General features: G+C 37.0%; 2 protein-coding genes across 3 annotated transcripts; one reads left to right on the top strand and one right to left on the bottom strand.

Moving 5' to 3' along the window:
• The first annotated feature begins 18198 nt into the window (after positions 1-18198).
• Positions 18199-44540, top strand: LOC121431371 (orexin receptor type 1-like). The gene is made up of 7 exons (XM_041628911.1): positions 18199-18639; positions 38166-38665; positions 39320-39556; positions 40532-40705; positions 41773-41915; positions 42630-42763; positions 43817-44540. Exons 2-7 carry the CDS (start codon positions 38273-38275, stop codon positions 44035-44037), a joined length of 1302 nt encoding a protein of 433 aa, XP_041484845.1. The 5' UTR covers positions 18199-18639; positions 38166-38272; the 3' UTR covers positions 44038-44540.
• Positions 44541-48365: 3825 nt separating this feature from the next.
• LOC121430749 (nuclear transcription factor Y subunit gamma-like) lies at positions 48366-63848 on the bottom strand. Of its 2 annotated transcripts, XM_041628131.1 has the most exons (10): positions 63732-63848; positions 60692-60800; positions 59908-59982; positions 58627-58740; positions 57836-57931; positions 57022-57207; positions 54105-54182; positions 53102-53227; positions 50667-50771; positions 48366-49978 (listed from the first exon to the last, which is right to left on the bottom strand). In XM_041628131.1, the coding sequence occupies exons 2-10, from the start codon at positions 60794-60796 to the stop codon at positions 49862-49864; spliced, it is 1002 nt and encodes a 333-aa protein (XP_041484065.1). In that variant the 5' UTR covers positions 60797-60800; positions 63732-63848; the 3' UTR covers positions 48366-49861. The 2 variants fall into 2 exon arrangements, with proteins under 2 accessions (XP_041484065.1, XP_041484066.1); XM_041628132.1 differs by lacking the exon at positions 54105-54182 and having other exon boundaries at positions 63732-63845.
• Between the last annotated feature and the right edge of the window lie 470 nt (positions 63849-64318).

Below are 64318 nucleotides of genomic sequence, written 5' to 3'. Positions count from 1 at the left end.
ACCAGTCGTTCTTAAAGTCGCTCTTAACTTACGAACAGCTTTATGAAACGGGCCCCAGAGCTATAACGTTATTTTCAATGATATAACATCGGTCGGTTTGGAGTCGGTTTCGTTGGTGTGACTGTACACGTCACGAAGACCGCTCAGAAAGAAGAGAGTCGATCAATATCAATAGATTATCCACTAGTCTTTATTTCAGCTTAATTTCTCTCGTTTCCGTCGGATATGCAATCATGAGCAACAGGTTTAATCAAAATTTAATTCTGCGAGTTCCTCGGATGAAATCTACCTTAAATTGAAGCTTTGTACGATGTGGTATGAGAGATCACTTCCAGGAGACCTAGATGAGGAGAAGCCTGTTGTCTTCAGGTGTGATAGGAAAGGGGTCTTGCTCCCTCCTCCGAAAATACATATATAGATACAATGACATTCTGGGGAGCGTTTCATCAATATTTTCATCCGACACGTTGTCAGATCTGACATCTTTCCTTGATTCTGATTGGCTGATAGGCACTGTTCCTATGGTAACTGTCGAATAAAATGTCCGACAAGTCCTTTCATGAAACGCCCCCCCCCCCGGTCTCATAAAACGCACATCACGTTATCATCTAATTTTTCTATACGATCTTCAAAAGAACTTGGGATATCATTATGGTAAATTGCCAATTCGTCCACTGTCAACTTGTCCACTCATCACATGGTCTAGTTTCATTTAGTCTAATTCCATTCAGTCCATCAACATTTCGTCTAACAACCATTTGGTCCAATAACCATTTGGTCCAATCAACACTTCGTCTAATTACCAGTTTGTCTATTACCATTTCGTCTGATAATAGCCAATAATACCCATTTTCTTTTCATTCATTTTGCACAATTAACAAATGGCTATTGGATCAACTGCTTAAAAGACGGAATGGTATTATACAAAATGAAAGTAGATCATTGTGGTGAGTGGACGAACTGATGGTTGACCAAATGATAGTAGACGAGTTGGAAATTGGACGAATTGGCATTAGACGAATTGGAAATAAACCATCATTATCATCCTTCATACATGCAGCGCAGAAGCAGGGATAGGGATAGACTCCTGTCACGTCCAAATGCAATCACCTGGGTTGAGTGTGGCAAGTGAATATTAATGCCTTGTCAAAATGTCCTTAGTGCTGCGGTATGGATTTCAACCGTGTAGTTAAAAAAGTTCGGAGGTTTGATATTAAATAATAATATAATAATATTGTACTTATATAGCGCATAATATTGGTAATCTCTATGCGCTTAACAAATGAATTATTTATTACTTAAGAGATCAATCAAATTATTAATATGGTTTTCATTAAAAACAAAATATTATTCTACATTAAACTAAGTATTGTGCTACACTGTAATAAACATTGAATTTACATATATCATTACATGGTATTAATTTGGTACTATCTACTAGATCACAACGTCTCTACAATGTAAATGCAATCTAGTATTGTTTGATAAGTAAGCATAAAAGTTGATTAGAACAGTGTGTGTATGTATTTGGAAGGGGGGGGTATAGGAAAGATGTAGAGTAGTACATTTCTTGTACCCCTAGCGTGCCCTTCAAGCACTATAAGGTACCCACCCGTGATTCAAGTTCATTCGAGGAAAGTGTTTCGTGTTCGGGATCTGTATTTTCCTCTTGTAAGTCTGATTGCAATAGACAGAACCGTTCGACACCCTAATTCACAGGAAATTGAAGAAAAGGGATTACAATCAAAGTCCAGCCTTTACATATTAAAATACTAAAAGGGGGATAACCAGGTAACAAGATTACCTTTATTGACAACTCTTTTCCTTAATTATGACCAAGAAATGCCTTGATTTTGATCATTCTGTACCATTTTCTTCATAAGGGAAGAGCATTTTATGAAAGGACTGTGGGACGTTTATCCGACAGTTACCATAGTAACAATGCTTTTCAACTAATCAAATTCAAGGAAAGTTGTCACATTTGACATCTTGTCGGACGGAAAATGTAAATGAATGCTCCCCATCGGCGGGGGGGGGGGGGCTGGGGACCTCCCTTTCTCTCCTGTTGCACAAAATTTACCATCAATAGTTAAGGGGAAAATTCAAAAGGAAAGTTTTTATGAGAAATTTCCACTGATGACGAAGTTAGAGTAAATGAATCGATATCCAAATAACCGAACTTTTTACCGATGTAAAAGGGATAAGAAAAAAAAAGAATGTGGGGAACTTGGGAGTCTTGGACTTAGTTCACTGCATCTACTCTATTAAATTCTAAAGAGTTTTTTTTCGAACGAGGGCAGCGAGCGAGAGGAGCAAAACGAACGAAATAAAAAAAAATCACCTCTTTCATAATATTGTATTACATGTCAATATTAGGCCAAATTTGAGTTTCTTTATCTTGTATTGACATTTTACCTGTATTGCCTGGTCGGTTACCCCTGTGTAGCAGAAAAGGGCCTTCAAAAACAAATAAATTTTGTATACTTTTCATCTCTCAATATTGCAGACCCGTTGGCTGCGGCAAGAAACACAAGTGTTTGTGAATAAATCTACTCTTTTTTTTTCTTGCAATCGTGATTTGAGCGAGTATATCGTATGCCCCTGTTAGCGAAAAAAATCCGGATGAATGTGACAGAAAAATAAATTACAATCAATATTGTACGGAAAAAACAAGCTTTTGAAAACATACTATCACACGAAAACCCGATGTATTATATAGCACGGGAATCCAATCAGACCGGAATAAATTTCACCGAAAACACATTGCAAAATAATTGAACACAATTAAATGGACAAAGGGATCGTACCTTTGATTCATTTTCAATTCAAACCTTTAAGATTGAAATATAAATCCAGAATCCGCCTGGTCACTATTCACAGTCAATCTGGATTTATTTTCAAATCCATCGAATTTGCAGTGGAGATCCGACTTTGACGGGTCTGCATCTAATGTCATTCTTCATCAAAATTCAAACATTGTCGAGTGTTTGTTCCGTAAACAATCTGATGTGAACGCAGTGCATGATAGCCGCTTCTTCGCCATCCTGGTCCAACATTATGAAGACAGTCCACATATCAAAAACGTGCTCATCTTCAAGTTACCGTTGTCACGAGATCGAAAGGAAACGAAAAATATTTCTCACGCGTTAAACTGGGAGCCTCTTTTCTTCAAAGAGGGAATAAATAGAAATAATTATGATAGGGGAAGGAAATAATGTTGATGTTAATGAAAGTATTATTATTTTAAAAATCAACGCAGCGAAAAATTAAATCAATAGGCTCATGCAGTGGCGTAAAGATGGGGGCTCTTGCCCCCAATAAAAAATCAGTAACAAAAATAAGAGAAAAGGAAAGATAAAAGGAGAAATAATAATTTTATGTTAAACTCTATCACAAAATTTGATTATTGTAATAAAAATGTCGAAATATTTGCTCACTCACTTTCTATGTCTATGTACCCGCCATGCATCGCGAACATAAAATGTTCGTGAATTTGCTTTCAGGCTAAAGTATATGTGCAATTAATTCCACCATGATATTGCAAGGCGGGGTTGGCTTAATGTAGCTCTCGCTTCGCTCGCTCACAATTAAAAAAGTTAGATACTACCCGATACGCCTAATGTATCCCTCAACATTTTTGGGCTCATTACACCACTGACATTATGTACACGGTAGACAGCATTAACATTATTGTTATGTTGTTTTATATAAAGGTGAGCTAAAATAGGACAGTTTAATTTCATTTATTTATTTCAACACGATGAAATTACTTCACTGAGCTTTTCGGTTGTATATTCCTCGATGTTCTTTAGTAAGTCCGTGAAGATCTGTGTGAAATTTTTCGACCAAATATTATTTCATTTATATTTAAAATGGCGTTGTCGTTACAGTTTTATAATTACATGATTATTATGACACCTATTATATCATAGCAATATTTTAATGGTGGAAATAATTGTTCAGATACTTAGGCCTGAAAGCAAGTTTACGAACAGTACGAGTTCGCGGTGCATGACGGGTACTTAGACCCGATAGAAATTATGATCCCATATGTAGCTTGTGATATGATACGATATGGCGGTATTCTCCATGCAAGAAACATATTTACCGACTGACCGCCGCGTGTCATTTTGGCGGATGTCAAATTTACCCTTCGAAGTTTAAAATCCTCTCTTCTTCATCTCCTCTTAGCTGCGCTATTGGCTCCCCGTCACATGCAAATCTCTCTCCCCATCCCCTCAGTATATCTTTATTCTATGGTTTCTTACCCCCCTCTATTGCTTTATATACGATATACGAATATGTGTTTCCCGTTATCCAGATCTAGTAGATTACAAAGTAAGTATGATTCATACAATTTGTTTTATTATGTGAGCTGATAAGATGCTGATTAGATTTTAAAAGAAATATTACAAATTTTAACAGCTACATAATTTATAATATTTGTTGGTTAAAAGTTCTTAAAAATCAAGGCTGATTTTAATCAAACCTTTAAATGTTTATCTTGACTTATACTGCATTCATGTATATATCATACACACACACACACACAGAGTCATACAGACAGATATACGGAGGATTAGGAAAAAATGACGTAATAAATATAAAAGAGATCAATTAATGAGAGTGAAAGTGAGTAAGAGATAGAGAGAGAGAGGGGGGGGGGGGGAAAGAGAAGAATAATTATCAAAGACTAAACCTCGATTAAAGACTAGTTAAATAACCTGACCAAATACGATTATATTAGATATTTATTTGCCAATTCTTCTTTACATCTTACTGATTGACAACTTCGGCCAGATAAAACAGATGAAATTTCAATACCAGAAACGTTAAAACAAGAAATCAACCGATTACTTTGATATTACGTAACTACTTAATAGCAAAAACAGCAATTATCGTCGGTTAGTGTTAATTACATTTATTATAAGGGAATGTGTCTACTGTGCGGTTTGCATTTTTGTGTTTTATTAATCATGTTGGTTTGTCAGAAGCACATACCGTGTCATGATTTTCTTTTATAATTATTACTGACTGAGTTTTGTAATTAATGGCTTTGGTTTGACCAATTAACGCCTTCTCTTAGAGCATGGTCGAGCGCTCTATAACCATGAATGCACTAATTTACCATCTGTGAAAATTCCCTAAGGGAGTATCCCCCATCCATTTTTTTTTTGCTTTTAACATCAAGTATATTTCTTATGAATAGCATCTGTTAGCATCGGACATTTGTCACTTCTGATGATAAAGAGGGAAAAGTATTTACTAATGAACTTAATCATTTTTATGAGAATTTCAATATACAGTATATACATATATATATATATATATATATATGTATATATATATATATATATATATATATATATATATATATATATATATATATTTATGTGTGTGTGTGTGTGTGTAAAAAACATAGAGATATACCTAAACCCGCATGCTGTCTCTCTTTCTATAACTCTCTCTCTTTCATCGTGTCACTCTCTCTTTTCATCTCTCTCTCTCTTACATATATTTCAACCCTTCCCTTGTCTCTCTGATCACGTAAAAAACTTTCAACTGATAATAAAACCCTGCGTCATTTAGATTATGCAAATAAGATGGTTTTGCTCAATAAAACTTTGGTTTTACGCGAATACGACACCCTGATAAACATGAATAAATGTAGATCGGTTTTACTGTATAGACTGGTTTACACAAATTCTGAATTATGTGGAATGATAAATGTTTACATCGAAATATATACAATACGCAATCACAAATTCAGGTCATGCAGTTGTACTTTTACGTTTTAAACACGCCCTAGAAAGACCCTTTTATATTCATCACTTTGCCTTCGCCTGCCCCTGTGTGTGAGTGTACTATTTTGTTTTAGTAGTAAACCAAGCCGGTTTTTATTTCCCGCCAAAACATGGTTTGGGAGCGCGTAATCGCGCGGTGGTATTGCAAGGATTGTTTGTATGACGGCTCTGTTAATCCCCCATCCTCTCGATACATGCCCTATCCCAACACCACATCCATCCATCTTCATTCTCCTTTCATTATTGGTTTCCGCCCCGTCATCATCCGGGGATCGTGGACCCTCGATCACGGATTGATTGAGGCATGCGATCGCGCTCCGATACAGATGGCGGGACGGTCTACCTTGTATGGATGACAAAGATTTTACCCGAATTACCGGTTCTTTTGTCGGGGAAACCTCTTGCCCTCTTGACGAATACACAGGTGAAAATAGTGTTGTCAACGAAAGATGGTATCGGTCAGGAAAAGGAATAGTTGATATCATTTTAATGATCAGAAGAATCTCTTTCGAATTTATATGATAAAAGTTTAAAGCTTTCAAGCCGATGCCCTTTTTTAAAACTGAAGATTAATAATCATCTCCGTACAATAATTGTAAAAATTTAACGATTTACTATGCATGCATGTAAATAAATTGATTAAAGGGGAATGAAACCTTTGGAACAAGGAGGCTTCTGTGGAAACAGAAATATCAAAGGATAAGAACAAAGAAACTTTGAGAAAAATCGGACAAATAATGAGAAAGTTAATGAGCATTTGAATATTGCAATCAATATAATGCTATGGAGATCCTCATATTGGCAATGCGACAAGGATGTGTGATGTCACATGTGAACAACTTTCCCCGTTGATGGACTATATAATACCCCCAAAATGTCTCTTTTTGCTTTTTCTTATGGTGATACAAACTCTTTATCCATGGTGTATTCTTTAAACATCTGTATTAAATGCCCTCCTATAAAAAGAATACATGATCTACTGATAGATGTGGTAAAAGAGGCAGTTGCCAAGGCGAGGATCTCCATAGCATTAGTGATCGCAAAATTCAAATGCTCATAATTTTCTCATTATTTTGTCCGATTTTTCTCAAACTTTCGTTGATCTGTATCTTTGATTTTTCTGTTTTCACACAAGCCATCTTGTTCAAATGTTTCATTCTCCTTTAATCACAGAGACAAGAGGGCAAGCCTGGCTCACACATCACCCTTCTACATCTTCATCCTTTTAATTTCTTATCTTCTTCTTCTTGTTCTTCTCCTTCTTTTTCTTCTTCTTCTCCTTCTTCTTCTTCTCCTTCTTCTTCCTCTTCTTCTTCTTCTTCTTCTTCTTCTCCTTCTTCTTCTCCTTCTTCTTCGTCTTCTTCTCCTTCTTCTTCTTCTTCTCCTTTTTCTTCTTCTTCTCCTTCTTCTTCTTCTTCCTCTTCTTCTTCTTCTTCCCCTTCTTCTTCTTCTTCTCCTTCTTCTTCTTCTTCTTCTTCTCCTTCTTCTTCTCCTTCTTCTTCTTCTTCTCCTTCTTCCTCTTCTTCTTCTTAATCTTCTTCTTCTTCTCCTCCTTCTTCTTCTTCTTCTTCTTCTTCTTCTTCTCCTTCTTCTTCTCCTCCTTCTTCTTCTTCTTCTCCTTCTTCTTCTTCTTCTCCTTCTTCTTCTTCTTCTTCTTCTCCTTCTTCTCCTTCCTCTTCTCCTTCTTCTTCTTCTCCTTCTTCTTCTTCTTCTCCTTCTTCTTCTCCTTCTTCTTCTCCTTCTTCTCCCCCTCCTCCTTCTTCCTCACCTTCATCTTCACCTTCTTCGTCATCTTCATCTCCTTCTTCTTTTTGTTTCTCCATATATTTTCATCTTCTCCCAAGCATGTCAACTTCAATCCGAAGCAAAGAACATCCTTTTCGTAGGGCGTTATTGTGAATTTTACAAGGGTGAATGCAGGTTAAACTTAAAACAGTTTTTTTCATCTTGCTGATAAATAAAATGATCTTCATTGAACTAAATCCATCAGCCTGGTGAAAAAAAATATTTCAATGATGTTGATCCGTATACAGTCACACTCATTTGAATTCATCACAATCTTTTCTCTGGTGGAGAGCGTTACAATCAGTGTTTCTTTCCATCTCTGACAACATCCACTCGGAGAGTCTTCATCTTGCTGATGAAATAATGGAATATCTTTCTATGAGATGACAACAAGTAGCTGCTGGATACATCTAGCGATAAACATCTTCAATATACATCCTTGTGAACGAGTGAGTTTGGCAAATACGTCGAATTTATTTCTCCCTGTGAACGTATATGTATACATGGTATATATTTACGCCATAACAAACCCGCGTTTACCCCCCCCCCCCTCGAATCTTGGAAGAAATACATGAAAACTACATTAACATTATGCTAGGAATCAAGAATACAATTAAACGACTCGGTGTAAAAATGGCAGAGGTAAAAACGGCAGAGGTAAAAATGGCAGAGGTAAAAATGGCAGAGGTAAAAATGGCAGAGGTAAAAATGGCAGAGGTAAAAATGGCAGAGGTAAAAATGGCAGAGGTAAAAATGGCAGAGGTAAAAATGGCAGAGGTAAAATGACAGAAAATGGCAGAGGTAAAAATGACAGAAAATGGCAGAGGCAAAAATGGCAGAGGTAAAAATGGCAGAGGTAACAATGGCAGTATGCCATTTTTACCACTGCCATTTTTACCTGGCACCAATTAAATATATTGATTATGTTTGGGGTTTTGTACAAAAAAGCATGCAAGAAATTTTTCCGTCTTTTAAGAATAGTAGTGGACAAACCTGGATAACAGTAGGTATGTTGCATTTTGTTATTGAGAGATTTTGGATACCTTGTTGGTATCTTAAATATCAAGTCCATCCCAGAAAAATGTTGATTTGAATAAACATAGAAAAATCAAACTTCTAGCATAACATTGAATATTTCATCAAAATTGGATGTTACATAAGAAAATATATATATGTATATGTCATTTTAAAGTTTCGCTTATTAAAAAAAATGTTATACACAGTTCAGTGACATGCAATTCAGATAGTCGATGATGTCCTTCACTCACTATTTCTTTTTTTTATTGTTTGAATTTTTACATATTTGACAATAAGAACAGGGAGCGACTTGACTGAACCATATACATGATATAGTATTAAACACTTCTAATTCCACATGTTCAGGGAGGAAGATCGTTGTTTCACTTGAAAATGAGAAGAAAATGTGAATATTTCATATAATAAAATAAATAGTGAGTGGATGACGTCATCATTCTCCTCAAATGCATACCGACCAGGATGTGCATTTAACTGTTTTGTTAAATTAAGCAACATTTTGAAATGTCATAACTTTCTTATTTTTCATCCGATTTTGATGAAATTTTCAGTGTTATGCTTGTTGGATTTTTCTCTTTTTTTCAAATCCACTTTTTGTTTGGGTGGACATTTTTCAATTGGTTTCTTTTCTGCGACGTTTCCTTAAACCAACTGAGGGTAAAGACTGGATTAATGTAATCGTCACCCTTATTTCCGTCCTCATTAATCATACTCACACCTTTATCCATCCGAAACTGTTCACATTGAATATGTTGAATGAATATCTACACGACGGCAATCGAGGGGGAAAGATATCACCAAACCCTGAGGGTTATAACCGACTTATCACTTTGTTGACTGGGCCGGTCCTGCAAATTATGCTGCATTTTGGGGATCGCATTTCCGCCCCGGAACTCAAGATTTCCAGATTTAGCGCCAAATTCTCCCATTTTCATTCTTAAAACTCCCATGCCCTGACGGAAAATGACGTATAGTAACTACCATAAAGGTATATCCAACACTCTATAGGACGTAGTTACTGCTATACACTGATTGCCGTTTTCTTGGAAAAAAAATTGGGCAGTTTCGAATATCGTAAAGTAATACCGGGTTTTAGACATGCAATACTGAACAAATTTCTATGTATAAAATACCAATTTCCAAAGCTGAACTATTTGTCGAATGTTTAGTTACAAGTGTAAGAAGAAATATGAATATGAATGATCTCGTGCATGATTATCCTTTTCCCTGTGGGGAAATAATCACGAATGTGTTCATCTTCGACTCGGTAAATGTATAATCGTCGACGTGCATCAATATGACTATGACACAGCATCGAACTAACTAAAAACGCACTTTCACCATTCCATCGTATATCAAAAGAGATTAAATTATTAATTATTATTTATTTTTGTATATTATCATTATAACTACATGAACTATGAGATAGATCATATCTTATACTACCATCATACCGATGAAACTGACTCCAAACCGACCGGTAGTATGTCATTGGTGATAACGTTAATAGCTTTGATCGGTCTGGAGTCGGTTTCCGTAGTGTGACTGCAGATCTGCAGCACAATGCTCGGTCACATCAATGAAGCAAACTCCAAACCGACCGAGGTTTTGTCATTGGTGATAACGCAATAGCTTTGATCGGTCTGGAGTCGGTTTCTGTAGTGTGACTGCAGCACATGTCCGGTCACACCAATGAAACAGACTCCAAACCGACCAATGGTATGTAATTGGTAATAACGTAATAGATTTGATCGGTATGGAGTCGGTTTCCGTAGTGTGACTGCAGCACAATACCCGGTCACACCAATGAAACTGACTCCAAACCGACCGATTGTATGTCATTGAAAATAACGTAATAGCTTTGATCGGTCTGGCGTCGTTTGCACCTGTCTGGCTGTGGTATCAAGAATACAATAACTGGTATATATCTCAAAGATGCTATCGATATTCCCGCGTTACACCCCAATCATGTATACGGTATATTTCCAATGAATGAGAAAGCTTTTACTTATTCATCGATCACCTTTTGATTGATAAAAGAAATGGACGCCTATAAACAGAACATGCATGAGAGGCAAATATCATTTTAAAAAATGAAACATAATGTGTATTGTTTTTTATATCCAAATATGTGTCATAAGTTGAATCGTTGTCATCATGAGTATGGATTAGCATGATAGTCTCAACACTGTAAAAATTGCGGTGTTAAAACTGACACCAATGGGTGTTAATAGAGGACCACACCCTGAGGTGTTAAAATTACACCCTAGAGATTAAACATAACACCAAAGAGTTTAAATGTAACAACAAAAGGTGTTGTAATAACACCTATAGGAGTAAAACTAACACCACCAATTTAACACCGGTGTAAAATAACTGGTGTGGTCCTCTATGTACACCGGTTAACACCACAGTTTTTGCTGTGAACTATTTCGACAAACTCCCCCAAATCGTATCTTTTTTCTTATTTTTTTCATCTATACTCTTTTTCTTCTTCTTCTTTGACCTACCCCGGCGATCCTCCCCATAACTCGGAACCGTGCTATTGCATTCGTGTGTTCTTCAAGTACATCATCAAACAAACACTATACGCCAATGTCTATACCTGGGGCTACATACGGTGCCAGACAACCCCTACGCAACTCTTGCAAGGAGTGGAAAGAAACTCGTCGCAGAAAAAAGTTCCATGATTTCTAAAGACCTGATTTAGTATGGAAGTGGGTCCCCATTGATCTCAGTATAATAAGGTGAAGATCAGAACAAGCAAGGTTGCTAGAATTAGCAACCCCTTCTAAAGATAAAGGCGTATGGTGTTAAAGTGTATTTGAGTTTGAATTCTTAACAGGTATATGTTTCTGACATTAAGGGACATTTAAAACCAGTAAGTTCTCACGCATTTCCTGTTCAGAAGAGAACATATACTGCATGAATCAGACTCATTAGGACCTGTATAACTGCAAATAGACATGATCACAGGGTACAATTTCTTAAAAGTATATACATAGTGAGAAATTTCTAATTATTGTAAAGGCATATAACTTTTATTCACTGATCTTAAGCATATTTTATTCACTCATAAAAGTGATTGATTTCTTCAGAATTTCTAACAATCGAACAAAATTGATAAAGAAACAATATCACTATAAAGAAAAAATGCCATTATCCCACCAATCTGCCATGCAATGAAAAAAATCTCGTACAAAATTAGTGCCAGCATAAACATTTTCAGACCAAACAGGCGGTTTCAACTCCAAAGAAACGACATATAGATTCAGCAAAAAAGGGTAAGTTTTAAAGTGGGCAGCAAAAACTAGTGGGCACGTCGCATAAAATGGAACAAAATACTTTTGGTATAAGACAGCATCGTATAACTCAATTGATTTGAATTGATACATGCCGTGCGTGTGGAAAAAAGGTACACCAGATGAAACATGTCAAACCAAGCTTCTTACTATTTCTGTCCATAAATGACTGAGTTCTCGTCAGGTTTGACGGGAGGAATAGTCAAATATGACTCATACAAAAGGGTCAACATCCATCCAACCCTTTCATTCGGTGATATAATGTCATTATTAACATTTAACCTAATACGTCTAACCTTTATCAAATGTCATTTACTAATTGATTTTATAATAGCCGTGACCTCTTTTACCAATGACTCGGATTTCAGTCATTTCCATGAAAATGCGAAAAGCTAAAAACAACACAAAATGAAAATCTCTTTAATCCTTTCTCAGGAGAAATAATCAGACTTTGCATTTTTTTTCTTCACTTCATGAATAATATAGAAACTTGAAATATGCATGTAAATCTCTTAACTGTATACAAAGCTTGGGAGATTAAATATAAAGGACTCCTCCCTCTTGGGAAATCTCGAATATTCTTCTTTGCTTCCTATATGTTTACATGGACCTTCTGTTGGAGCCATGACCGAGTATGATATCACTCGAGACCTGTCCCGATTCCTTTAAGACTATTGGAGTAGTGATGCCGGCCCATTAATTGAATTAAGTAAGCAATGAACTTCATCGGTGATCCGATCCGGTATTGGGATGCGAAGCTTGTAGCTGGGGTTATTACCCCTCGAAATAGCATGGCGAAGCGCTTTGAATACGGGGTACAGTGCCCCATTCATCCCGTCGCTTAATGATATCTACCAGCGATTTCCAAAATACTAAAACGAGCAATCCCGTGTATTTCTTGTATTTTATATAGTTTCGATGGCTGTACCTACGGAAATATTTAGGCACGAAAGAAAATTATATTCCACACAGTAAAAAAACATTGCTATGTTGTTTAAGCCTGTCAATCTCACAACAATATTTTTAAACTTGTAAACAATTGTTGAAACGTTTTGAATAACTTGTTTAGAATTTAACATAATAGTTGTTAGAGTGATAGGCTTAAACAATATGCTAAAGATTTGGATCAGTGTTTTTACAGTGCACCAATATTATTATGAATAAACTAGAGAATGATATCGGCGAATTCGGCCTTTTGTTTCGGTACGTAAACGTATTGATATAGATAATAAAAATGGATAAGTTAAGCGATTACAGATAGGATTTTGATTTTTGGTCATTTATATCACGGGACCAAATTTTATCGTCTTGGTATATGTTACGCAAATGTGTATCATTTCACATCTAAAATGACAAATTTGATAGCAATTTCTATAGACCTTGTCTAAAATAACACGTCCCCCTTCTTGAGTTCGACGAAGTATACGCCGTAATCCACCTTCCATTCGTTTGCCCGAACATCGACCAGCCAAAAGGCGTATTGCTTTCAACAATATCGCCTAATTTATACAAATCTTCGAATTGCGTGTCTTTAACTTGAATTAGCCCGCGGCGTTCGACTGTATTGCCATAGACATACCGGCTAGTTATCTGACGACAAAGTCACGGAATTCCTGAGTGCGAGAGAATCTTTGGTGTAAACACAGAAGACGAATCCTACACAATAGTATGATTAAAACATCTTGACTAGTATATCACAAATGACATAAAGCAAAAGCGCATTTACCCCCCTCCACCGAGCTATGAAGGATTGCGAGCGGGTTTCTGTTTGCAAGGTATGCCGAACCGTCGGGCCATCTTCTTTCCTCGAACCGTCCTTTGTCGTGTTATCTAAGTTAGATGGTAAACAATCCTATTTCCTCCCTACCTCAACCACTGGTATAACTGATGATCATGTCCGCCAAGGATTTTAATGAAGTTATGGAGGAGGTCACGACGAAGAGATGATAGTACTATTGAATAGTAAAAAATATACACTGCTCATGACAGAATCGATTATTTTGCGGACGGAAAAATTGTAAGTTTTCTTCAAATCACTTTGTCTTAAATAACAACAAATCCCCAGTGTCTTATGGAAAATACTTGCATGAATGAGAAAACAAATTGAACTGCCAGTTAAGAATAAAAAGGACGGCTTATGAGTATTATAGATCGATGTATATGCATTGGGCTGTATATGATAGTGATATTCTAATTGCATTCATACTAACAGAAAATTAGTTTCTCGTTAAATTTATCATGTTTAATGACGGTTTATTGTTAATGCTTTCATTATGTAGCCATTAATCATATTCATTAATTTCTAATCAATATTGACCAAGTGGGTGTTTTATAAAGCTGTTCATAAAGTAATGCACGACTTCACGCATGATTGGAACAAGCGCTATCAGTCAAAAGATTATCATTTAGAACAAGAAAGGGTCAACTTTCGTGCATTCATTCATTCGTATCTTACGAACAGGTTTATGAGAAACCCATGCACCTGGTCAACTATATAGAAGACATGGAATGAATTTGAATCCTTGGAAAAACAAACATTAATAAATTCTAACATAAAGTAACGAGTCTTATGTTAACACAAAATAAGAATGGCACAACCACCATCCTTGTGGAACACCACTTTTATCACTTCCTTTCGCGCAGGTCTTTTGGACAAACTGAAACTTAGGACTATGATATAATACGATTACAAAGTCAAACTTTGAATAGTGTACTCTGTATGACATCACTTTATAGAAGTGTGGTTTCTTTCAAAAAAGCAGTTTCTCGAAACAGGATTTCAAGAATAATTATGTGCCTTTTCTGACGTTGTAGATCACACATCCCCTCCCACTAACTTGTATCAAATCAAAGAAGATCAACGACATTGAATGACTGATTCATCTTGCGTTCTATTGAACAATGACAACCTTCTCATGTGAGAACAGAGGAGTTTGTCGATTTAAAATGTCCACGTTGTTTAAGGCAGAACTTAAGATCTGCATCTTCCGATTAATACTACACGCGTTACAGTAATCATGATAATAGTCCAGGTAATAGTCTTACCCCAGATAAGTGCTAACCTATTCCAATGTTATGGGATGCTATTGGGTCAATATTAGATCTCGAATAATTTGACTCGTTAGACTGTAATTAGTGCAGAAGGTTGACCGTCTAGATACAAAGTCCCGCGCATGACATCGCATGATGACAGAATAGACTGGTAGTGAACCCAACTTAAGACAATAACCACCCTGCGGCTAAGATCAATAACTTAGGAAGCCGGAACGCAAGCCAATTTTCGATGAGTGGACGTGTACGCGCGTGACTTCTCCTTAATGCCCCGCAAACGAGTTAGGCGCGTTCACAGCAAAGGTTTCAAACAAATCCATCTCTACTCGGGTAACAGCACTGCACTTTTCCCCTCGTAATCCGTGGATTTCAGACTCAGTCATTCAACTTTGTGGAGTGTTTGTTTGAGTGGAAATGTGTGAGAGAATTTGTAAGGAAATTTAGCTGAGGACGGTTGAAGTGTAGCAAGAAATTGCAAAGCAAACTTTGTGACCCCAGTCGTTATCACACGCTTCAAATGCTTGATACCCTTAAGAACATCAGGTCTTCTGGAAACCTTTGATTAACTCAATGCATTGCAATAAGTTTAACTTCAGCAATTAACGAGATGTTTTTACTGAGTTTTAACTGATTTACTTTAATATACATTGCATTTCCGCGTCACTTTTTTACAATTACTTTACTAATATACCCCCCCCCAAAAAAAAGCATTTCCTTTAATAAAATAACCGTGTTTGTCGTAATGTGAGTGAGCAAAGCGAACGAGAAGAAATGATAATTTACATAAATTGGCGGCAGGTCTTACTTTGTGAGAGTATATTATTTTTACGTTCAATGCTTCGCATAATCTTTTCAGGTGTTTCTCAACCTCAGGTTGAGTCTTACCCAAATATTTTGAATTTGATAATTTCTCCCGGCACCTTTTAAAATGCCGCGTTCGACCCAACTAGGACGGCGCGTGACCAATATTGGGAAACCCTATATTACCCCTCCCACACACACCCTCACACAGACACACAGTACATAATGGATGAAATTCTTCAAAGCCTTAGCCTACAAAACATGACAAAATAACGGACCAATGCAGATGGAATAACGCTAACAACCGACTTTGAGGCATGGTCACACCGCCCGAGCGTAGTTAGAGCGGTAGGGAAAAAGGGCCGAATTTCGCTCACAAAATTGGGGAAAATCGAAAACATAAATCGAAAAAAAAAACAACAATCGAAATCGAAAATGGTGAACGGTAGCGAGTGGTGATGATTTTTTTCTCTCCGCTCCACGACCGCTCCAACAACGGTCAGGCGGTGTGATCATGCCTTTACATGTTATGTAAATTGGCTTGCGGGCATGATGGCTTAGTGGTAGAGCGTCCGCCTCATGAACTGGAGGTCGTGGGTTCGATCCCTGGCCGAGTCATACCAACGACTCATAAAAATGGGACCTTCTGCCTTCTTGCTTGGCGCTCAGCATTTAGACTGGAGAAGGGTGATAATAACATATTATGTTATGCAGGGCCCGCTGGAAGAGCAGTCTTATGATTGAAGTGGCTACCCTGGGTAAATAAGACGTTATCATTATAATTATCAATACATACTATGCTTTTAGAAATTCTGCGTCCGATAGGTGCCACGCCCAACCCCATCCCGAGATCATTGGTGTACCACACTGTTAAGATGAACATATAGGTCGTTACCACGCGAGGGATGTCTACGGGTGTTATGACATGGCTTAGCGCTCAGTCATCACACGCTAATTCATCCCAGTAAAATGGATTAAATCATTTCGTTTAAAGGGAGGGAGGGGTATAGAGATTGGGAAGTTGATGCCAGGTGCCGAGGAGGAGAATCACCCAGGAGGAGACAGTCCTCTGCAGAGGAGAATTTTATACCAGAGAAAACTAACAAGGTAAGTGGTTGGATATAATAGATATACAGAAATACAGAAAAAATGCGAAGCGGAAGAAGTTGCAGGGTGACTTGACTGTCAAAAAAGCATGGACCATGATAAAATTTGGTGATGAACACAAAGAAGAATGTGCAGAAGAAGAAGCTGAAGAAATAGAAGAACAATAAGAAGGCTGAAGAAGACAAAGAAGCTGGAGAAAAAAGAGAAAAGGGGGAGTAGGAGAAGAAGAAGAATATGATACAGAAAGAAAAGACGAGAACAAAACAATATAGGAAGAGGAGGATTATGATAATTAAAAGAAGATCAAGAAAAAATATCGAGAGAAAAATAGAGATGAAGGGAGTGGAAAATGTTAAAATAAGCAGAGATATTGTCTACATAATGAATTTACAGAGAGAAAGAGGAAGATAGATAGAGAAAGAGAGAGAGAGGGGGGGGGGGGGGGGAGGGGGAGGGGGAATGGGGATATGTAATATATGTAAAGTTCCACAGATATGAAAATAATGAATATATTTTTTTTACATTGTCTATTCCATCAATTTGTGTCTATAAACAAACGACTAATGTACGGTAATTTTGGGTAATTTGTTTGTTCTAATTTATGCTATCGAGTGTAAGCTATGCAATTATTCGATATCATTTTCTTTTGGAAATGAAATTGAAAAGAATTTTATCTATACACATGTTTTACCTTTTTGATATAGCAATGAGAAGCCCTCTCAGCATCGTTGTAATACTAGGTATCTTTAAATATATTAGCATAACATGTCTCATTTTATTTTCGAATAAGTTTCTCATATATCATTTTACATGTCATTGCTATGAATATTTTGTCAATAAAGTCACTAAGTGGTTGATATTACATCATTAAGTCCTACTGTTGTATCTGTTACATAGGGATATATCGCTGTGATCTGCATTTTGATATACCTATTGAGCATAATGTACGCCTACTATCTATCGATCATGTCAATTCAAAATTATTTAGGGTATATATTCAGAATGATAATAATAACTATAAGTATGATAAAAAAAAAGATGAATGAAGCTAACCCTTACAGATTACGGTCATTGGATGTAATATTGCATACAGAAAGTTCTCCATTTAGCCTATTGAACGCTTGTGATTGGCTGTTATCCGATAGTGTATCAGTCATACGCACATTCGACGAGCCGTGTAATATAAACCCTAAGCTATCGTATCAAGTTATAACCCAATCACCGTGGCGTATTTATGTCATGTGAGCATGCGCACTCGTCCGATCACTAAGTATGTGTCGTCTGCAACGCGATGTCCCGGGTTAAAAGTCCACTCGTCGGCGGTGAGTTCGTGGGCACGGAGTGGCGGTCAGTGCGTTTATCTAGCCAGTACTCCGGCTTTAACCCCTTGCGGTCGCTTCAGCCTGGATTGCCCGACATGTAAGCCTCAGATGCTTGCTTCAACGAATATTGTGACGTTATTTGCTTCTATCCGCCCTAAATCTTACAAACTTCAGCCATAAAGGAATCGCTGACTTTCTGCCCGTCACATAGTGTACAATGTTGGTCCTTGGTTTACCTTCATAGTTCAACTTCATCATTTTTGCAGAGAGAGAGTGGGATACTTTAGACCAGAACTGCAGAAGGAAGTGAAAGTATTGCGTAATAACACTTTCTCGCTTTGATTAATGATTGACAAGGATTTTAAAAGGACGTGGTCTCTGTCACTGGATATTTTAACATTGTATAACTTTTCGGGTGTGTATACATAGAATGTAAGTATTCGACTTGTCAAACAATATTGTTTATCATCTAACTACAATAAGAGTGTGACGTTAGTTTAGTGGAGTCTGTGCGTGTATAGTTTTAGGTGTGTTGTGATTAAAAAGTGGGATAGGAGATCATAGCCCCACTGAAACAAGAAGAGGGAATGAAATAGAATGGCAGATGACGCACCAAGTACATGAAGTAAAATTTTATATGGATTAATTTGATGAGTTGACTTGACAAGCAACAAAAAAAATCGTTAATATTAGAGCGAAGTAGACGGAACTAATCTTCGTCATTTTTCTAAACAATATACAATAGACATATCGATAAAGGAGTGGGTTTGTAAATAGTCATTACAAGTAACAGCAATACTTTGTGGTAAATTTTATCATAGTTTTATGTTTACGCTACCATACGTCTTTTCTACAAAAAGGAATGAGTCATGGATGATTGCCGTGTGCATTTTCAATAGGAAATTTCATTTTTCATTTCATTTCATTTCCATATTTATTCAAGTGGCATGAATTTGTTTGTCTTTTACAATTCCTTAATTATGATCTATTGATTTGCACTTTTTGTATATCACTTTACCAATTTGATAACACCAGTACTCTCTCTCGAACATAACATGCCTCAATACAAGAGGGACCCAGAGAAAATAGATGATAGTTATCTAACGATGTTGAGATGATGCATCGGTGTATATCAACTCTAACACTTCTGATGGAGTAAAGACATTCGCCTTCTTCTATACATGACCTTTAAGAAGTAGAAACGTCCTCGCTCTCTGATTAACACTATTAAAGTATAATAGGGTGTCGAGTGCTAAGCAGTTTTTAAAGTCAAATCAATATGTTGATTATTTTCAAGGAAAGATCCAAAGCGCTTTCTTCCGCCTTCAATGTTGTGATTCCTTTTGTGAGTAATGTTCTTCTATTTCTGCGAACATATAGAAACCAAGGCCTCGGTTATACACATTGGCAAATGGAATATTGATAAAAGTTTATGTTTGTATTGCGGGCATTTCTAATCATCCTTGCTTTAAAAATACCTTGCCTATTGTAAAAACACATATGACCTTCCCTTTTAATCCCATGCATTGTATTATCAAGGATAGTTAAAATATTTGTATGCACTGGCCTACAAAATTTATGGGGGCTTGGGGCCGTGGGGCTATGGCCCCTAAAAGTTTCATGACTAAGAAGAAAACAAAAAAAGGATAGGTCGATTGGTGATACTTTAATCAAGGGTATTCACATTTTACCTTATTTATTAAATTTGAAATGTATACACTGTAAAAAATGGATTGCCAATCTAGAACTTGCAGTGCTTGTATGGTGACTGCACTATACGAGTGCTGATTTTCTAGTTTAAATTTTTACTAGAAAATCATCACTCGTAGGGGGATATTAATTCGGATTTTAGTTTATTATTACGCCCCTCCTTTTCAAATGGATAATTTCAAGTACGGTGTTGGTGTTTGAAGCACAATTTTGATCGCGTTTCCTATAGCTCCGAAACCTGTTTTTAAGGGAACAAATAGGCCTAATTCAGATCACAATATTAAAGGGCTGACATCTATAGAGTGACTTTTCAAAACCGAATTCATTTTGTGCTTGGTGCTATGCTCATGTAAAAAATGACCTAACACCAACACCAAAAAGTCAACACCGAACGTAAAACCACTCATTGTAAAATTACGGCGTAAGAACACCAGTCGGTGCTAACTGAGAGGACCACACACTTGAGTGTTGATAATAGACCTTGGAGGTTGATCACAACACCAATTAATGTTAAAAACAAACAAAATATGTTATTATAGCACAAATCGGTGTACAACTAACACTGTGTGAATTTACCACTGGTGTAAAAAATGTTTGGTGTAGTCCTTTGCGAACACTGGTGGTGTAATTTTCCCACTGTTCTCGTGTGTAAGCCTATAATTCCCATTCTCATCGTTTTACTAGTGTATCTCTCCTTCGCCCTCCTTCATATTAATATCTTATTGTTTTTTTTCCCATATGACATGTATGAAGTAGGCAAAGTGAATATACACCATTATAATATCAGTGTTAATTTTTTATTTAAATTTTACATATTACTTACTATTGGCTTCTTTATCAAATAACGACTACAAATAACTTATTTTCAATTCTGTTGATGATGAATTAAGATTTATCAAACATGTCGAATGTAGATAATAGTGTGGATGGAACCGTGTTCAGCGTGTGCCTTTCTCCATTGAAAACTTCTGGGGTCGTAAATTATCAAATATTTGCGTCAGTCCCTTGCCTTTCTTTCTTCACTATGCTCACTGAGATGTCGGAAGTACAAGATAGTGTGAGTGTTCTAGAAGTGATAACTTCACGACGTCATGTCAATTCCTACTCAAGTTAATATATCGTGTTTATTTGTCATAACGCATATCATGCAAAACGTTATTACTGACAGTAAAACGCCCTATAATTCATTTTCAGAATTCTTGTATGCACGCATAACAGAGAAGACGCCTCCGAACAGATAATCTAATGTGACCAATACCAACAAACTTTGAAGAATTGTACTGAATACCACTGGCGTATGTAGGGTGGTGTGTAGGGGGGGGAGGGAGTTAAGATTCCACGACAAAAGAACAAAATAGGAGACAGATAAAGAAAATGAAATGAAAAACATGAGGTATTATATCATTTCCCAAATATTACACCAAGATCTGTCAAAAAATTAGATCTTCAATTAAAAAAGATCAAATTTATGCTCACTCGCGACATTTTAAAAAATTTTCTCCATACGCCATCTTTTGCCCGCTCAAGATTTTTCGGGTCATTACAACACTGCTAGATAACACATACAAATATGTAGTGGATAAGAAAGAAAACGACATACTTGCATTCTAAAAATCATGAAATAAAATTTTACCTACTATTGGGTAGAAAGGTACAATGTTTGCTGGGTATTTTTTTTACCCCATATTAGGCTATTTCAACGCAACATTGCGTAAAATTTACAAAATATTGGGAATCGTTTTACCCAACCAACATGTATGTTCCCATTTACCCAATATTGGGGAAACCTTTTTTAGAGTGTGTTAAAAAGACTCTAATATATCATGCTAATCAAATCGCACTGAATCGGAAAATACTGAAACTTTCTTTCAAAGTGATCAAAAGTACAAAAAAGTACAAAAAAAGGTTTCACACGACTCTCGATCATACCCCAACAAGGAGAATATTCAAACTCCCTTAGAAAACAAATGAGCAGAGAAATCCCGTGCTCTTCTAAGAATGGATTTTTGGTCAACTTGGATTAAAAATCAGGATTTCATTAATCAAGGAGTTACCATATAGTTATCAGACACAGACTCCTTGAAGTTTATTCTTTAATTCATACAAAGTGAGTGTTTAAGCTAACAACATGAAAAGAATTCATTACAATTTTTTTTTGTATTTTCAATTCTCCTGTGAGATCTTGGAAATTGTATTTTCTTATTTTCAAAAGAAAACTTGCCCTGTACCGTATATTGGATTCGCAAGTCAGGTTGACGAACTTGGAAATTTTGGAAGAGCGAAGAGTATTTTCCACTTCTGATTGACATCTGCCTAAAAATAAATTTCTCAATTGGTTCTCTTGTGCAGACCGTTAATCGAAAATTTTCTACAATAAAAGAATAATCCTTACAAGTGTCCGTGAGCTTCGGGATCCATCGAAGTCGTGAAAGAGATAAATCCCTCCTTATACTTCTTTCTCTCTGTGAAGGCCTATACCCTGAAAAGGAAAATAAAACATTTGAGGGGCTTTTGGGGCAGATTCAATGTCCCTTGCATCTCAAAGCAGATAAAAGGATAAACGGATAAACTGATTTTCCATTTCATCTTTGTGCCTCAGGAGATTGAAAAAATGCAAACATCAGAAAATGACTAATCAGAACTGCATTTCTTAAATGTTTGATGTTAGTTAATTTTATAAGTTTTTGGTTATTTTCATTTGTTGTTGTTGTTATCATTATTATTATAGCTATTATTACTGTTGTTATTATTATTATTGTCATTATTAGTAGTAGTATTACATATCATTATAATTTCCATCGTCATTATCATCATCATCATCTTCATCATCATCATCATCATTCTTCTTATTATTACAATTTGATTACTATATGTTTTCATGTACACTCTTACTCGTTTAAACCCATAATTCAAAAATATGTTAAAAAGACATTCATAACAGTTCCAATTTTTTAATGGTCACATTGTAAGTGGTAATATCATATGTTTTTTTTTAAATATCTTTTAACATATGATTTTATTTTGCACTTTCAGCAGTCAAGAATATAATAAAATATGATCAAAATAAGTACGACGGATGGAAATATTTTTACTCGTGAACATTGTGATGACTTTCTTGGAAATGTAAAAAAATGTATTTTATTATAGTTATGTTCCAATTGAAATAAATTGCCATGGCTATTAAAGGGGAAGTTCACCCTGAAGAAAACTTTGTTGTAAAAATAGCAGAAAAAATAGTAAAAATTATTGGTGAAGCTTTGAGGAAAATCCGTTAAAGAGTAAGAAAGTTATTAGAGTTTAAAATTCTGGATTTGTGACGTCATAAACGAGCAGCTGCCCCATGTGTTATGTAATATAAAATGTATGAAATTCAAATTTTGTATGGTTCCTGATGACTTAATTTTATTTTATTTTCATGATCGGGTGTGAAAAGATTTGTCTATTGATATACAAAAGTTACAGTGAAAACCATTTTCAATTTTCTGAGAAAATGACATTTCATTGATTTTTTACCATTCGCTATGTAGGAATGCTGCTCGCATATGACGTCACAAATCAAATAATTGAAATTCTAATAACTTTTTAATTATTTGATGAATTTTTCTCAACCCTTCGGCAATATTTTTTATTATTTTTCTGCTATTTTTACAATAAACTTTTTGTCAGGGTGAACTTCCCCTTTAAGCGTAAACCTTTTTATGGCACCTTCTTAGTATGTGTGTTGCAATTATAGTTATCATTTGTTCTGTAGAAAATTGTGAGCTATTTTAGAGATCTTCTTTTAATCATAAAGCATGAAAAAGATCAGAAGTTGATTCTTGACTGACAAGAAAAGACTAATTTGATTGCAATTAAGAAGATGGACCAAATTAATCTAGTAATGGTAATAATACCAACATGTTTATACAGTGCTTCCCACAAAAAAGGAAACCGAGATTTAGCGGTGATTTATCATAACTTAATCACAAATACAATAGACAAATTACCACCAACGTAAAGCTTAGAATCTCGTCTTTCATCTGAGATTACTTCTCATTCATGCATGAGTGAGCAAAAACAATTTGAAGAGGGGATACCAAAAAGTCATTTGGCGGGCTGTATATGGGCTTCAAAAAGAAAACCACATTTTTATAAAGTTCAATATCTGTTCTTTAATTTGATACCTCAATTACAGAAAATGGTCAAGAAATAACAAAGTTCTGCTTATTTGAAATAAAACTTAAATTTCAATAATTTCATAAAATTTAGAGGTTCTGCAGGCTAGCGTTCAACCTCACTCGACACTCCATTTTGTTGACGATCGGCCATGCATTAAGTCTTTTGTTAACCATGCGATAGCTTCTGTGGGAAACTGGTGAAAACACATTTATTTAATGAAATTAGAGAAATACAAGCATTTTTTCGAGGGAATATAACTTTTTTACTTCTTGTAGTAAAAATGTAGCCAATGTAGTAATTTTTCAGACAGGTGGGATGTGGGAATGATTTTTAGTACGGGTGACTAGTCGTGCTGCAGAGTTTTGAATTACTTGTAATGTGTTAATTTGGGAATAGAACATCCTAAAGAGTAAACTATTGCAGTAAATGACATATTACATGTACAAGAGCCTGGACAAGCCGCTTTGTAGTGTCTGCATCTAATAAATGCCTATAACCCTATCAAGTTCAAACAAAAGATGCTGATTTACATTTTGCAGAAACAAACTTATTCATGACCATATTTTGATCAAATATCACGCCTAGGTTTCTGGCTGTTGACGTGGGCATAATTGATGACGTATCAAACTTAACAACTGGAAGTTTCATACTTCTGCGAAAACGAGGTATATGTAAAGTAGTTTTGAAAAAAGCCAAGAGGTGTGGGGTTCTATTAAGCTATCACTGCGATGCAATGAGCCTTGAAATATATCTTCCATTTGCATGATATTTCAATCATCTTTTCTTCAATTCATTTTCCAAATGCAATTTCTGGCAATTCACTTCAACACGTAATAACTCTCTCTCTCTCTCTCATTCTGCATGGTTCAAGTATTTGACATGTTCAATCAATATGAAAATTGTTATTCAGTCAAGTGTGGAAATACCCATCAAAACTATATTTCCTCGTGTGATACATGGACCATTAACGTTAATAAAACCATGTTCACTTGTTTGGGAGGGGGTATAGGGGTATGGAGTGAACAGTAACTAAATTTTAATTTTACATTTTAATTGATATAGATTTTGCGTTAGAGTACATTAGAAGTAACAATAACAGATGTATAGTAGTGTAAGCAGCAGCAGCAACAGTAGTAGAAGAAGTAGTGGTAGTATGAGTAGTAGTAGTAGTAGTAGTAGTAGTATAGTAGTAGTAGTAGTAGAAGTAGTAATAGTAGTAGTAGAAGTAGTAGCAGTATTAGTAGTAGTAGAAGTAGTAGTAGTAGTAGTAGTAGTAGCAGCAGCAGTAGTGTTAGTAGTAGTAGCAGTAGTAATAAAAAAAACTTAGTAGAAGTAGAAGCAGTAGCAGCAGTAGGCAGTAGTAGTAGTAGTAGTAGTAGTAGTAGAAGTAGTATTAGTATTAGTAGTAGTAGAAGCAGTAGTAGTAGTAGTAGCAGTAGTAGTAGTAGTAGTAGTAGCAGTAGTAGTAGTAGAGTAGTAGTTAAGTAGTAGCAGTAGTAGCAGTAGTGGTGGTAGTAGTAGTGGTAGTGGTAGTAGTAGTGGTAGTAGTAGTAGTAGTAGTAGTAGTAGTAGTAGTAGTAGTAGTAGTAGTAGTAGTAGTAGTAGTAGTAGTAAGTAGTACACTGCAAAAACTCCGGTGTTGATTTGACACCAGTCCGGAATCTATTATGTCCCATGCAGAGAAGTATTGAAACAACACCAGTTTGGAATCAAACCGATGCTGTTTTAATACTAATTGGCGTTATGAACACCTTACTGGAGTTAGACCAAAACGTTTGTTTAGCACTTCTCTGCATGGTCAACACCAGATTTTTGCAGTGTAGGAGTAGGAGTATAGTAGTTGTTTTATTATTATCATCATTATTATTAGTAGTAGTAGTAGTGGTGGTGGTGGTGGTAGTAGTAGTCAGGCGCGTACGCAAGGGGGGGTTAGAGGGTTCAAACCCCCCCCCCCCTTTTCGTTTCCTTTTTTCCCTTTTTTTTTTTTTTTTTGCCTGTCTCCCCAGAGGTCGGTCTGGTAAAGGAGTTATCGGGCAAGCGCCTGATAACTCCTTGGTCTGGTAACGGACAGTTCCCCTACCCAATAATGTATATGACAGCAATAATGAACAGAATCTCATGTTTCCGACGAAAAACACAGAAAAAATTTCCACTCGCTTCGCTCGCTCCATTTTATTATATCTTTTATTTCCGCATGTCGCCGACATGATCACGGTATCGCCATTAACAAGGCCATACATGATTATCATGATGTATACTTATGAATACAAGTGAACCAAGACAAAGACATACGTTTTCTTACAAAATATGTTTTACCAATATGAAAACCAAAATGACGGAAAACGCTAAAATGTCGGTTAGCTCGCTCCGCTCGCTCGTAATAATTTATGAAATTCCATAAGTATCTAGTCTCCTGTTCAAGGCCGTATTATGAGTGTTACGAATAGAAGGACATGTAGCATCGACTAATACTTGATTTACTAACAAACTATTGACAAGAAATGTATGTTTTGACGGGAAAACGCGAAAATTTCGGCTCGCTCACTCCGCTCGCTCGTAATCATTTATGAAATTTCTTAAGTTTCTAGTCTCTTGATCAAGGCCATATCATGAGACTTACGAGCAGAAGGACATGTATCATCAACTAATATGTAATCATTACCAACAAGCTATTGAGAAGAATTGTATGTTTTGACGGAAAAACGCAAACATTTCGGCTCGCTCGCTCCGCTCGCTCGTAATTATTCATGACATTTCTCAAGTTTCTAGTGTTCTGATCAAGGCCATATCATGAGTGCTACGATCCGAAGGACATGTAGCATCGACTATGATACCAACAAACTATTGACAAAAAGGTTATGTTTTCAACGCAAAAACGAGAACATTTCTGCTCGCTCGCGGGTCATGACCGCACTGTTACATACCCCATCCCCACTTAAATGTTATTGTCTTATTTGCAGCGCTGAAAAAAAAAGAAAAAAAAATCATCACCTCCCCCCCCCGCTCATCACTTTTTAGAGACTGGGCGGGAGATTTAAAAAAAAAAATCAGCTCGAAACCCCCCCCCCCCTTTCAAAAATCCTGCGTACGCGCCTGGTAGTAGTAGTAGTAGTAGTACTAGTAAAAGCAGTAGGAACATCTTTAGCATCTCTAAAATCAGATTTCGACGAAATTTTCAGCGCTATGCTTGTTTGGTTTTTCGTCTTCATTCGAAATATGTTTTTATTGGGGTGGACTCATATCTCGTGATATCCAGTCTTAACCAGTGCAATTAAAAAATACAAGCGATAATTCATCCCTTGACAACGTAAAGACAATTTTGTAAATGATTAATATTACTGATTAGTAAATTATAGCCCCAATACGTAGAAAATGGGACCAGATTTTTTTTAACTCTCAAAATGTCTCGACGAGGAAACAGCCAAGATAGCCGGTAGGTAATACATGGTTGGTCAGCATCAATTCTACTTCAACTACATCAATCTTACTTGGCTTTCGGCTTGCTCTAGCGCGTAAAAAAAATACAAAATGGCAACGTTTTACATTTTCCGACTGGACTGTAATTTAAAGAAGTAAAGTCTCTTTTGATATCGGATATTGTCCCCAAAATTCTTCAATTCTCCAAGGATCAAGTCGCCTTGTCTTCCCATTCTCTTTAATACCATAATGTGGTTACTTTTACCATCTCTGAAAAGATGAAGCATGAAGCGAGATGGCTTATAAGTTTCAACTTGAGATTATTATGAATCATAGGAATACTGCCAGCAAACATACACTAAAATAAAACAAACAAACAAGCAAGTAAGCAAGAAATCAAGCAAGCAAACAAACAAACAAATAAACTTTGTCTTTAATTCCTTAGACTGGTCAGGTAATTCCTTTCACGCACGTTAAACTACTTGTTTAACGGGCTTGTTATTACTAGCAATAAAACGACTCGATATAATTGTTTTAATAATTGGTTTTCGGAGAACAATGCCATTAACGTAAGAAGAAAGAGAAGACTATCTTTCTGCTCGTTATGACATGGATGTGTTGATGACTGCGATCTTTCGAGATTATTGATATTACTCTTCGTTTAAAAATCGACTAGTGTCCTTAATTTTTATAAATGTATATGAATACTACACATCTGTCATCTTGAAGTGCTGAATATGTTTTATACTTGGCTTGTCCAGATTAGAATGTATATAGATGAATCTACTCTTTGCTACTGATATATTTTTATGTTTGTATCAATTACTAGATCTCGTATAATGTTCGAATAACTTTGCTTTTTATCGGTGTTGTCCAACCCAGTAAGCGATTCTCCTATCTTTCTCTATAACATTTTTTTTATACATGTTAATCTTAATCCACGAGATTCTAGTGGTCGACTGTATCTCTATCTACAGTCATGATCTATTAAATCCGGCGACCAGGCCGGGGGGGGGGGGACTGGAGACGTGTCTCGATTTTCTTTCGTTAGGAGGAGGGGTCGAATTTTAAAGCTGAATTACGGTTTTACACAAATATGCAATATGTTGACCACTCACGGAAATGTTTCATAGAGTACGAGTCAATTTTGCTGGCAAAATTATGTTATGTGTTTTAATTACTGTTGCGAGAAAATTTTCAGCTTGAAAATTCGATCTCTGACATAGCATCAATTACCCCCGCCCCCTGACCTCTAGAAACAGCTGCCTCTAGCTCTCAAAAAGATAGAATTACCCGTCATGCTTTGTATTTAAGTGGAAGAGGGGTTTAATCTCATTTCTCACATTCCCCGATACCATTTCGAACTGTCTACCGTGCTAATACCGCCTCCTTTGTTCATCGTGTAAAGAGGAAAAGAATCAATTTTAACCCATTTCCCCGACCGAGCTCAGCGCGTGCTTCTACAAATCCCTTCGAAATCACGGCAGAAGGGATTTAAGCAGAAAATGGATGTGGTTTTTCAGCCGATTTCTCTGAATTTGAAACACTCCCTTATTCATGGTATTCCTCCTCGAATGCGTGTTCAGTTGAGACAAAAGGCCAGCGCGATACCTTCGCATTTTGCTGATAGGGGGTGTTCGCGGGCCGTCATCAATGATTATCTCGGCGATCAGTTAGTGTGGAGCATCATACTACCTTAACATATATATGGGAGGACAGACCAACATCTCCTCTCCAAACCCGACTCTTTAAAAACGAGCCTTGTAGCTTATTACATCCTTATCCATTATCCCATTGGCGATTCCATTGTACAGTCATACCAACGAAACTAACTCCAAACCGACAAATGATATGCCATTGAAAGACACGTAAAAGCTTTGATTCGTTTGGAATCTGTTGTATAAGTGTGACTGAGGTCTCATAGCCGATCTAAGGAGCGGACAGGTGCGTTACATTTTGAGTCAGGGGAGGAGAAGGGAGGGGGGGGGGGAGTGGATGTCGGGTGTGACTGTGAGTAACATGAAGTATACTAATGAGCAAAATTAAACTTCATATAAAAATCAATAAATTGCTATCTTTTTTTATACAAAGTACGATGAAAATTTAGACTCTTCAGTTAATCAGATTTTTATTATTGAAATCGTTCTTTATTTTCCTTTGTTACATATTTTGTGGTAGGAATGTCGTAAAAAGAATGCAGATGGTGAAAACGTTTCATTCTTGGTGCATATGATATTGGATAAACTAGATGGTTCACGAGTCGAACTATTAATTTGCACAAGGCAATGGCATATTACCAGTGGAGTGTGTCCTGTATAGGTTCTAGCTCGTTCACTGTCCATCTACATAACATCATTATGGCCTATTTTGATGGAAATAAGAAAAATTATAAACATTTTCCTATACTACATTTTCTAAACCTTGCTTTAGTCGTACATTATTATTACATTAATATTATCTTCCGTAGATATGAAAGTATTCAGATTAAACATTCGAATGACACGGTTTACTCCATGTTGGGTTAGACTGAAACATGCATGTTGTTTGGTCAAATATCTCAAATTCTGTGTGAAAATTTACTCCCAATTTGTGTGAATCCGAATGAAATGTTTATACTTGAATGAATACAAAAACTAACAATGCAGTGCATTGACGATAGATACACCCATTAACGATCTATATTATTCCTTGTTTCGAATTCACTAATCTGCTTAACATAATTCTTGAATTATATTTCTTTCTCCGTTTATACTTACTCGATTGAAGTTACACCCCAATCGATGCGAATCTCGATTTTTATCATGCTAATGTTACCATGGTTGCATAATGATTACCCCTGATAATTATATCGTTGCTGTGTGTAGGAACAAAAATCCAATTCCAAATGATTTTTCTTTATTTTGTCCAGTCTATGTCTCAAAGAGTGCCAATAATAAGAGTGCTAATAATACTCCATAGCCTATTTACGTACAAGTGCATGAGATCGTTTCGTAAAGTGTTTATTAATCCATGTCTTGCGCAGTAAATCAATTCCATGTCGGAGATACCTCTCGTAAATTCTCGGATTGACGCTAACATGGGATGGCATACCGATGGAGGTTTAACCAGAGTACTAAGCAATGTCGGCTGACTTTACTACTATCATATGAAAACAACATGAATAACATTTTTTTAGAGATATAATACACTGTAAAACTGTGGTGTTAAAACTGACACAAATTGGTGTTAATAGAGGACCACACCCTGAGGTGTTAAAATAACACCCTAGAGATTGAACATAACACCAAAGAGTGTAAATGTAACAACCATAGGTGTTGTAATAACACCTATGGGTGTAAAACTAACACCACCAATTTAACACCGGTGTAAAATAACTGATGTGGTCCTCTATGTACACCGGTTAACACCACAGTTTTTGCTGTGTACAAACTAAAGAGAAAGTGGTACATGGGCATGAAAGACTAAATAGAGGGACGGTATTACAGATAAGAGCGAGAAAGAAGATAGAGAGAGAGGGGGGGAGGAAAAGTTGTGCATGTTGTATGTGCGAGAGAGTGGGAGGGGCGAGGCAGAATGAATGTGAGTGGGTGTGTGGGTGAGCGTGTGTATGTGTGTGTGTATGAGAGAGAGAGAGAGAAGGGTAGAGAGAGTTACAGAGAAGCCAACATTTAAAAGAAAAATAATAATAAAAGAAAGACGAAGAAGAGAAATACAAGGTTAATGAACTTTGTTGGTCGGGGTATACAATCAGGTTGCGCGTCGACAGGTGAATTCGCAGAAATATTTCATGACTTTTCTTACAAATTAACAGCTTCGTGAACTCGTGTCTCACTATTTCCAGGATACCGCAAGCATTTCAAGTGATTATGCAAATGGGAAACCATTTTTGGGGGTTACTTTTCAACTCATCTCAAGTTTGTCATCTTGGGGATTGCCAATGTCTAGGTGTCCACTTCGGATTCTACTCATGGATGAATACATGTATATAACGATACCATATTTCCTCAATTTACTGATACCACGCGATGTCATCTTAATGGCAAAATTACAAACATGCAGGAGGGGGGGGGGGTCTGGATCTGAAAATGAGGAAAGATGGAGGTATTATACCTTGATGCTAATTATCTAATATTTCCCAATCATCAGGGAAATTTCACATCAGCTGAAAGCACTCTTTGCAAGAAGAGATGGTGGCTAAGCGTTTCAAGTGATTGAATTTTAAACGATTAGGTGAGAGGCAGTGAATGCGTGTACATGCCCAGCAAACAGGTTTAATCATCCCCAGAGGTTTCGGGGAAACTCTGAGATGGCGGCCCGTAGGGAGTGAGATTCGATTGGTATTGTGGTGTTTGAGTGGAGATTGAGGGTAAGGGGCTAGAGATCGTGGCGTGTTGGGAGTCAGATGCTGGTGTTTTGTGATGTTTCGATGTTGGGTCATATTCGGTCAGGTATAGCTAGGAGAGTAGTCTTGAAGGCAAGACTAGATTGGAGGGTAAAATGAACTCTTCATCCTCTCAAAATGAATGCCCAATACACTGTGATACTGCATGCTACTCATTGATCGATACATATTCCAAGTTTCTGACGAAAGTTAGAAGTTGATGATGATGATGATGATGATGGTGATGATGATGATGATGGTGGTGCTGGTGGTGATGATGATGATGATGATGGTGGTGGCGATGGTGATGATGGTGGTGGTGATGATGATGATGACCATCATGATCATGATGATGATGACAATGGTGGTGGGGTGGTGGTGGTGGTGGTGGTGATGATTATGATGATGATGATGATGGTGGTGGAGGTAAAGATGATGGTTGTGGTGGAGATGATTATGGTGGTGGTGGTGATGGCTTTGGTGATAATGATGATGATGACGAAGATGCTGTTGTTGTTGTTGTTGTTGGTGGTGGTGGTGATGATGATGATGGTGGTGATGATAGTGATTTCAATGATTATGATGACGATGATGATGGTAATGACGGTGATGTTGATGATGGTAATGAGAATGATGACCACTGCACTGACGATGATATACGAACGCGGTTCTGTTTGCTGGTGGTTGAGACTATGCTAATGATATTGATGATGATGCAAGTCACTTGAAATGATGATATACTCACCTCACATGATCTTGATGATAGTTAAGGGCATGTTAAATTGGTTTTCATGATGATAATTTGTACGATGGTTGATAATTATAATGTTGGCGTTGAACGACATGTTTAACTTCGAAACACTGTGTACAATGCAAAATTTCTCTTCCAAATCTAAATCCGGGCTCAAATCGTACTTAAAATAGTATTTAGAAAATGATGAAATAATGAAGATCTTATAGAAATTGAAATTAAAATACACTAATATACCTTAAAATGGTTCAGATACAAAAGGACAAAAGTCACACCAGATGGCAAGTACGGAAAGGTCAAAAGTTTAATGTTGAAAATTAACCACGAAAACCATTAATCAGTTTTAATGAATTTTAATCGTTGGTAATGCGATAACTGGATCCATGGTATGGCTCTACTTCAATCCCTCCCAAGATGTGATGGGAAACGTTTTAAGAACCACTCATGTCGCCAAGAACCTGGTTAGCTTAAACCCAAGACACTGAACAGATCGATGAGACTTGGTGTGGTGTGGTTTCTTTCAATCAATAGACAGGAGAGATGCTCTTAATGGGGGCTCATCTGGAAAGAGTCATTAGACCAACTGTATGTCCCAACCCCATCCTCCTAATCTACTCTCCTCATACACACTCCGTCTCAGTACCCCTCCCCCTCTTCTCCATCCCAATTCCTCTTCTGTCTCTTTTTTTCTTCCCAATATCTTTTTATTTTCATTTATATCTATCTATCTATCTATCTATCATGTTTATCTTTCTTTCTTTCTCTCTCTCTTTCTTTCTTTCTTTCTTTCTTTCTCTCTCTCTTTCTTTCTTTCTTTCTCTCTTTCTTTCTTTCTTTCATTTATTCGTGTTGGTTGAAAAAAAATAAATCATCAAACTTTTGATCTCAACACAAGAAAATATTTCAAAGAGGGAGCTCAAATTTTCGGTTTCTGATTTGGACATTGTTACGATACTGCAACAGATAACAATGCAAATGTAGTTTTAAATTTGATTTCCTTTTCTTGTATTACAGGAAATTGATCAATCATTCACTAAAAAAATAAAACCAAACATCTTTCATGTCTTGAAGAGTTGGATGTGCAATCCAGAGATATGATAATGCTGTATTAAATCCATATAAAATCCAATTTGGTTGGCTAAGATTCCTAAAAGTTCACAATGATGGCGATGATGAAACTGATGTTGAAGCACGATGAATAACAAGAGTCAATGTAACGAGTTGAAATGTCTCTGAAGACGATGTTGATGATAATTAACAATCAATTTCAGCAATCCATGGATTAAAAAGTGTTCATTGAAAAGTGCTCATTAAATAGACATGCCTAACAAAGCTTTACTGAGACATTCTGAATATTCTTAATAATAATTATGAATGTTTTTAAAAGGGAAATAACTAAATAAATGAATGTAATTGCTCGTACAATTCTTATATATAACAACAAGCATTTCCCCTTTATTCGTATAGATCCCCTTTTTTATACATTATTCCCCTTTAGACGCCGCGTTCCCATGATGTCCTTGCCTTTCATTTTTTTAATTAACTGCTTCTATTTTAACTTCAATTTATTCCTTTCTATTGTCATTATTGTGACAACGATCTACTACGCGCAGTGCCAAAAGACAAATACTATTATCAATTTATAAATATAGTTGTAATTCAGCATGTCTGTTATGCTGAAGGATCTTTTCAAATCGCCGAGAATCCTTAGTACAACGAAAGGGAAAATCCCTCTGTAAAAAACGCCTTTTCAAGGCTTTCGAGAAGATTTAACGATCGCAGAGGTTAATATTCGCTTTATCTCTAGAAGGCGTGACGAAGGGACGACACGGCGTACCAGAATTAAATGAAGCAATAAAAGTCACATGTGTTAGAGAGATCACAATGATAGACATACTTCTTTCATTAAATGTTATTAATATTTCCTGTAGAATGTTCTTGAATCACTTATTTACAATGATTTCATGGGTGGGTCCATGTTATTCAATAGTTGACACGACATATGCTCCTGGGACAATTGCTCCGGTCCTAATATATCAGATAGGGTTAGAGTTAGGAGTGTAATATAATTTTTGGTTCAGAATTATGTAAAAATAAGAATTGGGATTTATTTAGTTATGGAGGTTAGGTTTTATGTTTGGCTTAATGTGCAGATTTATAATCGGAGCAACAATTGTTGCCGGAGCGTATGTCAAGGAACCGTTTAATGAGGGAGGGGGGTATAAGAAACAGTGGTGTCCCGATTGGGGGCTCGAGTCGCTCCTCCCGACTATTCGTTTCATAAAATGTTCACATGCACTGGTGAAATATTATAGCGCAGAGTTCGGTTGGCAAGCGATACTCGTTTCACATCTCCCTTAGATTTCGCTGATCCCAAACTCCGTGTGGTCTGGAATGCAATTAGTAGGGACGGCTTTCTTATATCAATGCCAAGGCAATAGCAATGTGTTTACATGCATGCATATCATGAAGAGAGGGTAGTCACTAGTGTACCCCCTGACGAGTCACAACCCATGCAAGGGACCTATCCCTGCCCCCTCCTGACGAGAAGTCGAAGGTTTCTTTTTCTTTTTTTTTTGCTTATCAATTATTTTCTCTGGCACGAAATATTTTATTTGTTGTTGAAGACCTTTTTTTTTTTTTTTTGGGGGGGGGGTTAATTTCTTTTGCGGACGATTTTGCTCCCCGCTGTGGAAAATCATTACGCCACTGAGGGTAGTCATCCACGGGGGGGGGGGGCGAGATAGCCGGAGATCGTTTGAAGGATCTTTTATTCCAGTGACAAAATTCACTAGAATCTGTCAGTGGAAATACAAGTACAATCCAAGTCAGGGGTCACGGAATGGATTTGAAAGTGGGAAGAAGGAGGGGTTGACCATGCAAACGAAAAACAAAAACGCATCAGAGAGTATTTTTAAACGATTTTGTACAGGTTTATAGGAAAAGGAGAGGGGGGTTGAAGCCCCTAGTCCCATTCACCGTTTCCGCGGCCCTTGTAATTTACCTCATGTTACATCGTTCTAACCGACTCACTAACTATTATCAATATTAACATTTAAATAAAATGTTTATTTTTTGTCATGTTCATGCCATACCTTTTCTTTGCATGCTTCTTCTTCATTTTGTACAAGATTCATTTTATCGATCTCATGACCTTCCGAATATTCTCTACTTTTCTGTCATCTTGTTGTCGTCTTTCTCCTTTATACCATTTTCCCTCAACTGTCGTTTTTTTCTGTGGGGGAAGTCGTGGTCGAGTGGTTACGATCTCGTCTTTCAATGAGCGGGACGTGTGACTTCCTTCAGCAAGAAATTTATCCACATTGTGAGGTGAATGGGTAACCGACAGGATTAATTCCTTAAATGCACCAAACCCCTTTTAAAAGCTGGAGATCCAGCCGGGGTAATAATATAGTGAGCCATTGAATAGGAATCTAGATAATCGGTGTCTCATTGATGCATTATTATTATTATTATTTTTATTATTATTATCATTATTATCATTATTATCATTATCATCATCATTAATAACATTACTATTATTATTATCATTATTATTATATTATTATTATCATCATCATCATCATCATCATTATTATTCTATTAAATCATGGATCGGTCAGCCACACTTCGTATGAATATTACCATGTATTGCCTTGGTTTGCGATATGTCGCCTTCCCTCGTATTTTGGGGGCAAAAATCAACTAAATCAATCTTTAAGTTGTCGTAAGGTGTTTAAATGTTTATTTACAGGACTACTCAGTGACAATAGCCAGAGTTTTTACGTCAGAAATTTAGTGAAGGTGTCTATGTTTATATCAGTATGAAGGAGGTCTCTATTAAAGTATCACACGAGAAAGAGTTCAAAGAATAATTCCTTTCTCCACTTTCAAGCTGCATTACATCAAACTTGTCAACATAGAGCCTGATTATGTCGAACGTTTATCAGTGACTTGGCACTGTACACAAAGTTCAATAAAATTCAAATGTTCAGCAATGAATATTAAGTAAATGTTCTTATGTTTAAAAAATATATATATTCGACGTAGAAATTCTAACGTAATATAATCTACAAGGAGATACTGACGTCTTACCTTTAATTATTCAATGCATGACTTGGGTAAACAAATATGAATCATATAATTCATATTTGATTTCGATTTCTCGCCAGATTAGATGAGGATAAAACATTAATTGAAATATTACCATTAACGGGTATAGGTTCCGGGTAGCTCCAATCTGGTTTCAACACCAAAACAGGTGTTTTTCATTAGTCCCAACAGCTGGCCTATGACGTATGTATCATTAGCTCTAAATCTTGTATAACATACGTATGTTGTGCATAGTCCCATTTATATCGATTTATGTCAAGAATTCGAGCTTGGGTGTAAAATAGATCAAATGAAATTGAGTGTGAAAGAATGCACCTGCAGACAAATACTGAATACACATTAAAACGCTGTTTAAGATTTTATACAACGCTGTTTACTATATGAACCTTACAGTATTTGTTTAACCGTTTATACAATCATGTTTAATTTATTGAAGATTAGGTATTGAAAATTAAACTTTGTTGCTTAAGATTTAAACACTTCTTTAAACTGTTTAAACAATTACTGCGAGGTTCATATAGTAAACAGCATTGTATATTTTTTTACTGTGTAGGCGTATTTGTATCAACGATCTATGCACTGTAAAAATGAAGTGCTAATTTAGCACTTACAGTGCTTGTATAGTGACTGCACTACGAGTTCTGATTTTCTAGTTCAAATGTAAACTTGAAAATCAGCACTCGTAGTGCAGGCACTGTACAAGCACTGTAAGTGCTAAATTAGCACTTCATATTTTACAGTGTGGTATCACTCTGTAATTATGATCTACAGAGCCCACAGCTCAAAAAATGATAAATGTAAATCAATATGCTGACGAAGTTGCATAACACTTATTTTCTTAAAAAAATGACGAAACCATGTATTTGTCAATCATTTAAATATTTGATCAGGATTATCGCTATTGATTTTCAAAACAGTTGTGCAGGTCTATACCTGTCAAATTTCTCATATAAACGTATCAAAGGTTGATTATGAGTTTCTTGACCTAAAACGAAACAACAATGTTTGTCTACAAGCCACCAAAGTTTAGGTTTGTGACGTTATATATATGCGAGGAGCTCTCATCTATCCATCATGCAGTCATGTCGATGTATATCATGCAATATATATGTTTTTTATAATTTGACCTTAACATTATTACCATCAGACACACAGTTTCAAAAACGATTTAATTCGAAAAACAAATATCATTGGAATATAAAGAATTTACGTTACATGGAAGGTGGGGTACAGTTCCCATGTCGTCACAAAACCGAAACGTCATAATTCATTTATTCTTTGAGAGACTTAATTTCGTCAAACAACATATCCTCTCATTTTATGCATTTATTAAATCAATTTCACATGAAGGTAATTCCTTTAAAACTGTTAAGGCATTATAATCTATTAAGTTCTTAATTATTTCGTCTCTCTTTTATTTCCATACAGTTTATGCTCTTCTGCAAGTCTTGGTATCTATATATTAAATTCACTTCGATCTGTTGATACCTGAGCTTCGATTCTTCATCCGTGGTACAGGCCTTGCTCGTAACGAAATGGCGACAGATTATTACGGCCACACTAATTTTTCTCAACCGTTTCAACTCTCCAGCGTCAACGACAGTGCTTCAAGCGAATGGAACTACGATGATTATATCCAAGAAATTTACGATCAAACTCGGAAGCGAGTCTATCCTGAAATTCACGAATACTTTCTGATTGCGATTTATATCATCATCTTCTTCGTCGCGATCATGGGGAATACCATGGTGTGTATCGCGATACTCAAGAACGATCACATGAGAACGGTTACTAACTATTACATAATGAATTTGGCTACCACCGATATTTTGATCGCCTTCGTGTGTTTACCGATCACAATCACAGTGGATGTATCGGAGTCGTGGTTCTTCGGTAGAACGGCTTGCTATCTGATTCCTTATTTTCAGGTAAGACCAAATTTAAATCACCCTTTCCCCCCTCTCCCCCTCTTTACTCCTCGCACAATCTTCCTAGAAACATAAATGTAATGTACGAAAGCAAAGCAACATTGCCCCCCCAAAAAAAAAAATACATATATACACACACAACATCATTGCATGATCATGTTTATCACTTGTGAGAACATGGAAAATAAAATCGATTTCAGAACATCAGACATTAATCATTATTATACGTTTAACATGGAAACAGTGATATTGTAATGCATGGTAAAACGAAAAAAGGGTATAGCAAAGTTGGACAGTCACTGAACTTACATCCTATAGTGGTTTATGATGTTAGCAACGCTGTCGCTGGTAATCTTTGATATTTATGTTTACCAGCGACAACGTTGCTAAAATATTAAGTACATAATATGCTCTCTCTGCGAGGAATTTCATGAAAATGAAAAGGCCTGTCCGATATTTTTTACCCGACGGTTGGGTTGCAGTTGGCATATAGGAACAAGTACCATGAGCACTGTGCCTCTCAAACGTTGATAAAGGTTTCCCTGAATACACCTGTCTGCAGACCGTGGGGGGGGGGGGGGGTAGCGGGTTTAAGTAGGACTAAATCAAATCGAATCAAATGACACAATTTTCTCCTTCTGATCCCAAACGCAGCTTGTGTTAGTATGCGCATCGATCTACACGTTGATGATGATTGCCGTGGATAGGTACCTCGCCATCTGCCATCCCCTCAAGTTCCAGATTCGAGCCTCACGAACCCTCCTAACCATCGCTCTCGTATGGGTGGTCTCATTCTTCATTGCCCTACCCGTAGCCGTGGTCAACGATCTCGAGCCCCAAGCAGCATCCGTGCATATCGGGAAACCTCTTTGGCGTATGTCGTGTGCAGAGGTAACTATCGAAATGTCTTAATCATGCTAATAAAGGGGGTGACCTAAAGATGAAGTAATTTTTCTTAACTTTGCTAAAAATGCATGGGGTATTATAAAGTTCCTCGATCCAAACCATTCTATTAATTTTCTCCATTCTTCTTTCCTCCCTTTTTCCTCTATTAATTTCTTGTCTTTTTTTTGGAGGGGGGTTACTACATGATTAATGGTCCCCTGTAATGTCTAGCACCTCATTCGTACTTACAAGTTGCACTGCTTAAACCTCCGTCACACTAGAGGCGGAATGAGCCGGAATGCCGTCGGAATGAAAATTCTTGGTACATTCCTGGATATTCGAAGCGCATTCTAAAAATTCTGACTGCATTCTGAGTGCATTCCAGACATTCGGGTCCATTCTTGTGACCGGCCCGAATGTTTTGCTCCTGTTCAAAACTTTCGAAGTGCATTCTGACTGCTCTCTGACTGCATTCTAAATATTCTTACGACATCCTAAGAGCATTCGATGCATTCCGATCCGGTTCTGATCGCATTCTAGAGAAAACCGAATCGCATAAAACGCGGCCAGCTGCTGTTGTAACGTCATTTGGCAGTAGAAGTCACCCGGTCATGTCGCAAAAAAGGAAGACATTTTTGCAAAAGTAGTGAAAATTTCAAATTCCCTCCCGAATGTGGCACGAATTTTGAAAGTTCTTCCTTCCGGCTGGTTCTCGATTCCTGCTGATTCCGAATAAGTGTGACGGGGGTATTAAAAAACTAAACTTCTCAGAAGTCTCTATTAGTGGTTTACAATCATGAAAGCAATGCAGCAAATATCCCGGCTTTTAAACAAACCAAGATAACCGCACTGGCAGGAAAGGCTTTTCTTTCGACGCCTGAACCACTAAACAAACCTTAAGAATACGGATCAATGGTAAACGTAAATTTTGTCATTAAATTTTATATTCAATTACCACTCCGCTTTTTTCCTTTCCTGTAGAATCGTTGGGTGAGTAAAGTATGGGAGAAGCTCTACCACACCGCGTTCTTCCTGGCCGTCTACATCATTCCTCTGGCAGTGATTGGGGTCGCTTATACCAGGGTGTGTCGAAGACTGTGGTCTGGTATCCCGACAGAAGAGGGGTGTGGAGCGTCTAAACCAAGCTTTAACCAGGTGTGTAAGGGCAATAAAAGGGGGTAGCTTGTACCAGGGTGTGTCGAAGACTGGTTTGACATCCCGACAGAAGAGGGATCTTTAACCAGGTGTGTAGGGGTAATAAAAGGGGTAGCTTATACCAGGTTGTGTCGAAGACTATGGTCTGGTATCCCGACAGAAGAGGAGTGTGGAGCGTCTAAACCAAGCTTTAACCAGGTGTGTAGGGGTAATAAAAGGGGGTAGCTTATACCAGGTTGTGTCAAAGACGGTGGTCTGGTGTCCCGACAGAAGAGTGATGTCGAGCGTCTAAACCAAGTTTAACCAGGTGTGTACATAGGGGTAATAAAAGGGGTAGCTTATACCAGGGTGTGTCGAAGACAGTGGTCTGGTATCCCGACAAAGGGGTGTAGAGTGTCTAAACCAAGCTTTAACCAGGTGTGTAAGGGTAATAAAAGGGGGTACCGGGATGTGTCGAAGCCTATGGTCTAGTATTCCGACAGAAGAGGAATGTGGAGCGTCTAAACCAAGCTTTAACCAGGTATGTAGGGGTAATAAAAGGGGTAGCTTGTACCAGGGTGTGTCGCAGACTGTGGTCTGATTTGTGTGCAAAACAAATGAAAAGTTATCCACAAAATCATCCATTTCGAAGCACGTTTGCCAATTTGAGGATTCCCATAGAAAGTGCAACAAGACTTTTCAAACGTCCATCACTTGCTTATTAATAAGCGATTTTGATGAAACATTTTTTTTTTAATTGTTCCTCTCATTTTACTCTTTCCAGTAAGATTGCTTCTCTTCTTGGGTTTTGGTTTCCTTTAAAGGTAAAACGGGGGTAGCTGATACCAGCGAGATCATGGAGATTCATTTTACAATGTTAATAAATCAGGGACAGCAGAGTGGTTTTGAAAGTGTATGTGAGGGAGACTGACCATTCAAAAAATTACAATAGGGTGGTAATTTTTTTCATTTTTGTAAACAGTTTTAGAGGAAAAAAGTGGGAACTGTAGCCTGTAAATACCCATTTCGTATTTTTATCTTCTTGTCAGCATTTGGCTGATATTTTTTGTTATTTTGGTTTCTCCCAGGCCAATGTGGTCAGTACGACAACAATCAGCAAGTCTACCGAGGCCCAGCTCAAATCACGTCGTAAAGTCGCCAGTATGCTCATCGTGGTCGTCATCGCTTTCGCCATCTGCTTCTTTCCTTTCCAACTACTCAATGTTCTCAAGTATGTTAGCATTTTTGAAATACTAAGCACGCCCAAACAGCAAATACTCTGGTGTTAAACGGTGTACATAGAGGACCACACCAGCTATTTTACACCTGTGTTAAATCGACAGTGTTTGCTTAACACCTAAAGGTGTTATTACAACACATTTAGTTGTTACATTTACACTCTTTGTTGTTATGTTCAATCTCTAGGGTGTAATTCTAGCACATCATGGTGTGTTCCTCTGTTAACACCAACTGGTGTCAGTTTTAACACCACAGTTTATTACAGTGTACAGCTATCCGAGACTGAGAAAAAGGTGCAATTGTGATGATCGGAGTGACTTTGGTTTTATAATGACCCCATATAATGCACCGTTTTCAAGCTCTTTCACTCTTTTATATTTTATATGATATGATATTGAATCCAAATTTGTACAAGTGTTTACGTTTTATGTATTTTGGTGAAGAGAAAAATAATAATATGGGGTCCATGGCCCACCAACTGCTCCCCCATCTGTTTGCCAGTGAAAATACTCATCCATTTCCTAAAAGATATCTGATAATAATAAATGTAAGATTTAATCCAAATTAAGTTAAACTTTAAGATTGTCATTTCAACGTAAAATACCAAGAAAGAGACGTTCGAGAGATGGATGAGGCTAATAAGATAGAATAAGAATCGATTTGATCGTACTGAATTTTGATCGATGTGATATTCTCTTTTCTTCAGAAAACACAACGCATTTGGAAATCTTCGAGATGCATCAGCTCAATACAACGCAGTCTACATCCCTTACATCATAGGGCATCTCATGGCTTTCATAAACAGCGCTATCAACCCAATCATCTATAACTTTATGAGTGGTAAGAATGAATGGAGAGTTTTGCGGTAACACCATGTTGGTTAGTCCTAAAAAGGACCGTTAGCTTATCTTTCTGATAGTAGCTCTTTAAAGAACTGTAAGAATGACAATAGTAAAAGTTACAATTTCGGTAAATTTGACTTCCATTATTTACCACTATGGTAACGATGCTCAGTATAGCCAATAAAATACAAGGATTCCATGCAATTTATCATTGGATGGTAAACTTACCATAGGCCTAATAGTAAATTTTACGCAGCGGGGAAAGGGGCACAGAACTTTAAAATGGATCTGTATGCTATTGAATATCACCAAAATCAGGTGTACAGAGTACCAAGGGGTTTGCTGTTGCCCCCCACTTGCCACCATTGGCGGCGGAAGCCAACAATTTTAGGAGGGGACAAGCAAAAAATTTTTGACAAGCAAAAAAAAAAAAGGTTTTCAACCCAAAAATTTTAGGGGGGACGTAATAAATTGACAAGCAAAAAAAAAAAAAAAAAAAAAAAAAAGGTCATCAACAACAAATTTCAAATTTAGGGGGGGACCGTCCCCCCTCCTCAAATTTAGGGGGACACGTCCCCCCTGTCCCCCCCCCCCCCCCCGCTTCCGCCGCCTATGCTTGCCACCCCCAGAAGTTTTCATTATTTCCTGTTCATGGTTAAAAAAAGTGGTTATAACATTCAGTTTTCATCTCAGGATATTTAACATTTTCATGAGTCACTACAAACAGTACTTAACAGGTCCCTTTTTAAGTCAGTATAAGACCTGTAATAAAAAAAATTAAGCTCGCGCTTCGTCCTTGATTTTATGAAACAGGGAACATTTTTTTTGTAAAACAGGAAACAATTTTTTTTGTAAAGCCGCCTTCCCCAATGTTCTCTTGCCCCCCCCCCCCATTGGCACAATTAGTTTAATAATCCTGTTTGAAACTTACCCGATGCTTCCGTGCTTTTTTCCTCATGCAGTAAAAGAAATAATCTGAATAATTAAGAACAGACAAGTGTATTTGCTATGCCTCATAAATGTTTGTTTATTACCTCTTCCTTTTTTACAGCGAAATTTCGGCAAGCTTTTAAGTCGATGTTCGATTGTCTCCCGTGCTGTCAGTCACCGCGCCGATCGCAGGCAATCGACGGGACATCTGGCCCCGCCTACCGACGCGCAAACAGCACAGGAGTGTCTGATACGCATACCACTGAATACGTACCTATGACGTCCATCAGAAATGGGCGTGGCGTCAATAACAACATCTCGGCCATGTCGAAGGGTGTGTGAAGTGACGAATCATGATTAAAGTGATGCGATCATTGGCTGGAATGATGCTATAGACATCAGTATGGAGGATGTATTTTTCATCTGACGAAGAAATACTCAAGTACACAGTTCGAAACGTCGAAACATGTCGACGTTTAAAACTTTTCAAACAGTTATTTGCTGAACTCTTTCCTATACGAACAAAGAAAGAAAAACAAACAATCCTTTTTCAGGACAGTGCACAAGACACTTCTCCAAAACCAATCATACCAGTTGCTCCAGCAAAACTATATTTGAAAAAAATGATCATCGGAAATTTTCAATCGAGATAATATTTTTATCTGATTTGTGATACAAGTACATGAATAATTCATAAATCATAATAAATATCCAATGCGCGATGAACGAATCAGGAAAGTCAACCTTTCTTGAAAATCGTGGAGGAGAAGAATAAAAAAGGTGAAACTATACAGAGGTTGAAATATCATGAATATTGAATATTCTTGCCATTTCACTACACAATACTTAAAAAACCCGAATGATAATGATAACATTATCAATTAGACTGTACATAATGTGCGTTATATGGTTGTGTTGTTGACGTGTGTGTGTATTCAAAGTATTTATTGTATCAGATGCTATAATCATATTTTTTATTACTATCCTGTAAAAAGTCATGTTGTAAAATGATATCAAGATTGTATTCTATGTAAATAAGTCACTACCATTCGCAATTACTGTACAGTTGTTCTTAACATAGACGAAAAGTGAAGCGTTGAGATATAGTCTTTTCATTCACCTTAAACCAAATGTTTCCTCATTTGTTAATTGTTAAGATTTAATGATTTGACGCGATACATTGTGATTACTGGTCAAGCAAGAAAGCTAGGAATGCTAGGCATTATAAAATCTTAACAGATTTGGTTCCCTATCCCGATTTTTCTTACGTATGCCATGTAAAATATGATTCACTGTCTCTATTAGTATGCCTAGTGCAATCTATCACATCAGTCTATATGCTGAAAACTTAAGTATTTAAATCCAAGTAGACGCCTTTAAATTCATGGGTACAAATGCAGTGCAGTTATCTTGTACAAGCCTAAGTATTTTGGCCATCTCAAACTTTTGACTTGTCTGCCGCTCGATTTTGGAATAAAAAGTTGTAAGATTTTATATATTGTGACATATTGAGACAAGGAACATCTTACTGTGTAAAGTTGTAAATAATCACACTAATACGTGTTCAAATTCGTGACTATACTACCATAATCATGAATGAAAGCGATTTGAACATCTAGTCGTAATGATGTCATAACGATCGTATGATTGGCTACGATTTGTAGCGAATTTTGCCTTTACTCCAAAAATGAAGGCTTTCACTCATCCAAAATTGTTAAATTAGTATTCTCACAGTTAATTTGAACCTGTTACCCCCCCCCCCCATATCAGAAAATAAGCAAAATACGATCTGTTCCAACATCAGCTCGTGGATCAGTCGTAAGGTGTGCGTTGGCCTTTAGGTATACGGCACAGGACCACCTTTTTGTGCTGTATACAATGTTGTTGGATTTTTTTTATTTATTTTTACTACCATTCCAGTACTCGGTAGAAATAAAGCGAAACACTGCCGAATCATTTTCACATAAACAAACGTGATGCTATTATATACTGTTCTAAAAGTTATGTTTTCATGCTGATATCATATCGCAAAGTCATGAAAACGACATATAAAAAGAGTTGTCGACCATACTATTAAGAAGTGGACTCTTGATATAATTTATGTCCTGTCGACTTGTAATAAACTCATGGGGTCGACAATCATGATAATATCATATCCAACTTGACCGTTAAACTTGCTATCTGACTTAAAGGGGGATCCAGCCTTGGTCATATAATGTTGTATTGGAAAGGAGACAAATAAATAAAACAGAAGGGTATAAGCTTGAAAGAAATCGGATAAGCAATAAGAAAGTTATGGCTGTTTAAAAATTGAGATCCTTAGACTATGTAGATTTCAAATTGGCAACTGTGTAAGCATGGGCGGAAATCCCAGGGGGACAGGGGTGTCGTGTCCCCCCTACTCAAAATAGTAGGGGGGGACACAATATCAAATGTCTCCCCTACTATTTTGGGTCTTTGGTGATGCTAAGAAATATCACTGAAAATGGGAATAAAACGTGCGTTTTGGGACGAGATGACCTATTTTTTTTTTTTTGCTTGTCAAATATATTTTCGTCGAAATGACCTTAAATTTTAGGCAATACACCCTTTTTTTTTGCTTGTCAAATTTTCCAGACCCTTGTGCCCCCTACCTTTTGTGAGAGATTTCCGCCCCTGTGTGTAAGTAAATTATGACAAGGGGCAAGGACATCTTTCCCATAGGCCATGTACTTAATTATCAGAGATTTGTGCCTGGTTTTCCCAGAAGTACCAATTCCCCTGGGGCAGTAATAACCCAGACGGTATATTACTTTATGTCCTCATGAAAGAAAAATAAGATTTGAAGTAAAAAAAAAATTTAAAACCCCACAATATTTTAGCCATTTTATGTATTAGGGTACATCGAAGAATAATCCTTGCCTTCCATCCCTATAACATCACATATGCGGCCAATTTGGTGTCTCCATGGGTAATGTTGCAATATTTACAGCTTTCAAAAAATCATTAATTTCTTATTGTTTATCCGATATTGTTTAAATGTTCATATATTTATTTGTCTGATTTTTCTTTTTCGTCTGGACAAAGTTTTCATTGGGGTTGGATTCCCCTTCAAGTAAAATGGAGGTTTAAAGCTTCGGTGAAAAAGAGTACTTTGGGAAAAGTATACTTGTAGTAGCTTAGATACTGTTTTGAAGAGGCATACAGTTGTTTGAAGTATGCCTGCCAGATTTATCTACCAATAGTAATCCAGAATATGTAAATATTTTGCAATCATCAAGAATACGTAATAAACGAAACCTTTCAACGTGAGCTTAAGCTTCATCGCCCATGATTTCACTGGAATCGTAATATCGAGGAGGACGGGTTTATCCAGTGTGTCTTTTTAGCACGATTGGTATATAGGTTCGTTGAATGTTGAAGATGATAAAAATGATACTTATGGCGATATCAATGATGGTGATGATAATGGTGACAATGATGACGATGATGGTGACGATGATGGGGATGATGATGATATCGATGATGATGGTGACGATGATGGAGATGATGATGGTGATGATTGTGATGATGATGGTGACGATGATGGTGATAATGATGGTGATGACAATGATGGTGATGTTGATGGTGGTGTTGATAATGATGGTGACGAAGATGGATATGAGGATGATGATGATGACAATGATGGTGATGATGATGTCGATGGTGGTAATGATAAGGATGGTGATGATAATGATGATGTCGATGATGATGACGAAGCTGTTGGTGGTGATAATTGTTTGAATGATGGTAGTGACGATGGCGGTGATAATGATTAAGATTTATATAATGCACTTGTAACGACGATGATGATGGTGGTGCAATTGAATTCAGTTTCATTTTGTCCAATGACGGAAATTCGATTTGGGATCTTACATACATAACTAATGAAAAACATTTGGCCAACACCAACACCCCCATGATCGCAATCAACTCCATCGCTACCATCAACAGCCATTTCATTATCACCACTAACAGCAGCGACATTGATGATACTACCAAGCATAATTACCATCACAAATATCAGCATAATCCTCGTGTTCACCAAGTGCTATCATTATCATCACATACACCACCATCACCACCACCGCCACCACCACCACCACCATCATCATCATCGCCACTATCACCACCACCATCACCATCATCACCACCACCACCATCACCACCACCACCATCATCACCACCACCATCACCACCACCACCATCACCATCATCACCACCACCACCATCACCACCACCACCATCACCATAATCACCACCACCACCATCATCACCACCACCACCATCACCATCACCACCACCATCACAATCACCACCACCATCATCACCACCATCATCACCACCACCATCATCACCACCACCATAACAATCACTATCAAAACCATCATTATCACTACAGCAACCACAATTAGAACTACCATCATCATCAGCTGCATTAGCATTACCACCTACCATAAAAACAATCACCCCTATTCATCTTTACCACATGCAATTTACATCATTGTCACAGTTATCATCATCGGTACATTAGAAATATCATCAAACATAATGCAAACCTACATGTACATCACATTATAATACATCATATCATCCTTCATAACCTCATTCAAAAACGTAATCTCACAAATACATGTTAGATGATACATCAATTTAAATATGTACAAATTCATATTTATTTATAAAAATTATGAACAAAGATGGCTTCCAATAAGATACCAATTACATGACAAGAAGCATTCTATATAAAACAAATAAAATCCATGAGCACCCTTATCTTGGTAATTTCTGTTTTGCTTCTACTGGAAACTGCCCCAATTACTGACCTTCTAGACCAACCAGTTCATTCGGAACAAACTTATGTGCTTTACTTTAAAAAAGGAAAACAAAATATACATTGAATCAATTTTTATCTTCAATAGTTAAGAATTGTACAAGCCATTTCATTAAACAGTAAGCACTACACAGTTACTAAAACTCTGTTAATAAATTAAGTGTGATAAAAAAAAGCATGACAAATATTGGTGACGATAATGTTGGTAGAGGGAAGCCACTCAGAATGGATATAAACAGCTGAAATTACCTAGGCTGGGCATTTGCAAACAAGAAATGTGCAGTCTATGCTTGGTCTGAAAAAGTGGCATCCCAGGGCCATCTGCACATGGGAATCAAAATAATTTCAGTATCATGTCAGAAACCTAACATTCAATAACTCCCTGTCACCTAGTATGGATATTCCCTCCCCTGAGATTTACAGGCAAACAAAACGACTCAATGACAGCCCTATCAACCGTGCCCATCACTGTTGCTCTATTAAAGTTTGTTGCTACCAGTAAGAGAACCTGGGGCCTGTTGCAGAAAGAATTCGGGTGCTTAAAAAGCAAGTCAAAACATCACGCACAAGTCCCGAATACGGGTGCTTCGTTGGCTGAAAAATCAAGTTGCGTAAGATTTTTTTAATTGCGTTTGATCGTAACTCTTTCTGCAACCGGTCCCTGGTAGCATAGTGACTGTCGGTCATCATTTGTGTCTCTTTCCTTACATGTGCATGCCATAAAAAATGGGTTTCCATCCATTATTTCACATAGACGTTTCCATTCATTGTTCCACATGTAGGTTGTACATGTAGCAACCGCTTGATTTGGATATCGACAGATCAGCTATAACATTCAATTGTGTCTCTTCCTATTTCAGAATTAAAATACAAGAGGTTCACTCACAGTTTCTCGGAGGTTGAAGCAATTGATTGATTCAAATGGGATATCCACACTACACCTTGAATAGAAGCTCTACTTTTCTTTATAAAATGCAATAAAGGTTTCCATTCAGTGTTTCATGGAGGCTATAGCTTGATTTAAAAAGAACATCGATAGGAGCTCCTAATATCACCTGTAATCGCATCAAAGATTGTAGCAATCGCTTGATTTATGTGGGATATCCTCAGAAGATCTTTAACAGAAGCACTATCCTTCATCCTAACATGCAACGAATCACACATCATCCGCTCAATGTCCTTCAGAAGTTGTTCATTTCGCTTGATTTAAACAGGATATGGACAGGAGACCTTAGAAGATCTTGCCATCAACTGTGATACCCTTTACAATGTATGTCTCTCTTCCTAACATGTGGTCACTATACAAGGTGTCAATCACTGTTGCTCTGAGCTGGTAGTCGTCGTTTCCGGCAAGGCTTGTTGAAGGAACACCTGTTGTCCTAGGTTACCACCTGCTTGGGTCTGGCCAGGAACCTGTTGAATCTGGAAGATCTGTGGGAAGGTGTTAAAGAGAGAAATAGCAGAGATTAGAGTATCGACAAGAACATACAATAAGAACTGAAAAATGAAATATTGAGAAGAGTTTGATAAAAAAAAACACACTCTTGCTATCCCATAGAGCTAACAGTTATCTCATATGGTGCACACTATCCGATTTGTTGCAATCCGAATTTCAAAGAAATTGTAATAACATTTGAGATAAACATTAAAGCCAAGAAAATCGTAGTGATGAGAGTTCAGAATCGTGGTAAGGACTACTGGGGCCTGTTGCATAAAACGTTTTTCCTGAGAAAACTCTGGTAAAAACTGAAAACTAAGGTTAATCTGATTTCTACCACTGACTTTAACACAGGGCAAAAACTGGTAAAAACTGGTAAAAAGTTTTATGCAACGGGCCCCTGAAGTCAAAATTCTAGTCTAGTTCAAGCCTCAAACCCTGTAGGAATAAAAGCAAGTTCAATTTCAAATGGCAGTGACGTCATCAACGGCTGCAATTTGAACTCAAACACAGGGCTTGCCGCAAAGTAAACTTATGATTGTACTATTCCTAACATTATGCTGAACTTCAAATGAAATACATTTAGTTCTTGGAACCTTCACATTTCGTGCAAGATAAGATTTACTAAAACATCCCATCGGATCACATCGCGTAGTGTGCGCTGGGCTTTGGTAGCATTACCTGTCCTCCTGATAGCTGTGTGATGAATTCCTGTCCAGCCGTCTGTTGTTGATTACCAGAGCTGCTTTGTCTGACATACTGCAGCTGATTGCCAGCAAATTGAATCTGAAAAAAGAATCGGAAACACATTAATTGATTACATCATCAGGAGTTACCAATCTTGTGCAACCAAACTACGAATCACAATGGGAAAAAGAGGAATTTCCAATAAAAAAAAAGGAGGAAAAACCTTAAAATCAGACCTGCCAACCTCTGTGGATGAGATACTTTACTCAGTGATCCTCCAAACTATACCAGTACTCTGAATATTGTGCCCCAAATAATAATGTTTGACCAAAATGATGCTTGCAAGGACAAACAAATGTTCATTTGCCAAGCAAATGTCAGATGCCATAGTAATTTGTACAGCATTAGGGGAAACAGGGGACCGTTTTATGAAAGTTGTCAGCACTGACAAGTAGTCTTTCTCCGACAGTTACCACAGTAACAGTCAGAGACCAGTGCCTTTCAGCCAATCAAAACCAATGTTTCACTGAAATTGTCAGCACTAACAATTCAGTCAGTGCTGACAACTTTCATGCAACACCCACCAGATCACATGAATTCAGAACTGGGGTTTATTTTGGCAAGATAAGTCAAATTTGGCACAGCCTATTTTGTTCTCCCTTTTGTTTATAATTCATTTTGATGATGCAAAGATATTATATCATCTAAGTTTGGCATCTTTCTTGCTAAAAACTAGGACAAACAACAAGATGCAAAACAAGATATGGTACTAAACTGAACTTGAATTTGTGCAATCTACTTTACATGCCAGCAGCATAGAATAACTGGCATTCACCATAAAGCACTGCAAACCAATATCCTAATAAGATTTTATACAAATCATGTCCAAAAAAAAAATGTGAGTACCAGCTTCAAATTCATTATGAATGCTTCCATGCAACATTTTACATCGGCTGTTAGCATATTTTCCAAAAATGATGAAGCTGTCTTTGAATGACTTACTATAAATAAAAAATTGTTGTCTTCTTATTTTAACCGTCATGGTGTGCTCCATTTTACCCTGTGTACCATATTTCTCCATTCTCTACCTACACAGCCCATGGAGAATTACACAATCCAGTTGTCCAAAAGAGGTTTCAATTGTAAGATGGTAGAAAATCATGGTTTATGCAGATTTGTGTACATAATTACGCTAATTTCATCACATACACTAAGAAAAGTCCAATTATAAATTGACAAGGGGTGCCTAATTGAAGCACGATAACAGGTGAAACCTGCACAAACCATGGTGTTGTACCATAGTACAATTGATTGAAACTTCTTTTGAAATAAAGCCCAGTGGCCTGTATTCTGAAGTCAGGTTTAATTCAAACTCTGGTTTTGAGTTGTGGTTTAACTATGGAAAGCCAGTTGTTACATAAATTAATTTCTAACACTAGAGGGTCAATGTATCAGTTCATTTGACTACCAAAACATTAACCGCCTGAGAAGAATAAGTATGACAGTTGTCTTTACCATTAAAGAATTAGTAAAGAGCACAGTAAACATGCGAAGCAATCACTGTACACAATATTTTGAAATGTTTGGCTTCCCATAATTTTAGCACAGAATCAGACCATGGTCTAAGTTAACCCTAAATAGACTGGGCTATTTCGACGCCTAAGAAGACTGGGGGGGGGGCTGATTCAGCCCCCCCCCCTATGATCTCAGCCGTCGATCGCGCTATTGCGACAAAAATTGGCACACGCGTTACCAATGGCATTATCTACAAAACTATAACATCAAATTCTGCAAAAAATCTCATGTCTCATTAATTATGCTAATTTATGCGTAAAATCATAAGTTTGCTCTAATTAATAAAATAATGCCCCTGAAATGCTAATTTTTGTTTCACATACTCTAGATAGGCATCTGATCAAATTGATTTTTAAAAAATTTCAAAATCACATTTATTTTCTCATGTATTCTATTGTTTTCTAAATTTCTTATGTATTTCTTTGTTTTTTGACTTTTTGTTTTTTATTGTTTTTTCAATGGAAATTGTCGGGGACTTTATTTAGACCATAAAAAAGATAAAATTAATTGATTTTAAGCAGTAAAAGGAAAAATAATGATGCATTTGTGAATATTGGCTAAGAACACTATTTGCATTGGATTTGTACACAAATTCACGTTTTTGAGTAATGTTGGGTCTGCATGCACTTACGAAATGTTGCGTAATTTTGAAACCGCGTACCCGGGGATCACAATTTTGGTCTCAAAAGTTACGTGAGACTTGAAAGTAAAAAGTCAGCGAGCGACGCGGTCAAAAAATTTTGCGCGGCGGATTTATCGCGAAAAATGTCGAGGGGGGGCTGAATCAGCCCCCCCAGTCTTTTTAGGGTTAAACCCGACTTGAGAATACAGGCCAGTGAGTTTGTGGTGCTTACCTGTTGATTATCCCCACTGGCATTAGCCACCACCTGCTGTAAATTGGTACCCGCTGGTAGCTGGATAGGGATGACCTGACCTTGTGAGTTTATCAAGGTCGTTTGACCATCCGAACCTGTCTGGATCTGTAAGAAAGAGGTATTCCGTAAATGGGCTGATCAATGCATAGCATCATTTCCAGTATGAACAATTATGTTTTAGAAAACATGTTTCTTCAAAATAATACCATCAATGAAAACTACATGATTGGGTACATTTAAATAAGATCATCTTCAATTGAATGAAGTAGATGGCAATGATTTTCTGCTAACCAGTAAATAAAAATGAGAAATCAGATTTGGTTATGTACTTTTGTTTGAAAATTCATTGACAATACCTTTGCAATACGGAATCCATGTTTTGGTTATGTACAGTTCTATAACAAAATTCAATTTCAGATCCAGTTTGAAATGGAATTACAGGTTCGCAAAAATGAAGAGGCTTTTTTTTCAAATGTAAAATCACTGTCCCTAATGGAGTACAAATCAATGCTCTAGAAAGTTTACATATTCACAGTGACACCTGAATGCTCTGATCAGACAAAGTGTAGGAGGAACAAGACATTGGGTGGAAACAATGGTTTGACCCCCTAACTCTTTGACCATTTAGAAAATTCTGGCAATGCTGTGTACACGTGAGGGCCTACAACCTTGAGGATTGCATACAGTGTATGCTGAAAGCCTTGATCCATGTCAAACAATCAAACATGGGAAAAGGGGAAGAGGGAATGTACATGTAATCAAGCTTTTCTGCTTAAAATTTGTACCGTAATGAAATTGACATGGAACATACGGCAAATAAACCCATAAACGCTTTCCCCTCCACAGTTAACACTTTGCCATCGCAGGCCTCCGAGGGGGAAGGCTCAGGGAACAGGACCTGAAGCTATTAATAAACCCGGTGGGGTGGTAGCCCTTATCGGTACCGACATTGATGGTACCGGTGTGGTACCATCAGACTCACCTGCTGCAAAGACTGAAGCAGTTGCTGCTGCTGCTGGGTACCACTAGTCCCAGATTGGTTACCACCAACGGTGATAAACTGTAGTGGTAATGGGTTAAAAGGAGCGTGGTATGCGTACAGACGGTGCATGGTGGAGAAAGCAAGGGGGTATGAGATACGTGTACATGGAAGAAAGTGCAGGACAGGATTGAGGTATGAATGGCATGGAGGGTACATTTTGATAATGAGGGTGCAAGGGAGGGTTGGAGGGTGCATGATGAGATAGAATATGGTATTTGGTTAATGGAGGTCACATGGTGTGGCATGGAGTGTGCATGTTGTAGCATGGAAGGTGAATGGTGTCGTATGGAGGGTGCATGGTGAAGTATGGAGGTTGCATGGTGAGGTATGGAGGGTGCATAGTGGGGCAGTGAATGGTACCAAGGGGTATTAAGAATGCACATTGAGGTAGCAAGTGTATATGATTGGTACAGGGGATGCATGGTGAGTAATTGAAGGTGTATGATCAAGTAATTGAAGGTGTATGATAAGGTACAAAGGGTGCATGGTGGGCAAGGAAAGTGAATGGATGGAAAGCGAGAAATCAAAGGGTACACGGTACCATGGTACACCGTACCATCGGTGAAGGAACAGTTTACAACAGTTAAACACATACATGGAAGGAACCCATATGGACAACCCAAAGCAATGCATCACAAAGAACAATAAATAATTATTAAACAAAATAAAGTTTGAAGAAAACAAAGCAGGTGTCAATGTCAAATGAATTCAACCAAGGAAAAGGTAGCAAAGTGAGATTTATTGGCACAAATCAAAGAATACAATGCAAAGAGTAGAGCAGCAGGGACAAAGAGTCATGGATAATGAAATTTATATACCATAAAGCATTAAGTGGAAAGACCAGACAGTAAGGAAGGACAGGGAGTGGGTTAATGCAATCCAATCCATATTCATGTACATGTAATGTATGCACATTAAGAGTCGGGAATGCGATGAATTAAACAGGAAAAAGCAGCAGGATATATAGGGTGGACAAGGTTTAGAAAGGAAAATGAGAAAATGAATTAGGATGAGAGACTATTGACATACCACATTCCCCTATAAAACTTTCATGGCCAAAAGGTAATCTTCAATGTAATTTTTTGAAGAAAAAAAACATCATGGTCTGAAAGAACCCCCAAATGAGCAGACAAAATGATTGTTTGAATGAGCCCTTACTGATGGTTTGTAACATGTCCATATGAAATAAAAAGGATTTGTGATAAAATGAACTGAATCAATGTAAACTGTGACCACCTTAACCTTAAAAGGACAGGTGGGGGGGGGCATGATGCCAATCCCCCCCTGCTTCTGGCGATACGATAAGAGAGACAAAAACTTTTGTGAGATTGTGTGTAGGAGTCCTAAAAACAACCGAGAAAGAAATAATATCTTTTATTTCTTTTATTATCTCTATATTTTTTTCTTTCATTTTGACTTCATTCTACCAACCCCTACTATCCTTTTGAGGACTAAACCCCACACTAAATCCAAACCACCTGTACAGGAACATTGTTAGCGCTAACAGGCACCCTACTACAACCGGTAATGCGGCAGCGATGCCTGCAATACATTACTTATACATTAAAGGGGAATCCAACCCAAATAAAAACTTGTTTTTATAAGGAAAAGAATAATCAGCCAAGTTAATAGGTGAAAATCTGAACAATATTCGACAAGCAACAAGAACGTTATGAATTTTTAAAAGTTGTAAATATTGGTAATCACTATACCCATGGAGACTTCAAATTGGCCGCATATGGGATGTCATAGTGATGTAAGGCAAGGACTACTCTTCCATGTACTCCAATACATATTATGGCTAAAATGTCATTTTTCCCAAAAGTTTTATTTCAAATTATATTTTTCTTTCATGAGGACATACTACAATATACTACCTGGGTTATATTTAGATTACTGCCCCAGGGGAATGTGTACTTAGGAGAAAACCACAAATCCCTGATAACAAAGTACATGGCCTATGGGAAAGTTGTCCTTGCCCCTTGTCATAATTTACTTACACAGTTGCCAATTTGAAATCTACATAGTATTAGTGATCTCAATTTTAAAGCAGCTATAATTTTCTCATTGCTTGTCCGATTTCTTTCAAACTTTCACCATTCTGTTTAATTTATTTTTCTCCTTCCCAACATAACATTTTATGGCCAAGGCTGGATTCCCCTTTAAATAAATGTTTTTGACTTCATAATCCGCAAGATGTGCCTGGACTTATTGTCAGCCCTCTGTTAGGCTAACAACATTTCTGTGGGGGCCGGCACTGAACATTCAATAAAATACATGTTTTGTGAGGTCAAAGATGGTATCATAAGAGAGAAAATGTAGTGATGTTGATAGGGTGATCATGTGCTAAAGTGCTTGAATGTGAAAGTCGGTAGAACCTCACATAGAGGATGTTCACTGGGACCTTTTCTCAGATCCAAAAACTACATGTTCATGTAATTCTTGTACCATACAAAAGTCGAATTGAGACTGCATTGTATATACAAAGACACACAGGGTGGTATCCTGATAATTAAACCTAGGTTTGACCATAGTCCAAACTAGAAATTTAAACATTTCTATGGAATGCCAGGCTTCATAATATTTCTTCCATATGCGTGGCAATTATTATAAGTGAAATTCATAATATTTTTGTATTTTCCTACTCTTCCCATTTCACAAATCAATAAATTTTTATACAACTTTTTGCAGCAGGAAATTTATAATTTTGAACTGGTGAATTAGGTGGACAACTGGCTTTCCATAAAAGTGTGGTTTTAGTTATCCCAGGTTTAAGTAAAAAATGCCTATTAGAATACCGCCCAATGAGAGCAACGAGCTCTGGAAGGCAACATTAAAATCAAGAGCTAAAGGTCACCTGAACTTGTGGTTGAGTTGTAGCGAGCTGACCAGCTGAGGTGTTAGCAGCACTGACCACAGTAGCAGCAGCAGCGGTGTTCTGGACTTGCACGGTACTTGACCCTTGGTTCTGACCCTGCTGAGGAACGCTGAAATAATACTGGACTTGATCGGCCGGTATGGCCGTCTGCTGCAGCTGACCCTCCTGTATACACAAAACAGCATTTAATAGGAGAATCAGTATAAGAAATCAATGCATCAGGATAAGTAATGTGTGGGACTACAATGTGGCAGTCCCACATGTAGATTTCTATGTAGTTGATCAAGCATGACATTGACTGCAAACTATCTTTCAGAGTCAAGAAAGAAGGGAATATTCTTCATTTTCTAGATGGTTTCCAACTAAAATCAAAACAATTTCAAGGAAATATGGAAAATACATGCCAACAGCATGGATGTAAAGATGTGAAATTTCAGCAACGTTTGGGGAAGATTTTTATTATCTTTTTTAAACCCTGCCAGTAAGACCAACTGCCAGTTTATCAATATCTTTATATGTTTTTTCAAAATAAATGTAATGACTAAGGCCCGGTGGGTGTTTCATAAAGCTGTTCATAAAGTTACAAACGACTTTACACACGACTGGAACCTGTTCTCAGGTCATAAATAAATTACATAGGGATATCACATAGCACAAGAAAGGATAACCAGTCGTGAGTAAAGTCATTCGTATCTTACGAACAGCTTTATGAAACACCCACCAGCTCTGGAAAATATGATTCTGTTGTGGGCAACATATCTGAAATTCCCAATGTTAACAAATAATTGCTTACCGATCTCTTAGGTGGTTTGAGCTCATCTCTTGGTACAATATCAATCAAGAAATCAAACTGATCATACTTGGTGATTGCCATGGCGATATCATTCCTCTGGTGATAGAAACACATAGAGTTATTGATTTGTAACAAATTGAGCATGTTCAAAATAATGTATCTGGTACACCACACTGCCTGGTTTTAACATGTTATGCATAATTTTGTACATGTACGTCATACAATAAATTGCTCAGAAACATAACTTGACTACAAACATAACACAAATTGTTTTTGTTTATGATTATCTATAGGGTTTTATATCATTTATATGTGATATATGTAGGGGGGTTATCGTTGAGAAGATTCTGTCGAAATCATGCTAAAAATATCGTATTGATATCGATAACTATTGACAAAAGAACATAGTCTGCCACTACCAAGAACGCTTTAAAATCTGCATTCATCGAATATAAATGGTTAAATAATAGTGAAGTGGGGGTGAGATCATGTTTTGTGGCTAGTATTTTGTTGAGATTTTGGAGTAATTTCTCTTGCTGTTCTTTGCAGTTTGAGGAAAATTACATTTTCCTTGATTTTCCGCTTGAAAAGCCACTTTTCGAAGGGCTGTTACTGTGAAATCGCGGAAAATCACTGTGTCCCTACACAATAGTGGGTATTATTGACAACAAGAGAAAGGTTATCGATATCGCTAGTGGCGAAATCAAGCGATTATTGACAGGACTAGAGATAAAGACGTTATCGATATATGTGATATGAATGGATGAAACACATGGGGTCATGTGACAAACCTGAAGTGTTCTTCTTTTATTCTCTTCTGTATGAAGCCACGCTCTGAGTGAGAGTTCTGTAATGAAGATTTCAGCAGCCTTGGCAAATAACACCGGGGCTTCAGCACTTATCATCTGTACAATGGATAGTAACAGAAATACAATATTTAATGATTAATGACTTTGAAAGATTAATGACATTGAATGACAAGTAACATATATACTTACCATATAAGGGGAAGAAGTTTAATTTAATTTATCAGTACTTGTTGGACTCGATTTCCAGGAAAATTATCAGATCCTATGTGAATGAGATTCTCATTGATTCAATGTTTCAATAAAAAGTACTTTGAAAATGAAATGACAAATAAATTTGATGAACAAAACAATACTTTGAATCAATCTCAGGCATATTTTATGTGAGCATGCATAATTTCCGAAATAATTTATGATCAATTACAGCTGATGCAGGAAATAGACTAAGCTGAATTGGACAAACTGACCAGACTTAGACTATTATCAAAGAAATCAGATGAACCCTTTTGAAGAATTTCATTCAAAATTATATTCCACATTTGATCCATAACATCTTTAAAAAAGAAACCAACTTAGAGAATCACTGTTTGTTTAATAATTATAATAATAATAGGCATTTATATAGCGCCATCTATCTAGAAATATTCTATTCCAGAGCGCACAAGAAAAGAAAGAATGAGAGAGTTTGGATGAGTGTCAAAGTGCCAATAACTAATACTCTTAAAAAAAGATAAGACTTCAGTTAAGATTTGAAGGTCTCCAGCGATCAAGGTATAATTCTTAAATTATTCCAAAGAGAAGGTGCTGAGGCAGAGAAAGCTCGCGCACCATATGTTTACCCCTGCCCCCCCCATAACATGACACAATCTACGCCTTGCACACTCTGCAGAATGGATTTGGCGTATTTTTAATACAAATCCCATTTACTATTATCAAAACAACAAAACCGTCAATCATTTTCCAACCCCGCTCCACCCTGCACGACTATACCCTTACCCCCTACAAAAAGATATCATATCATAAAATTTAAGGGATAGGTGTCCTGGGGGCTGTTTCATAAAGCTGTTTGTATTAAGAGTGACTTTAAGAACGAATGGTGAACCATTCTTACGCACTAAACCATCGCCAATCAATATACCACTTACCGCAAGAAGGGATCACCAGTCGTTCTTAAAGTCGCTCTTAAACTTATGAACAGCGTTATGAAACACCCATCTCTACCAATACTAATCATTACATAGAGCCAATTATTTCACAAATATATACCTTGACATCTTCATCTAGCTTCATAATCTTCTTGATTCTGGCTAACGGAAGCTCCTGCGCTTTCTTGAAATCACTCTGTCGAAAAAAGTATTACAGATGAAAAAAACTCATTAACATCTAGGAGTAATATTTGAAGAACATGGCCATGACATCAATCACAGAGATTATGATGTAATAACTTAATTATTCAATGAAAGCACATGAGGCATAAATTCATATGATAAAAATTGTCAACAATTTGAGCACTATGGAATACATGTGCAGAGTTTGTTGTATCAGATCTGAAAGACGTTTCAGATAATGCTACACTGAAAACTTTTGATCCAATATTATAGCAAGACCCCAACCACCAACCAGAGAGACTGGCAGGGGTCAATCTCCCATTAACACTAGCTTATAATCTAGGCACATGTGCAGCTATATCTTTTGCTGTCACTCGAAACGTAAGCAATACGTCCGGTGTGGAGGCCTATGAGCAGTGAAGCAGCAACCGCCTACACAAGTGAAGTCCCATCTTTTTTTAGTTAGTGTTTTCTTTTAACCAGGATTCAGTGCAGGATTTTTTGTATGAAAGTATGCAATCATACCTTCATAAATAAAAAGAAAACAGCTTCTAAAAGCAAGACAGGAATGTGTCCGCAGTGGTTGCTACACTGTATGTGCATCAGACGTATCATTCACGTTTTCTGTAACCGCATCAGACTGGTAAAAGCAAAAATAACAACTGCCAAAAGTATAGGCTACCATAGAAACTACAGCTTTATGGTTAAAGATGGTATCTTACATTCTTCAAGTTCCTGATGGTTTCCATCTGTCTCTCCCAGAACTGTTCATGATGCATCTGAGATTCAGTTTGGTTGCTGCCTGTTGGACCGTCTGAGGAATCCATAACTCTAGATGGGGAAAATAAAACAATCTCATACAAATCCTTGTAATAAGTCCAAGTCATGAATAATTTGTTGGTGTTGATTTGTTGTCAATAGAAATCAAAATTATGAAGCGCCTTAAAAGAGTTTCAAATATTGAGCCCAATGCCAAAGATAAATTTGGAAAGAGAAAATATAAATGAAACAGAAAGGTGAAAGTTTGAAACAAAAAAGAAATTAATGTTTGTCATATGAGATTACCAAGTTCTTCCAATTGGCAATTTGATGAGTACCGGTAGATTGTGAATAAATATAATTGGTAACTAAATGAAGAGATTACCAAGTTCTTCCAATTGGCAATTTGATGAGTACCAGTAGATTGTGAATAAATATAATTGGTTACTAAATAAATAAAAAATAACACAGGTCATAATAATTCAATAATTATTATTTGACTATTATAAAAAAGGACTTTATACATACATCAGAGAAACAATCACTTTCATACAATGAAATGTGAGAGTGGTAAATAGGTCATGTCCGGGGATCATAAGTGGAATTTAACACTGATGTTACCCGGAGGCATGCGGCGTATCTAGCATCAGATCCTACAAAGCATATCATGGGCCTAATTGCCTATGCATGGGCCCATACATTTATTTGCCATACAGTAGGCCAACATGTGCTGGATTAGACCAAAAGCTTCGGTCTCTGTTATGTTGGTTGTTCAGCTTAACTCCGTTGGCTTCACTCACCAAATACAGAGACCGAAGTTCTAGCGCGATCTGTACAGGGGACTCAATGGCCATATGTTTATGTACTACATGTAAGTTCGGATAAAACAGGGAGGTGAAGTTGCCCGACAGCCAAGGTAGGTCACTGTTTTTGGTTCCTTTTAACTTGATTTTTTCCCCGTTTTGGGGCAATTAATGCCAAGAGGGATTAATGTGCATTTCGGACGCATTTATTTTCAAAAGTTTTATTCATTAAAGACAAAAATTGAAAAGCCCGACGGGGGATTTTGCATATTAAGTCCCCTAATAGTGGCTGCACGATAGCGAGCCATCTGTATACGAGGAGAAATTTAAAAAAATTAAAAAATTAAAAAAACTCCTTGAAACGGATGGCTGTCTAGTGCTGGATATGCTAGTGATGCACACTCACACATGCCACTCCCATGACCTAAATCATTTTCTTACAATATTGCACATTGAAAAATGGGAATGAAAGGGAAGGGGGGGGGGGGGTCAAAGAAGATGTATTTACTATTGGGAATATCAAAAAAATATTATGACTGCAAAAATGTAGAAATAAATGTATAACATCACCTCGGCACTGATCAGTGATATAGGTTCTACATTCATTGCATTATTGAGCTACATAGACCTACATTGTACAAGTATACTTCATAAAGACCACTTGTTCACTGCTACCACCCTGCCTGTGGGGAATCTACAGGTAGGACTATTGTCCAGAGCAGACACTTTAAAAAGTCATTAAAATATCACTTTTGTGACCAAAATTACTAATTTCCATACAGTTGCAATTTATTTTTCATTAGTAACTTGGGAATAATTTTTGTATTCACCAGAGCGCTCAAAAACTTAAAATTTGGGCATATTTTTGTGTACGCCCTCTATTGGTGGAAAGTAATATGGCAAGAAAATTTTCATTTTTTGATCTCAATTTTTAATTAAGAAAAAAATGATTTAAAGTATCAAATTTAAATAAGAGCCAAGTTGTATAAATGATAGGTGTAATGGAAACTGTCAGTGTAAAAACATCAATCATTTGCCCCAAACAAAAAGAGAAAGTTAGCCAAACATTGCTACCTTTATTTTGCCACACATGGAGATATAACTGAGAACAATAACCTTGTTCATTGAATGAGTGATAAAGACATGCCTTGCTGTTGTATGCATATATATACAAATAATCAATCTTAATAAATAAGAAATAATAACAATCAAATTGAAAATAATATATGGGCCCTAAATAATTATAAAAAGAAATGTACAATTAATTTTTTTATTTTCATATTGAAATGTTTCAGTAGCTTTTATACAGACTGCAGTTTATTAAAAATATGTTATTGCAATATTGAAACGGACCCTTCAAGCTGATCTGATTCTGAATTATCTTGTGTGTGTTCATTAATTTTTTTATTCACAATCCTTATATAGATCTACCTAACTTAAGTTCCAGGCTAAAGTTAGATCTAACGTGGTGTTTATCCGGGATTATAATATTTTTTTAGACCATTTTTTTTAGTTAAGAAAAAAATAATCAGAAATTCTACTGCCCAAAATGACAATAATGAACAATGCCAAACAATGTAGAAAGGGCAAAGGTTTTGATATCCAATGCTCTCCTTGCTCAAACAAGCATCACAAACAATATTAACAAAGGAGAATAAAAAAACTCAAATCTTAAGTTCAGTCCCACACATACGTCTGGATGTATGTAAATGACACACATTTTAATTCATCACTCTTTTGTCAATGTCACGTCAGTAGCCTATGGTCGGAATGGAATCCCTGAAGTGGAAACATCATCTACAATTTTGGCCAATAATCAGATGTATCTGAATAAAACATCCCCTTATCCTAAATCTGTAGATATAGCGTAACATTTTGGGGGTCCATTGACACCTTTGTGAGGTCACATAACGTGTGATTTGCCCAAAGTTGGCATCGGAGAAATGGGGAATTTTCAATGGCTGTTGGCCGAGCAAGCGAGAGCCAATGACCATATGCATTGACAGCCGTTGCACGGACCGCCAACCAATCACGCTATGCCAATACACCGCACAGACAAAATCGACTTACGATTGGGCTACTTACAAAGCACGACAGGTCGGCGATAAAAAGAGAGGAAAATACAAAATTACTAACTTTACAAGCTACAACTAAATATTATTCATCACCTAGTGCAAGGATATTCACAATTAGATCTTACCATACAAGAAAAATGACCCTAAAAAGACAAATTCGTAGTCGAGTCGCGTCAAGGGCTAGCCGATGTGGAATGCGATGATACCCGATAATTGTGTGTATACGGTACTTTACATGTACATGTATGATGTGTCTTGTACACATCGTGCATGCTTGTGACATGCAAACGTAAAACACACACACAAAAAAACAAACTAGCGGCACTGCTCAAAGCTGAAGGGGGGTGGACTTTTTTTCTTAGCCCTAAAAGGGATGGGCCATTTGAGATGTATTGGGTACGGGCCCGGGGGGGGGGGGTGATAGCCCCCATTCTGATCTCGGCGTATGATCGCACCTAAATTTGGCTCGCACTTCTTTGATACAAGCCATGCAGTGTATCAAAGAAGTGCATGGCTTGTATCAAAGAAGTGCGATACAAGCCATGCAGTGTAGGCCTAAATAAAAAAAATAATCATTTTTTTTCGTAATTATGTATGAAATGTGCTGATTTGTTAGTGAAAAACGCTTTTTGATGTCATCTTTCTAATCCTATCTAGGCCTACTGGTTTTCACTAAGTAAAAAAAAATCGTTTTGTATTTCCTTTTTTTTCT

The sequence above is a fragment of the Lytechinus variegatus genome, chromosome 17 (assembly GCF_018143015.1).
Source record: "Lytechinus variegatus isolate NC3 chromosome 17, Lvar_3.0, whole genome shotgun sequence".
NCBI lineage: Eukaryota > Metazoa > Echinodermata > Echinoidea > Temnopleuroida > Toxopneustidae > Lytechinus > Lytechinus variegatus.
The sequence above is the reverse complement of the archived record's forward strand: the minus strand, read 5'-3'. Positions and strand labels throughout refer to the sequence as shown.

Coding starts and splice junctions, on each gene's coding strand:
- LOC121431371 (XM_041628911.1), top strand. CDS start 38,273: ATGGCGACAGATTATTACGGCCACACTAATTTTTCTCAACCGTTTCAA. Junction 38,666..39,319: donor ATCTGATTCCTTATTTTCAG/GTAAGACCAAAT, acceptor TCCCAAACGCAG/CTTGTGTTAGTATGCGCATC. Junction 41,916..42,629: donor CAACTACTCAATGTTCTCAA/GTATGTTAGCAT, acceptor TCTTTTCTTCAG/AAAACACAACGCATTTGGAA.
- LOC121430749 (XM_041628131.1), bottom strand. CDS start 60,796: ATGGATTCCTCAGACGGTCCAACAGGCAGCAACCAAACTGAATCTCAG. Junction 59,983..60,691: donor CCATCAGGAACTTGAAGAAT/GTAAGATACCAT, acceptor TTTTTTCGACAG/AGTGATTTCAAGAAAGCGCA. Junction 57,932..58,626: donor ATAAAAGAAGAACACTTCAG/GTTTGTCACATG, acceptor TTCTATCACCAG/AGGAATGATATCGCCATGGC.